This window comes from Sitophilus oryzae, unplaced genomic scaffold (genome assembly GCF_002938485.1).
Source record: "Sitophilus oryzae breed Bouriz unplaced genomic scaffold, Soryzae_2.0 scaffold_679_pilon_pilon, whole genome shotgun sequence".
NCBI lineage: Eukaryota > Metazoa > Arthropoda > Insecta > Coleoptera > Curculionidae > Sitophilus > Sitophilus oryzae.
Window position 1 is genome coordinate 473,929 of NW_022147283.1, and position 72,089 is coordinate 546,017.

Sequence of the window (72,089 nt, forward strand, 5' to 3'; positions counted from 1 at the left end):
AACCCTGAGTTAGCAGGTAAAGCCTATTTTTTTTTATTAATACATTTCTTTCCACTTTTTTTCTTCTTTAAAAAAAAACTATCTTTTTTTATGGTATCTCGTACTATGGAGAAACTATAATATTATTTCTCCGTAGGGTTTTTTTTTCGTCGGAGCCGAAGAGTTTTTGTCTGGACCGAAGAAGTTTTTTTGTCTGGGCCGAAGAAGTTTTTCTTCTGTGTTGAAGACTTCTCTCTGAGCCAGTTTTTTTGTTGGAGCAGTTTTTTTTTCGCTGTATCCATTTTACTTTTCTGGAGGAGTTGACAGTCGACGGTTGACAGTTGACAGCCGACGGTGTCTGCCCAAGATTGATTTGATTTAGAAGATTTTCAACTATTTGGTATCGTACAATTCAATTTTTATTTTTTTCCCTATCTTACAATTTGAATTTCATTGGTGCGTACGAATACTGAACGTAGATAATTTTTTTTACATTATAATTTAATTAGAATAAATTTTCACATACTTAATTCTGTTGATAAAATAATATTTCATTTTTTTTTTTCCTTTAATTTTTTTTTGTAAATTTAATACAGCTGACACAGTTTCTTTTTGTCTCTATTTAAAATTTAAATCTATTCATTTTTTTTATCGATATCTAAATTTCTTGAACTGATGAATTCATGATTATTAGTTGATTATTTTATTTATTTAATAATTATATTATTAATTATTATTATTAGTGAATTGGTTTAGTATTATTTATTTGATTTATTAATTTGTTGATTAATTTGATATATTAGCTGAATTTAGTTGCGCGGATATATACATATATATTTTATTTTGTACTTACGTGATCACGAAAGGTACCTAGGTATTTACGTAATTTTGCTACTTGCGTATTGTGAGATATATTTTTCTTGGTGCACAATTTTTTTTATTGATTTATTTAATTTACTATTTGGTATTTTCTATTTACTGTTTCCTATATTTTCCTTTTATATTTCAATAGAGGGTACTGAAACTAATCAGTTTGCATTATTTTTTTATATTTCCTTTGGCCCTATGTCTACATAATTCTCTAAGATCTTGACTTTTTTTGTTTATTTATTTACTTTTTTTATTTATGTATTTGTGGAACTTGTAAGGCCCTAAATACACCTTGGGGGATTTCTGACTTTTTTTTTCCGTCTAAAGTCAGTGGCGCTCTTAACCCGCCCCTACTCTCCGAATTTTCTGAGCTAGGGCATAAATTTGTTCACGACTAGACCCCTGCAAATTCCATAAATATTTATTTTTCTTAATCGCTAACTTAATAATATTTTTTTTCTTCTTCGTATTTTTTTTACTTCTTTTCTAAATTTTTTTTCTTTTTTTTTATTTTAAAAGAGCCGAGCTAAGGCCAAAACGCGTGACAATACTATGTATATACAAGCAACTCTACTTATAGGAATTTAAAAACTTATTTAGAGATAATTAACTTAACTATTATTGATTTTTCATTTATTTTTATGTTTTCCTTCATATTCACTACGAAAGACACAAAAGATCTTTTTATATTTTTTCACCGCTATCGAGAATCAATAAAAATAAGAAAAATACCACAAGTAAATTGCTTTTTTTTACTTTTATATTTCATACATGTGAAAGGAAATATTACTGAAGAAGATTGAAAAATAATATTTTCTTTTTGAAAACTGAAGGGATTTTATACAATATGATCGAAAAAGGGCGGCGACAGCGATGGCTACGAAATGAAGATGGCTGTCATTTTATGTGTAAAATTTTATGGGGAATGTTATCGATCGTTATTTCCAAGCCAACTGGAGGCCGTTTTTTTCGATCACACAGTAGTTCGTTTATAAAAGGGTTAATTCATTTCAAATAAACTAGGAAATACCACGTGCAAATGTGGCTCACTTCGACATTTTATGTCAGTTTAATAGTATATCTTCGTACTTTTGTGCTTAAGCGTAAAGGTGCTTCACTTTTAGGCCCTAGGCGTTAAAATGACTTTTATATTGTCAATCACGTCGCAAAAATTAATACTTGTGTGACGTTCGAAAACAAATATTTTTTCATAATGTTAACAAAAATGGACGAAAAATTAATTATATTATTGGTTTTAAAAAAGTGGATAGTTATCAATAATAATTGAAATTAAGTGTTCCTCTTGAATTATTATTAATATAATGTAGCGTTTTTTAAACAACTACAACTGCGAACGGCAGCTTTTCATCGGAGAGCAGTCGTGGATAAGGTATTTCACTGGAAAGAAAACTAATTAAGAACAATAAACAAAAAAATAGATATTGGGCGCCAGGCATGTACAGAGAAAGAAAACACACTTGTATAATACTTAAAACTAATGACTATATTTATTCATGACGTTCTTTGCCGATACATGACATTGTAGAGTTCTAGTAAATATATAGTGGTTATATGTCAAAGAAAGTGGTGGTAAGAGTCGTACTAAATATCAATGAAAATAACTACGATAAAATACAGGACATGTAAAGTTTAAGAGAAAATATGAAATGTAGCATTACTTTAATTAATCTGATATATTCCATATGATGCTAAATCGAAGATGTTACAACCTGTAGATTCTAGAATCTATATTTGATATCCATCTATTAAAATAGTGCAATAATATCTATAAAAGTAATACCATTACAAGATGTAATGCAATGAAACCTAAGATCTAAATTATATTTTAAAGATTATATCGACATGAACGTTCTTAACAATCTAACCACTGAACATAGTCTGTACGATATTACTTAAGATGTACGTTATTGTTTAAGACTGAAAATGTTTTAGATGTTAAATGTAAAACTAGAACTTAAATATACACTTAGCTGTTCTTTTATGTAACTTGCTTCAAACAGTAGCAGCGTGAGGTGGTCTAGCATCTCTGTACTGTCTGTCGGCGACCCTGTTGGTCAAAACAACAAAAGGGGTCAGGTTGAGGACACCATGAATCCTTACAGCCGTAGCTACTGACTAGGCTTAGAAATGGGAGTGAAGCAGCATGGGACTCAAGCTACATCCACGCTGTGGCACTTAAATGTAAGAAAAAATCGTTCTTACTGGGGACACTCGTCCACAGGACATCTGTACATAAGATAATGTCTGTACATAAGGCACTACCCGTACCTTAGAAATAGTCCGTACCTTGGACCCTAAAAATATGAAACTTTTGTTTGTCGTTCTACTTATGTTTGAATTGTTTTGAATTATTACTTTAGTTTTTAGTATATATATATATATATATATATATATATATATATATATATATATATATATATATATATATATATATATATATAAAATATTAAATTATCAAATTACCTAATAAAACTAAAGTAATAATTCAAAACAATTCAAACATAACCTAAAATAAAAGATCTCGCCGGCCGGCCCCGGTTGTCAAATACCCGCATATGCCCATTTTAAGCTATTTTTAAACGTTATTTATACTAAATAGCGCTTGGTGTAATTGATCCGAAAATTACGTCAGGCGGTAATGTTATTAGCGGGTGTTGCGTTAAAAATTGACTGGCGCATATCCCAACCATGATAAGGTACGCGTAAATACTGCATGACGCTATTCGGTTTTCCGATATCTCTCTAATAACTGTGACGGTCAGGTGCTGTGCACAATTTTAGAGACCATAACTGGGCGTGCTATGTGCGCAAACTAGTAACCTAACTAGTGCCCGATTACGAAAATTGGAACCACGAAAAACAATAAAGAATAAACAGAGTTTATAATCTGTATAATCTGTGGTAGAAGAAAGTATAAAAAATGCCTACGTGGCTCTCTATACATGTAGAATAATGATAGGTAAGAAGTTGGGACTGTAATCGAGTATGGCTTTGAATGAAAGACCAGCTTTGAAGAAGACAACCAATCTTTTCAAGCTTGAAAATATACAGAGGATATGAGAGGATTATACTGGGGCGTTAAGGTCGATTCCTACAGATGGTCTAAACGTAATTCTCCATCTTCTTTCATTAGATCTTGATATAAAAAATCTGGCCTCTAATGCAAGCTCAGAGAAACTGGTTGCTGAACCGCGAAACACTATGATCATGGCAGAATTCGCGGAAGATTACCGAATGATATTAATGCTGAACCATCATCATCAACCATCCACTGAAGTCCACTGCTGGACGTAGGCCTCAATCGTTTGCTTCCATAACTCCCTATCTTGAGCTATTTACATCCAGTTACTGTGGATACGCATTAAGTCGCCACACCATCTGGTTGGAGGACGGCCTCTGTTCCTGAATGCATTATGTCTTTTAATAAGTCTCCATTCTAATATTTTCTTCGTCCATCGGTCATAATTTATCCTTGCAATGTGCCCTGGCCATTTCCAATTTAAGATAGTTAACCTTCATTCAGAACCTCGCAATTAGTAGAATGAATTAGTGGTTTCAATAATTAGCGTAGAAATTTGTTTCATTAATTTCAATGTAAGCATTCAGAAATATATGAAGTTTAAGTTAGTTCAGTTTACTTTTTATTTTTTTTTAAATTTTTTCTCTACTTTCGATTTTTCGAAATTAGAAAAAATACACAGCTAAAGGCAAGAAAATATTATTTATTAATATACACTAAAGCTGTAAGAATTTTGTTCATTTCATTCATATATATATATATATATATATATATATATATATATATATATATATATATATATATATATATATATATATATATATATATACCGGGTGTGGCATCGTCGAGCGGGACATAGGAAATCCCATGTAAATTTTAATGGGGTCAATTATTGACTTCCCTAATTATTTTAGAAAATAATTCTATTTAGGTTTATTGAAGAGCACTAAAACTCACATTCAAAAGAATAACTTTAGATATTTTTTATTAACCCGTTTACGAGTTATCGCCGATTTCTTTTTAAATATTTCTCCTTTCTTATGGCCCTGTATTTACTTATGAGCACCAGTCAAGGTAAAAGATAACTGTCAAATTAAGTTGTCATTTCAGAAATTTATCTATTTAGTACTTTATTATTATTATTAAAAACTCATACCTACATCGAAAATATTAGCCATGAATTACACTACCGAAGAAAAAGTATTGATGATTAAACGGTATTATCAAGGAAATAGTTATCAAAAGGTGTTGGACATGTTTGCTGCTCTGTATGCGTATACAGGGTGTTTCAAAACAAATGCGAAAAACTTTAGGGGGTGATTCCTTGTTCAAAATAAAGGGTAGTTTGCTTTATAAACGTTGGGTCAAAAGTCAACCATTAGGGAGATATCGCGGTACAAGAGATAAACTAATAAAATTTTATGGAAGCATTACTGTTATGAAAACACACTTTCTGGTAATTTTTTCACTTTTTTAAAATGAGTGGAAGGGGTTGAAATAAACTACCCCTATCATTCTTGTTAACAAAATTTAAAGAAAAATCTTATCAAACACATGCAAAAAAATTAATTTGGATAGTTTAGTTTATTTAGAAACTTTTTTATCTCTTGTATTTTTTTGATAAAACTCACCGATTTGAAATTAAAAAATAAAATGTAATGCATTACATGTCAGGACAAAAAACATTTTTAGATTAAGAATCTAGTAATAATAACGATAATAATAATCATCTAGATAATAACGTATTGCAGTAGAGTAATGTCAAATAAAATAATATTAGGAACATCCTAAAAAGTAACAGCGGCCGACTAGATTCTTTCCTAAAAAAATTACAGCAGCCCACTAGATTCTTTATCAGAAAATGTTTTTTGTCCTGACATGTAATGCTTTACATTTTATTTTTTAATTTCAAATCGGTGAGTTTTATCAAAAAAATACAAGAGATAAAAAAGTTTTTAAACAAACTAAACTATCCAAATTAATTTTTTTGCATGTGTTTGATAAGATTTTTCTTTAAATTTCGTTAACAAGAATGAATGGGGTAGTTTATTTCAACACCTTCCACTCATTTTAAAAAAGTGAAAAAATTACCAGAAAGTGTGCTTTCACAACAGTAATGCTTCCATAAAATTTTATTAGTCTATCTCTTTTCGTTTTCAAGATAAAAAATAAAAACATTATTTTTCCGCCATCTTTGTACCGCGATATCTCCCTAATTGTTGACTTTTGACCCAACGTTTATGAAGCAAACTATCCTTTATTTTGAACAAGGAATCACCCCCTGAAGTTTTTCGCATTTGTTTTGAAACACCCTGTATATAGACCGATACCTGGAAAATCAACAATCGCAAGGAATATCCAGAGATTTGAGACCAAAGGTACCCTAATAAATAACTGCAGATGTGAAGCAAGGCAGGAACAAAGAGAAGATGCAAAAAATGATACCGACTTGGAAGTTTTATTGTGCGTGGAAGAGAACGATGGAAAGATCGGGCACAAGGAAACTTGAGGATGAAATAGGAATAGATCACACTACAGCGTTTCGAATTTTGAAACGACATAAATACTATTCCTTCAAATATAAAAAGCGCCAAGAGCTACGAGATGGGGACGAAATACGGCGGCAGGCGTTTTGTTTTGATATGATGGAAAGAGCAAACACGGATAGAGAATTTTTAAAAAACATGTTTCACTGACGAATGCACGTTTATGCACGTTTTATGCCCGGCACATAGTACCCTGGCTGTTCGGGAATATTTAAACAATAGTTTTAACGGAAACGTTATTGGCCTAAATCATAAGTAAATTGGCCAGAAAGGTCTCCTTATATTTCGCCAAATGATTTCTTTCTCTGGGGCCATTTAAAAAACTGGATATACGAGGATAAAAAATACCCAAATCTAGACGAGTTAAAAAATTGCTATTTCTGCCGAATGCAATAGAATTTCAGTTTACCAACTAGCGAATGTAAGAAGAGAATTTTATGATCGCCTGGGTTATTGTCTAGCAGTCGATGGAGGAATATTTGAACATCTTCTTAAATCCTAAAGTTCTAACAATTTAATAGTACCTACATTAATAAGTTATTGAATATTGTAATAATACTATAATTAACCTTGTAATTGATTACTTTATTTTACTTTAATTCATATTAATTATTAATTTGTATTTATAAATACATCTTTAAGATTTCCGATGTAGGAATGAGTTTTCAATAATAATAAAGCACTAAATAGGTAAATTTCTGAAATGACAACTTCATTTGACAGTTATCTTTTACCTTGACTGGTGCTCATAAGTAAATACAGGGCCATAAGAAAGGAGAAATATTTAAAAAGAAATCGGCGATAACTCGTAAACGAGCTAATCAAAAATATCTAAAGTTATTCTTTTGAATGTGGGTGCTCTTCAATAAAACTAAATAGAATTATTCTCTAAAATAATTAGGGAAGCCAATAATTGACCCCATTAAAATTTACATGGGATTTCCTATGTCCCGTCCGACGATGCAACACCCGGTATATATTACGGGTGTAACCCATTACAATAATATACGAATCATTAGGGTAAGTCTCCTACTGCTGACGCAGTCTTCCCGTTTCCCACCTCCAAGCTAGTCTATCAAAGACATCATCATCCTCTAATTGCCGAGCTTCCATGGATTCTCTTATTCCACCGTTCCAGGATCATCGTGGTCTTCCTCGTTCTCTTCGTTGCGGAGGAACCCATTGAAAGACTCGTTTTGGCCATCGATCATCTGGCATTCTCATGAGGTGCCCAAACCATTTCAGCGATCTTCTGTCTACTCTATCAACCACCGTGTCCTGAGCATCCATTCTTCTTCTCAGCTTTAGAATAGATTCCTAAAATAAACAAATAAAAAAAAATAAAAAGCTGAGTTGAGTAAATTCGCCAAAACTTCCTATATTTGTCACAAAAGAGTAATTAATTAAGAAGTTTGCTGGACTTCCGTCGATATTCCTATAGGTCAAAATCGAGTATTAATAGAGACCAAAACGGTGAGGAATAGCGACCGCAAACCCCGCATGATTCAATTACGAACCTCGTAACTTCGGAACAAAAGCCGCTCTTCCCTAACGCCGGCGCCGCCTAATTCTTGGCAACTTTTACGTCGGCCGTATTTCACGTAAGAACAAGTTTTATTACTCGTACGGCTGAGCTATTACCGCAAAAAAAAATACTTTATATTATGATGCCAAGTGTGGAGCTTTTCGGCTACTTTGCTGGGATCAGCGAACATAAAAAGATAATTTTATTTTTTTTTCTACATAGGTACTAAGTTCATGTCTACTATTAGTGCAATTTATTCTTTTTAATATAGTTTTTCTTTTGTTGTGGGAATAAAGATTAAGGTAATACTCCATTTTATCGGTTTTCTTTCGCACTCATGTTGCATGAATCCTTCTCATGTTTCACCCTATATAATATTTTTTTGGACTAAAATTCACTCCTCTTGTATAAATTTATATCATCCGATAACATATGATCGAAAAGGTTAAACCGTGATAATATGAAATCTGAGAAATCTGAAGTCAATTTCTTATGCAAAATTACGCGAAAAACAAATATTCACACTTCGACTGTTTGACCACCCAAACCAAGTCTAACCAAAAAATAAGACATAAGGTTGGGTTATATGTTGCGATTCTTTGCCCCTGCAAACTGTCTGAAGCAAGAGATAGTGTTGGGCAGGTCTACACAAATCGCAGGCCTAAGCACAAACTGAGGTTGGAAAAGGGCATTCAGGTTGAATACTGCCACAATAATATTGCAGGCTTTATCATCAATCTCAGAAAACTACTAGAGGATTTAAATCCCCACGTGAAAAACATTGAGGTCTATACAGGGAGAACGACCTTAAAAACAACATCAAACAAATAAAAAGAGCAAATTAACCCTAAAAAAGCAAATATACCCTAAAAACAACATCAAACAAACAAATCTATACTAATATATAAAATCCTTAAGTGACTGACATACTGATTAATCACGATCCTGCTCAAACCACTCAACGTAAGAAGCTCAATTTTGGCATACAGGTTGAATCTAGGGTGTAGAGGTTCGATAAGAAGGGATTTGCCGAAACTCCAGTTCCAAAAGGGTGAAACCACCCCTTAAATATTAAAATATTTTTTATTTAAAATCCGGTGAGTTTTTCGGAAAAACTCTTAAACACGTATATTTTATTTTGTTGTTTTACATATTTTAAGATTTTATATAAATTTATACAGGGTGTTTCATAGAATATGACCATTAAGTAATCACGATTCTGCTTAAACTGCTTGACGTTTAAAGCTCATTTTTGGTAAACGGATTGACTGTGGGGTATAGAGATTCGATAAGGAGGGGTTTCTCGAATCTCAAATTCCAAGAGGGTGAAAACGCCTTTCAAATATTACAATATTTGGTATTTAAAAAACGGTTAGTCTTTCGGGAAAACGCTTGGACAAGCATAATTTATTTGGTTTTTTACATATTTTGATTTTTTTTTAAATTATACAGGGTGTCTCAAAAAGTTGGATAATTTCTTAACTACGATTCTGCTTAAACTGCTTGACGTAAAAAGCTTATTTTTGGCAAACGGATTTTTCGAAAGTCAAATTCCAACGAGATGAAACTACCCATCAAATATTACCAAGTTATATAATGTTATCGCCATATTGTTTTTTCTCATGCTGACATAACTGTGAGAAAATTTTATCCAGTTTTTATGTTAATAGAAATTCTTGCTTTGCTTTATCATCCCCATTACAAATGATTAATTCGACGTGAATGAAGTCGCTGGTACACGCTAGTAAGAAAATAAAGAGCATCCTTGCTTGAAAAAAATACAAACTCACGTCAAAATATCACGAGGGTTTCCGTTATCAGTGAATCCAGCTTTTCCTCTATCTAACATTCAGCAGTAATCTCGAAAAAAATGTGTCAAATATCTTAGGTTAAATTGGGTTCAGCAAAACTCTATCCTAAAAATACACAGTGAGAATTCTGAATTCGCAAAAGACAATAGGTCTGTTCCTTTTCCTGTTATTATCGATTCTGAATCGTCCTAGAACTCTCCAGCGCATGCACAAATGAGATAATGTCTTCATATTTCCTTCTGCATATACGCATCACAATTCTAGGACGGTTCAGAATCGGTAATAACAGGAAAACGAAAAAAGCTAATATCAAATATTTACCTGTTTCGTTGAAATTCCAACGGATTCAAATTTTCAAGGTAGAATTAACAATTCCCAAATTATAGAAATTCAGAGCTGGTGACAGCGTCAATGGTGGCAATGAAAAGGGAGTTACTGGAAGCTGGAAGATATAACGAGACGATATCCGACAGCTCGACCACAGATAACAGCGCGATATCATGCACGTTTCCGATCCGGCTCCGGTCCGATTTTGCCCCAGAAGCGGATCGCTGTGGGATCGGAAATGGTGAGTACACACATGTTATAGATGCTTCCGACTCCTTCACGATTTCGGGCTTCGGCTGGATACAATCGCCAGTCTTGATTCAACAATCATCGCATAAAGTCGTGTGCGCAAAATGTTTAATAATTTTAGCAACAGTGATTTAGCCATGGTGGCACTTTGTTTGGAAGAAGAAGATGAGGAAAATGAGAAAGCTTTTATAGAGAACAGCCAAAAACGCAGATTTCATGTCTTTGTAGTCGGAGTTTCGGTACTGCTCTTTGGTCTGATCATACAGCACTGGATATTTCCTCACTTCTTCAATTAGTTCCTCCGGTTTTATTGTTGACATTTTTTATTATTTTAGTAAAAAACTAAAAATAACACAGCAAAAAAAAAAATTAACAAAATAGTTCAAAACGACACTCGTCTCACAGCCGGCATCGACGTATAGACTGACAATCGGAACACGAACGGATGCAGGAACGAAGTCGAGTAGGAGCGGGGATGAATCACGTATCGGAAAGATGTCAACTACGCTGGTTAAAATAACGTACGATTTCCCTTTCATACAGTCGTCCGACTGTATGATCGGAGCCGGATCGGAAACGTGCATGATAGGTGTGTCCCGGCCTTAACTAAAGAAAGTCAAAACTAGACTAGGGTTGTGCATCAGAAATAGAGAACGCATACAATCATATATATGATACCTTAGATCATATTAAAAATTAAGTAACGTATCTTAGAAATACACTAAAATGTTATTCCCGTGGTGCCAGTTGCAATATAGTTCCGCAAAAAGGATTCTCACTATAGCTTCCGTTTCAGCTCCCGTTTACATAAAATATTATATCATGTAAATGAATAGAACAATGCACAATATCCGTTCCGTTTCCCTTCCGTTCCATATCGTTTCCTTCCATACATTTTTTTGGCGGACGGACTGAAGCGAATCGGAAACAGCGTTGTTAAGTTCTTACATTTGTGTCAGCTCTGTTAACATTTTGCTGAGATTTATTTATTTTTTCACCTCTTTTACCGTTTTTAAAATAAATATAATGGTATAAATTGCACAATAAAAAGTATGTAATTGATACGGAACGGAAGCTTACGTATACCGTCAATACAATAAAAAATACGGAACGTATATGGAATGGATATGTAATGGAAACGGAATGTAAAGCGAGAATCAACCTTAACATGTTCACTTCTCATAATATTATACAGCAGACTCAATATTTACCAGATTTGTTATACAATTACCAATTTTGTATATCAAAACGTCATAGATTATATGATTAATTTCCCATACAGTAACATTTTTGCATTGCTTCCAGTAAAGACGTATTTAAATACAACGTTATATCCTCTGTGAATTATATTCGCACGTTTGTCGTTGTTTATTTTTTCGGCGGACTAAATATGCCGGAAACAGAACCGTATGCGTGTGGGAGACAAAGAGTGTTTAAAATGTATGTGGGGCGACTTAAAATGCCCTTTAGCTGAATGAAATAAGGCGGTGTAATGCAGGCTTTTCTGTTTTGCGTATGTCGAGACGCATAAAGTAGCTACACTGACATTATTGTTTCTCACAGTTCTTTAAGAAAAACATATAACTCAAAAACATAAGTGCAAAAACAAATTGTGCCCTATACAGAGACGACCAGGCTACTAGTAACATAGCAAGTTGCTGGACGAATTTACGTTTACCCGATTTGCGTTCGTACTAGAGATTCACTGCCGGCTAGTCGGCTGGTCAGGCAGTACGCAGTTGCAGTTGTGCTTGGACGGGTCGGTCGTGACACTAGGAATACGACGCGAGGAGTGCCGAGTATTTATTACTTTCATTTTAAGTGTTACTTAAGATAACATTTAAAATAAAAATACTTAAATATTTATTATTTGAGTGTGTTTACAAGCCAAAATTAAAAATAAGTAAATTCTCTAAACCCGAAAAAAACTAAAATATTACTCTAAACAAAAAAAAGTTCTTGTGCTAGACAGAAGCCTAGGCGGTCGTAAAATCCCCGTCTGACATTGGCTAACATATTAGGGCTAATAGTTTGAAAAGCCTCTCATATTTTTACTTGAAGCTCATCCCGATTATTAGCCCTATTATGACCATACACTTTGGATTTTACATAACCCTACAGAAAGAAATCATTGGGAGAAAGATCTGGTGATCTAGCGGGCCACAAAATAGTTCCATGTTCACTAATTAATCGGTTGGGAAAAGTATTGTTCAAATATTCTTGAACAATACGGGTATTGTGGGCAGGGCAACCATCTTGATGAAAACAGACATTGTGGAATCTTTCTCCCAATAACTCACGAATCCTAGCCACAATCTGCTGCTGTAACAAGTCCAAATACTTTGCAACAATTAAATTACCCTTTAACTCCTGTTCTTCATTAATCAACACATCAGGCATTTTGTGTTTTTGTGCGGACACGCACCAATGTGTTTCAAAATTATTAATAACTCTTGATATAGTAGGTAAAGATGGAATTGGTCTGTTTACAAAAGTTTGTGGAAAAATTGTTTGTATATCCCGATAAGACCTATTTTGGAAATACCATTTTACAATCTACAATTTGAATTTTCTCACGAACTTGAGAACAAGTTCGTGAGAACAACTCGAAATTGAGAAAAAAAAACAACTGGAGAACAACTCGAAACAAGTGTGAACTAATCTAAATCCTAAAACTATATATCCCGTGATTCCCGTGACTGGTGAAGCGAGTTTTTTGTAACAAAACTGGTGACGTTGGGTTATAATTATCCAGAATTTTTCCAAGCAATAGGAAATAAAATAATTACTCAATGAAAATCTGTAAATTATCTTTAGTGATTGATTTGATAAGTATTCATTGCAAAAAATTAATAGTATTTACCGTATTATAGTCGCTGAAAAGCTTAAAAAGTAAAGGTTTTTATGAAGTCATGGCCAACTATGGTTTCCTTTAAAAAAAATATATGTTTGTGTCATATATCAAACATGACATAGTAGATAGTTAAAAAAAACCGAGAAAACAATTTCATTAAGGATATGATTATTACCCCAGTGCAGTTATGACATTCACCATGTTGAAATTGCAAAAAATTTTAGAAAGCTGCGATTATTGAAAATAGTTAGCTTTAGTAACCCTTATTAACATACTAAAAGTCCCCATTTGTCCGGTGTGTGCGTCATCAAAAAAAATCGGCCGCCATCTTGAATATTGGTACTTTTTGGAAAAACATGTACATAACTCGAAAACAGTACGTTTTAGCGAAAAATTTCAAGAGGTAAAAATTGAAGAGAATTAAAAAATCTACCAGATTCATTAAAAACTAATTTAGTCTCGCAGCGAAGATTCATCTTATGAATTCTTAAATCCGGAAATATTCTAGAATCAAGCATTCGCAAAGCGAAAATCGTAGAGAGTGTAAAATGTTATTTAATAGGTTACTTTTTTTGAATTTTCGTACTTGTCTTTAATATTAACATTCACATAAAAGTAAAATATAAAATAAAAAAAATATATTTTAAAAGTTTATTTAATAAACTGTTGAGTTTGATATCGGGCGCCAAAATCATAGTAGGCCTGTTACTAGTAAGTATTGTTTTTACTGTTACTTCTTCTAAGCAGATGGAGATGCAGATATAGTTTAAGTAAATTATGTTTTGAAAGTAAATGCATCTTCTACGTCTGCGTCGGTTACTTTAGTTGGCGAAGATACTGATTTATGAGTTTTATTACCGCATTATCGGACAAAAATTCAATTTTTATGCTTCGGCATGGAAAATCGTCCAAATCTCACAGAGTAACTGACATCGGTAATATGCAGAACAAGATTGGTAACATGAAGCATTCAATCTTATTTGCACATGCTATATCAGGATGTGATACAACCTCGTGCTTGTTTAAAAAAGGTAAACTGACGACTTTCAAAACGTTGGAAAAAGATCCTCATCTTCGACAAATTACATCCGTTTTTTTAGATCCTGCAGCACAAAAATCTGAGCTAGTCGAAGCTGGAAATACTTTCTTATTTTCATTATATGGTCGACATAGGCTAACAAAAGATTTAGATCAGTTGAGGTATTAAAAATATAAAACCCTTACATCTCGTCAGGTACTTGGTAAAACTTTGATTTAGCTACCTTACCTCCAACAACTAACGCAGCTGAAAATCATTATTATAGGACCTATTTACAAATGGCAAATAACGGAAAAGAGGCAACAGAATGGGGATGGTGTAAAAAACGGATACCTTAGTTCCAAAAACAATGTCAAACGCAGTGGCACCAGAATTTGTATTGAAAATGATTTACTGTAATTGCAAATCTGGATGTAATATACTATGTACATGTTTAAAATCCAATATGCCATGTTCAAGCTTATGTGGTGTGTGGTAATTGTCATGGTATTTCTTGCGACAACAAACAAATATCGTCGATGAAGAACAAATCGAATAAAATTGTAAACTTCATTTTTTTTCTAGAGATGAGAGTTTGAAACGTTAGGTTACAAGTTGGTAACACATTTTTATTAAAATGGTCATAATTTGAATTATTGTTATTCGATTTGTAGGAGTATGTTTATAATGTATCCATACATATATTTTTTTCCTTTCTTGGGTAGTAGGTTTTTTTTTATTAATTGAAAATGGAAACTTTTTTTTTATTATGCGACGTTTCGCCTCATCATGGTGGGCTTTCTCAGGCACTTTATTCTTGACGCCGCAGCCGCCTTGCTACCACCAGTCTATATAGAAGAATGTGACACATTCTCAGAAAGCCCACCCTCATCATGGTGGGCATAATAAAGAAACGTCGCATAATAAAAAAAAAGTTTCCATTTTCAATTAATAAAAAAAACCTCATACCCAAGAAAGGAAAAAAAATATATATATTGATATAATTCTAAAGGTTTAAGACAAAGAAAAAAAAACTTTTATAATGTATTTATCATAATGAAAAAATGTTAAGATCATAAATGATAGATGATATTTATGTCAAAAAGGCATTCGCAAGTACTTTCTTACATTTTATTGTTTTCTTCCAACCTGTAGCCTAATTTTTCAAACTGTCACTGTATTTTTAAAAACAAGTTGTTTACAAAATGGTAACAAAAAGGCCTTGGTTTAAGTGCAAATAGCCCCGACCGGGACAAGGTGGAGGCTGCTTTCGCACAATATTAGTACACATGTATTTAGTAAAGGATAGCTTTCACAATTTTTGTTAATTTTGAAATATTAGTAAACCACCAATAGATATTTCTTGAAAATGTCACAAGGATTGTATTTTAGTTGAATTGATGCTAAATATCCATGTCATTTGTTAATAAGCTTAAAAAATTAGTAATTTGCATTTCGGTGATTCTTTTTAAAAATTGCTCGATTTTTAAAAAAATTTTGTACGTCACTGCGTTAGGATAATAAACTATTTTTTACCGACTCTGATAGACTTTCTAATTATCTTTAATTTTTACCTCTTGAAGTTTTTCACTATAACGCACCGTTTTCGAGTTATTTACATTTTTTCCCAAAACGTACCAAAATTCAAGATGGCGGTCGATTTTTTTTGATGACGCACACACCGGACAAATGGGGACTTTTAGTATGTTAATAAGGGTTACTAATGCAAACCATTTTGAATGGTCGCAGCTTTCTAAAAATGTTTGCAAATTCAAAATTATTTGCACTGGCCTATATCTACAACTTTTATCTGAAACCTTTTTCCTAAAATAGATTATAATGGAATTAGAAAGCATTTTTAAAATAGGCGAAATTTGTTATTTTCCAAATATATCTGGTAAGCCATACATTTTTTCAAAAATCCGAAAGGCGCATATTTCTGACTCCACAAAACTGCAATTCTTCTCCCATTTAACCGACTTTCTAGCTCCAGTAGTTTCCGAGATACCCATAGAGAACATTTTAGAAAACTCACCCTGTATATAGACGCTTCCATATATAGGGTCGCTTTTATGTGTGGAAACGGTCGATTATTAATTAACATATAGGAGGTACCGCAAAAAGTTAAATACAAATTTTTTAAATATCTATTAGCGAGTAATAAATTTAAGTTTACAGTGTCGTTCATAAACTCGTGGCACATTAAAGTTTCATTTTTTTAAATAGAACCCCCTGTATATTATTGCATATTTCAATTCTTTCTTCAATTCTAAGCAAAAATAAAAATATACATAATGTACTTCAAACCAACCGTTTCCGAGTTATTGACTTTTGAAAATATCACTTAAACAATTCGATTTAATTAATTTTGATCTGTTTGGTTTGATTTAATGATGTCATTCTGCCGAAACTGTGATACTGTTGTAATGGGTTTTTAAATTCCTATTAGCTACTAGTAAATTTAAGTATACAGGGTCGGTCATAAAGTTGCGGCACATCAAACTTTATCTTTTTTTTTAAATAAAATCCCCTGTATATTATTGCATATTTCAATGCTTCCTTCAATTTTAAGAAATAATCGTAATACACAATGAACATAAATTGAAGAATTGAAATGTTAAACGAAAATTTTGTCATTTTCAGAATTGATATACTCTCATTTTATACATTTACTAGCATGTACCCGCGTATAAACTGGATAAAATTTTCTCACATTTATCAGCATGAGAAAAAACAATAGGGCGATATTATTATATAACTTGGTAATATTTGAGGGGTAGTTTCATCTCGTTAGAATTTGACTTTCGAAAAATTCGTTTGCCAAAAACAAGCTTTTTACGTCAAGCAGTTTAAGCAGAATCGTGGTTAAGAAATTACCCAACTTTTTGGAACACCCTGTATGGTTTTTTAAAAAATTTCAAAATATGTAAAAAAACCAAATAAATTATGCTTGTTCAAGCGTTTTCCGGAAAGACTAAGACGTTTTTTAAATAACAAATATTGTAATATTTGAGGGGCGTTTTCACCCTCTTGGAATTTGAGATTCGAGAAACCCCTCCTTATCGAACCTCTACACCCCACAGTCAATCCGTTTGCCAAAAATCAGCTTAAAACGTCAAGCAGTTTAAGCAGAATCGTGATTACTCAATGATCATATTTTATGAAACACCCTATATAAATTTATAAAAAATCTTAAAATATGTAAAACAACAAAATAAAATATACGTGTTTAAAAGTTTTTCCGAAAAACTCACCGGTTTTTAAATAAAAAATATTTTAATATTTGAGGGATAGTTTCAACCCCTTAGAATTCGAGTTTCGAAAAATCCCTTCTTATCGAACCTCTACACCCTAAAGTCAATCTGTTTTCCAAAAATCAGCTTTTTAAGTCAAGCGCTTTAAGCAGGATCGTGATTAATCAATGACCAGATTTTTCGAAACACCCTGTATACATTTTTAAAAAAATCTTAAACTATGCAAAAAACAAAATAAAATATACGTGTTTAAGCGTTTTTCCGGACACTTGACCGTTTTTTTAAATAAAAAATATTGTAATATTTGAGGGGTGGTTTCACCCTCTTGGAACTGGAATTTCGAAAAATCCCTTCTTATCGAACCTCTACACCCTAGAATCAACCTGTATACCAAAAGCGAGCTTCTTATGTTGAGTGGTTTGAGCAGGATCGTGATTAATCAGTATGCCAGTCAATTAAGGATTTTATATATTAGTATAGATAACTTGAGAACTAATGTCAAATAAAGTATCTCAATTTCGCCAGAATGGCCATCGTTAAATGAAACTGAACCACAACTGAACATATCGAAATGAATTAAATCAAATTGTTTAAGTGATATTTTCAAAAGTCAATAACTCGAAAATGGTTGGTTTGAGGTACATTGTGTGATTTTGATTTTTGCTTGGAATTGAAGGAAGAACCGAAATATGCAATAATATACAGGGGGGTTCCATTTAAAAAAATGAAACTTTGATGTGCCATGACTAGGGAATGCAATCCCGCAAATGCTGGATCCCGCCAAATGCGGGATCAGAGTTGCGGGATTTACCGTGCGGAATGTGCGGGATCGACACATTACTACTCAGTAACCGAATCGATTTCAATCAAGATCAAACCGCTTCGTTCCGGGCCGATGCGTCGACGCTCGCAACCCGGGGGATTCCCCTTACGGCTTGACCATTAAAAATAAGTGAAACAAACAGGTTAGTTCAGTTGTAAGATTTCTTTCCGGTGTATGTGCGTTGAAGAAAACCGTTTAACTAGTACTTGTTTACTTGTGGACGGTGGTCTAATGGTTAGTGTGAGGGTATCAGAGGCACCCATGGTTGCCGATGCCTTGCGTGTAACAAAACTCTGGGAAATGCCCGCAGTCTCTAAGACATACTAGCAAATCCTACTTCCACGTCCTTGCCGTGACCACTGGGCAATGAGTGGCGTACAATGGATGTACGTTACGCAGCTAACGGAAGAGGGTGAAAGGCGATTTTCCGGCGCCTTAAAACTGGAACAGATCGGCTAAGGGAGAAAACCCCTACAGAAAAATCTTGGCCCTCCTGATAGGGGGTTGGGGCATCGGGCTAACTCCTCGATACCTGGAAAACCTAAAAAATGTTAAAAAGCCAAACAAAATGCCTCGGAATGGATCTGATATACGAAGACGAACCAAGCAACGAAAACGGATAATGCACTTTGGAACATGGAACGTACAAGGTATCTCCAGAAAAATGGACGAAGTACTATATGAGATAAATAAATTAGAAATTGACCTAGTAGTATTAACTGAAACCAAGAAAAAAAGTCAAGGATCAGAGAACTTAGGAATGTATGATTACTTTTATAGCGGCGTTCCAAAAGAAAAGAGAGCGGGCTAGGGTGTGGCTATTTTGATACATCGGAAATATAGAAAATACATTACAACCTGGGAAGGAATCAGCGAAAGAATTATTAAGATTAATATGAATATTCGAGGATATAGATTAACAATCATTGGAGTATACGCAGTAAATGATGATTCACCAACAGCTTCAAAAGATACATTCTTCCAACAGTTGAATGATGAGATTATAAAAACCGGAAAAACGAGAGAAATATTTTTGTTGGGGGACTTAAATAGCCGCACCGGAAAAAGTGATAATGATGTTACTATAGGAAAATATGGAGAAGATACGCTCATTAACAATGGAGAAAGACTAATTGACATGTGCAAACAGAATAACTTAAGAATTCTCAATGGATTTTATCAACACCGTAACATACACAAATATACGTGGATACAAGGCACAAAAAAATTAAGATCTATCATAGATTACGTAATTACTAAACAAAAAACAAAACTACAGATTCAAGACGTAAGGGTATATAGAGGGGCGATATGCGGTAGCGACCACCACCTCCTAAAAGCGAAAATATTTCTACCATATAAACGAGAAAAATAGAATATAAAGAAATAGAAAATGTAACGAAAGAAATTGAAGAGAGAAGGTACAACTTAACAGCGCTCGAGGACCCCAGCGTGCAAATGTTATACAGAAAAAGATTAGAGAAAAAATTACAACAACAACGTTTCGAAACTTTGGAAAATCATTATTATTATATCAAGGAATGCATACACAAAGCAGCTTCTGAGGTCCTGGGTACAATTGACAATAATGAAAGGAAAAGGAAGCCTTACTGGTGGGACACGGATATCTATATATATAAATCTGACTGTCCTGACTGATACTGACTCATCAACGCCCAGACCAAACCCTTGACCCTAGAAAGCTGAAATTTTGCACAGGGGTTCCTTTTATGATGTTTACGTGAGATAAGAAAGGATTTTTTAAAATTCATCCCCTAAGAGGGTAAAAAGGGGGGTGGAATATTACAATATTTTTTATTTAAAAAACGGGCAAGTTTTCGAAAAAACGCTTAATCACGTATATTTCATTTTGTTTTTTTACATATTTTAAGATTTTTTAAAAATGTATACAGGGTGATTCGAAAAATCTGGTCATTGATTAATCACGATCCTGCTTAAAGCGCTTGACGTAAAAAGCTGATTTTTGGAAAACGGATTGACTTTAGGGTGTAGAGGTTAGATAAGAAGGGATTTTTCAAAACTCGAATTCTAAGGGGGTGAAACCACCTCTCAAATATTAGAATATTTTTATTTAAAAACGGTCAAGTTTCCGAAAAAACGCTTAAAAACGTATATTTTATTTTCTTTTTTACATATTTTAAGATTTTTTAAAATGTATACAGGGTGTTTCTTGAAAAATCTGGTCATTGATTAATCACGATCCTGCTTAAAGCGCTTGACGTAAAAGCTGATTTTTTGGAAAAACGGATTGACTTTAGGGTGTAGAGGTTCGATAAGAAGGGATTTTTTCGAAACTCGAATTCTAAGGGGTGAAACCGCCCTCAAATATTAGAATATTTTTATTTAAAAAACGGTCAAGTTTCCGAAAAAACGCTTGAACACGTATATTTTATTTTTTTTTTACATATTTTAAGAATTTTTTTAAAAATGTATACAGGGTGTTTCGAAAAAAATTGATTAATTGGTCATTGATTAATCACGATCCTGCTTAAAGCGCTTGACGTAAAAAAGCTGATTTTTGGAAAACGGATTGACTTTAGAGGTGTAGAGGTTCGATAAGAAGGGATTTTTCGAAACTCGAATTCTAGGGGTGAAACCACCTCTCAAATATTAGAATATTTTTTTATTTAAAAACCGGTGAGTTTTTCGGAAAAACTCTTAAACAACTGTTCTAATAGTTCCAATTCCGATATCTAGTTACTATTTACTCCATTTTTCTCCATGTTTTCGATAGTTTCTATCTCAGATAGTCGTATGGAGTATTTAGTGTATTACAGTACAGGGTGGTTCAAATTGGACGCTTTTAAAGGGAAACGCCCTTTTCTATAGGAGATAGACGAAAACTAGTATCGGTGTCTGGAGCTCAATTTTTATCAAAAACACGAAAACGGTGAAAACCGCACATCGATATTTGTTACCGTTTCTGAGTTACGGGTTGTTTTTCAAAAATGTGCATTTTTTACAACTCGCTGTAATTTTTTTATTATGAAAAATTTTGTATTTTTATGAAAACATTTCCAAAACACCTTTTTAAACAAAATTTAAGGGTTTAAGTATATTTTTTTTAAATGAATAATTTAAGAGTTATCAACAGAAAAATTGATTTTTTATTTGGGACACCCTCTATATTTTTAATTAACAAAAAAGAATTTAAAATTACCTTCCCAAAAATATAGCACACTTGTTATTTTATTATAGTCCCCTTCGAAATACAGAATTCTTAAAAGTTCGCCGATTTTTACTAGTAGGCTTTGGACCCCTTATTGATGATCTGTCCCTAATGGAACTCGAAAACATATTTTTCAGCAAGACGAGGTACCGCCTCAGAACGCTGCAGTTATCAGCAATTTTTTTCAGCCAATTTCAAGAATAATTGAATAGCTTACCAAGATCCCAGCTGTTGGCTGTCGAGGCTGCCGGACTTAGTGCCTTTGGTTTTTTATCTTTGTCGAAAATGCCGAAGAATAAAGGTTCTTATTTTTAAATTGCCTGTATAATCTAGACAAGAATTAGAAGTACTTAGCGGTTATGCAAGAGTATCTTTCACCCTACTGAGATAATGAATTCCGCGAGAAATGTTCAAAAACGGTCCCGTCTGTCCATAACAGAAGACGGTTGACATGTTGAACACCTGTATCAAAATCTCATGTCTTCTAGTAAAAAGGTGTTTTGGAAATGTTTTAATAAAGATACAAAATTTTCTATAATAAAAAAGTTACAGCGATTTGTTAAAAATCCACATTCTTGAAAAACACCCAAAACGGTAACAGATATCCATGTGCGGTTTTCACCATCATGTTTTTGATAAAAGTTGAGCTCCAGACACCGATATTAGTTTTCTATCTCATATAGAAAAGGATGTTTCCCATTAAAAGCGTCCAATTTACCTGCTTGGTCTGATTATATTAAATTTGTTGTTAAAATTATACCCTTGTAACTGTTGCATCTAGCGGTATATACCATTATAAAAATGAATATGTCAGAACTGGTAAAAAATAATACAGAACATTAGGTAACGCAATATTGCGATTCTTTTCTTCAGCAGGCAGCGATTTCAATGTAGCTCTTTTGTTACTCAATTGAAGGCTTCGTCACGAGATTATTTAATTAGATAATCAGACGAATCACGCTGCTCGCTGCTGACGTCACTCTACAAGGAGATTTGCCCAACCATATACACCGCTAATTTTATTATACACGAAAGAAACTGTATAAAGCAATACATATTTCTGTTTTTGTTTAGATAGGGTACTACTTAGTGTGAAAAAAAAATGTCAGAAAGGGAAAATTAGATTACACCACAAAAATGGGAAGAATACATGGAAAATCTTATGACGGAAAATAGAGTCGAATTTATGGACTGCCCTGCCGTGACGACAAATATAAGAACAATGGGATCCCTGATTAGAATATCAATGGACGAAGTAATTAAAGCATGTACCTCACTAAAAAATCGTAAAGCATCCGGACCGGGAAATATAACGGCAGAGTTAATTAAATCAGGACCGAAAAAACTGTACGAACACTTAAGGAAAATATTCCAGGACTGCATAAACGGAACGGATGTACCACAAGAATGGAATGAGGCAAACTCAACTATATACCAAAAGGGAGATCGTACTAAGTGCGAAAACTACAGGGGAATATCAGTAACAGCCACCGTGAGTAGAATATATGGAAAAATTTTGAGAAATAGGATCGAAAACGAATACCAAGAACTAGAAGCCAAAGAACAAGCAGGATTTAGAGCCTGAAGATCGACGGTAGACCACTTATTTACACTCAAGTAATAAGTAAAAAGAGCAATATAAACCAAGAGCTACATCTTGTGTTCGTGGACCTGCAGAAGGCATACGACAGCGTTCCCCTTGTGAGACTTTGGGAAGCTATGGAAAAAACCAATATAAATGTAGAGCTAATAAAAGCAGTGAAATCATTATATAAACAAACAAAAACTAGAATAAAAGTCGGCAAAAAGTTAACAACAGGATTTAATGGAACCAAAGGTCTGAAACAAGGGTGCTGTATTTCACCAACACTGTTCAAGATATATCTCGAACAAGTTCTCAAAGGTTGGAAGCAAAAATGTAGAAATACGGGAGTACCCACAGGGGATAACATGCTCTACACACTTTGCTTCGCGGACGATCAGGTGATCATAGCACAAAATTACGATGACATAAATTATATGACACGTAAGCTTATAGAAGAATATCAGAAATGGGGACTCGAGATCAATACTAACAAAACAGAATATATGTGTATCGGAGGAGAACAACAAGATCTAATACTAGAAGGGAAGAAAATTAAGTGCTGCACAAAATACAAATATTTGGGTATGCAAATCACAAATGATGGACTGTTGGATACAGCAATTAAAGAATGGGATACTGTGGGACAGAAGCATAAACAACAAGAACAAAACTCTAATATACAATACCATCATAAAGAGTATAACCACGTACAGCTGTGAAGTCTGGCCAATTAAGGAAACAACAAAACGAATGCTGGAAGCTACAGAGATGGATTTTTGGAGAAGATCAGCAGGCAAATCAAGACTCGAGCGAATAACTAATGAACGCATAAGAGAGATTATGGAAGTTAAACATACGATAGTGGACGACATAAAGAACAGTCAACTCATATGGTACGGGCATGTCCAAAGAATGGCAGAAATAAGAATCCCAAAGCAAATTATGAACTGGAAACCTACAGGAAGAAGAAATCCGGGTAGACCGAGAAGAAGTTGGCAGGAAAGGATTGAGACTTTTATGGAAGAAAGAATTCTCGGAGATAGACATGGAGAGACAGACAGCCATGGAAAGATGGCATCGGAAGACGTAGAACGTTTTAAACTGATTAATATATATATATATATATATATATATATATATATATATATATATATATATATATATATATATATATATATATACTACTTAGTGTCACAATATAAAAGAAAAAATATACGCTTCCAAACACACGTGCTTTGATTAAGGCTTAATTAAGGTTTGCAGAGCTTCAGCATTTGCCATAAAGTAGCGAGCATTTTGTTACAAAACTATATAAATTATATATCACTGTAATCACAAAACTTCAATCTATTTCCGTATTGTAACGGAATTTTAAATTATGTATTTATTTTCAAGAAAATTTAGTCCAGACATAAGGAATATTGTGTTGATGTTTGACCATTAAAATCTCAAAAATAAAGAAGTTATCTAAAATGTGCTACAATACGGATATAGTATTAATCCTTTATCTTTAATTTCCTTCTTCATTTGTGTAAAAATACCTAGCCAGTTTTACATAAAACGTTAAATGCCGAACGCTTATGTTGCTACTTTTTCTGACTAGTGAAATGGACTATAACTAGTGACAGTAGTGACCCCCTATAATAGATCTTATTTGACTGACCTATTAGGATTTTGTGAAAATGCAGTAACAATAATTTTAATGCTTCATTTTTCTAGGCGTATTTAAGTTTTTAAAACCAAATATTGTACTGAAGTTTCTCAATTTACTACATTTTGTGTTCCAATAATAAAAATAATACTATTTTATACAGAGTGTCTAAAAATGTATATTAAACAATTACTAAGGTGTCCGTTTTTCGTGCAGGTTGTTTGTAGTTTTATTTTGTAGTAATAATTTGCGGAAATTTACAGGTTCACAGAAACTACGCAAATTTAGCGGTAACAGATAAGAATAATGTTTATTACATTTTTAGATAATGACACAACTTGTTATCAGTTTAAATAACAACCTGCCTATTCGTCGAAGAAAATTTATCAAAAAGTAATTAAATATTTGTATAATTATACTGATCGGAAAAAAAAACGGCGTCCATTTGGCTTGGAAATGACGACCGATGACATTTCTCATATAATTTTATATATAAAATGACAGCGATCTACACTTCATAACCATCCCTGACGCCGTTTTTTTCGATCATATTGTAGTATATTAGGTTGTATCGAAGAAATTAACTATCGATATGGTTGTTGAATTAGAGCAATATACCGTATGATCGAAAAAAGCGGCGTCCAGTTGGCTAAAAAAAGCATCTAAGTATAAACAGCAGATCAGGTAAACGAAAGTCCGTTCCTAGGCTATATCGTACCTCTCCATTATAGAGGGCATTGGTTTAATAAGTTGATAAGTTCAGACTCATCAGACCCTTTCTTACTGTACAGGGTGTTTTATTTTCCAGTATGTTTTATGGGGATTCTCGTTTATTAATAATCAAGTTCATTAATCAAAGTTAATTATCAAGAAACACAATTCGTTTTTTGATAAAAGTGGTTTTTATTGAGTTTTACCTCGAATTTTCTTTATAGTATATGAAACTGATGCACCAGGTCTTGTAAAATCACTTCTCTTCGAAGCATTTTTATTCTAATTTGTTTATTTGATAATAATTATCAAAAAACACATGTCGTTTTTTGTTAAAAGCGGTTTTTATTTAGTTTTATCTCTAATTTTCCTTATAGTATACAAAGCTGATGCACCAGGTCTTGTAAAATCGTTCAAATCATCGATTGTCATTCCTCAGGCGTCTTTGACGCCTTTTTTTTTGATCATACGGTATTTCTAACTGACTTCGGAAATACACACACCGGAAAAGTCTAGGGATATTACAATTTTATCCAGCCATTGTCAGTAATTTTATTATTTGCATTTCTGATATAAAAAAATTAAAATAAACAAATAGTTTACAGGACGTATTGGAAATAAAAATGCGAAATTTACCGAATTTTTCAAATTTACCTTGATTTTTATTGAAATCAAAAAAATACACACATTTTTTTTTATTCTAAACTGTGAATTAAAAAAAAAAGATAAAACCATTTTTACTTAATATGTATGTTTTCTCTTTCAAATAATTTTGTATGTAACCAGGAATATTTATCAGTTGGACAGGCCGAGATGAGCAACCCAATTAATTGCGCAAATTTTCTAATTTTACATTTTTCCTTTCCCTTTATATTGTTTATTTTTTGTCTATTTTTTTTTTTTTTTTTTTTTTTTTGTTATTTTCTCTGAGGGTTTGGAGTTAAATACAAATCCCAAAAATTTACATACTTGGCACGGTTTTACGACGCTCTTTTCGTAGTTAATTATGAAGCCTAAAGTGTTTAAAATATTTATCGTTTTATTAATATTTTTAGAGCATTCTTCTTTTGTTTTCCCTACTAGTAATAAGTCGTCAAGGTAAATTACCGACAGAAACCCCTCTTTTCTGAGTTCGTGTATTACTGGTTTTAAAGCTTTGGTAAAGGCGTATAAGGAGCAGTGTTTAGCCCGAAAGGCAAACACGTAAATTCATATAATTTTCCGTTAAGGGAAAAACGCAGGTATTTTCTATGACCCTTACATATTGGTATTAGAAAATAGGCATCTTGTAAATCAATGCTGGCCATATAATTATTTTTAAATATAATATTTTGTGCAGATCTATAGTCTTCAAGTTTGAAATGAGAACAATGAATAAATTTATTAAGTTCTTTTAAGTTGAGAATGAATCTCATATCGCCATTCGGTTTTTCTCGTAAAAAATATGGTGATAAGAATTGTCCCTTAATGGGTTTACACTGTTTTGCTGCACCTAGAGATAGTAATTTTTCCAGGGCATTTGTATAAGCGTGTAATTCAGTTTTAGAGTAACATTTTTGACTAACTTTTTATGTTGAACAGGTTTCGATAAAAAGGGTATTTTATAGCCTTTAATATTTCGCAAGACATTTGGATCACAAGTGATATTTTTCCACTGATTTAGAAACCCCTTTAGCCTTCCCGCTAACTTCTCTAGCGCCGCTGCTGTTGTTGGCGGTATTGTGTCACCCTCTCCTTTTTCTCGCTCCATCTTTTATGCTTAAATCTAGCTTTTGTATAATTCCATATCTTCTGTGTAAAGACAATTTATTATGTACATTGCATAATATTTTTGCAGTATCGGCTAAAACTTTTATTTCACTTGTGGGGTGATCGTTCTCATTTAATAACCGCTTATTTAACGGTTCAGATATTGCACATAAAGCTATGCCGATTTCATGCTGAATTTTTTGTATGTATGTGTCGGATTTTAGTGTTGACTGGGGTATGGCCGTTTTAATTTCTAGGTTTAAGTCAGGTCCATATAAAGTGTTTAAATTTTTTGGTTGTGGGTATAAAGATCGAAAATTTAATATTTCATCTTTATCCACTCCCTCTTTTAGGAATTTTTCCCAGCGTTGTTGGATCCCACTGTGTAGAGACTGGCCCCTGTTTGGTGGTCTTTTAAAATCACCGAGAATGTTCTCAATTTGGACTGTGTTAGTTGTTGCATGTTGGGACAGATGAGGTACAGAACTAGTTACAGGACTGGGCATTGTTATGTTTTGATCTAAAGGTAAGTCTGTTGGAGTAAAGCATCTACTAGAGTTCGTGCTAGCCACAGAGTTTGTTTCCTCGCTGTCGTCACTGTCACTGTCCGTTTCACCTGAAATTTTTAATATTATCGTAGCGTCCCCAAATTGATAAAATATTAGAATTTAGTCTAATAATGAGATTATTAAAGACTGCACATGAAGTGCATAATTCTTCTTATCCTAGTTAGTGTTTGATTTTGTACAAAGCGTTGCTGCACATAAAGTGCATAACATTTTCATTTTCATGCAAACACGTCTAGGTTTATCTTTTACAGAGAATTGCTGCACATAAAGTACATAACATTTTTAATGCAAACACGTCTAGGTTTACCTTTTTCAGAGAATTGCTGCACATAAAGTACATAACATTTTTAATGCAAACACGTCTAGGTTTACCTTTTACAGAGAATTGCTGCACATAAAGTACATAACATTTTTAATGCAAACACGTCTAGGTTTACCTTTTACAGAGAATTGCTGCACATAAAGTGCATAACATTTTTAATGCAAACACGTCTAGGTTTGCCTTTTACCGAGAATTGCTGCACATAAAGTGCATAACATTTTTAATGCAAACACGTCTAGGTTTACCTTTTACAGAGAATTGCTGCACATAAAGTGCATAACATTTTTAATGCAAACACGTCTAGGTTTACCTTTTACAGAGAATTGCTGCACATAAAGTACATAACATTTTTAATGCAAACACGTCTAGGTTTACCTTTTACCGAGAATTGCTGCACATAAAGTGCATAACATTTTTAATGCAAACACGTCTAGGTTTACCCTTTTCAGAGAATTGCTGCACATAAAGTACATAACATTTTTAATGCAAACACGTCTAGGTTTACCTTTTACCGAGAATTGCTGCACATAAAGTGCATAACATTTTTAATGCAAACACGTCTAGGTTTACCTTTTACAGAGAATTGCTGCACATAAAGTGCATAACATTTTTATGCAAACACGTCTAGGTTTATCTTTCACAGAGAATTGCTGCACATAAAGTGTATAACATTTTTGTCTTTAGTCTAATGCATTAAATTTTTAAAAAGTGGACAGTTTGACAAACCATAACAATATTTTACGGTTGCTACAGGCATAGTGGTCTGCCGCGTCTGGTTTGGCTGAACCATCGTAGGCCATCGTCGAAGACGACCCTGAGCGGCGGCTGTACGGTCGAGAAGTGGGAGATGCGCGCGAATGGAATTCGCGCCTACGTGCTAAAAGGCGCATAGCAACAAGCAACAGACAACAAGAGAAGTGAACGAAGCGTCGCCGGCGTTCGTTTGACTTTAAAGACTCTCTGCTCAATATATAATCCGTTATTAATTTGCTAATGGATAAGTTATTAATTACGTTTATGTATTTTAATTCTCATAATAACCTTTTTTATGTTCCAAATATAATGTTTACATTTTTCAGACCGATGGTGCACATGAAGTGCATAAAATGTTTTATATTTATTCATTATTTAATCAAATTTACTTACTTTTGCATTTTCTCTCCACCAACTCCGTTAGCTTCTTAATTTTTGTCACTAACTTCACATAATCACTGTTTGATTTCCGTTTACGAGTTGACCGCGGCATTTTTAAATAGATCGATTCGAACTGCGTGCGTACCGTGCGACACAAATGGATATAATGAGCCCAAGACGGAACGGGTGAGCGGAGGGGGGTTTTTCTTTCGGGAATGGACTCTGAACTGTGTGGTGCGCTGCGCGCTAAGAGGATATACTACCTGGTTTTCATTATTTTGTAGAACAGGGATGCGAAACATAATTGTGGACAATTTCGTCAAATAAACTACCAGACATAATTATCGGGACAAGCAAAATTTTAGGGTAAATTTAAAGTTGAATATCTCTTCAACTAAAAAAGATTTTGGGATGCGATTTGAACCAGGTTTTAGATGCATCTATTGTGATTAAGATGCTATGTGGTTTTCGAAAATATATTTAGTGAATTCTCGTATACAGGGTGTTTTATAAGAGTGTGAAAATTTGGCCAAGAATCTTTTTTACCGCAAATTTACAATTTTTACAAAATCGAAATTTGAATCTGTATTGAAATTAGAAAAACAAGTTGATCGGTTTTTTAATTTTCTTTTGTTTTAAGGAAAATACGACGTTTTTTCGAAAAATGTGCATTTTTAGTCATACGTATGGTCCTAAATGGTACAAAAAGCTTTGTACATTCTGCATATGCCAAAAAATTATTGATATAGAGCGTATCTAAAACCAGATAACTAACACAAGTTAAAAAAACTTCAACATAAGAATAATATTTTTATTTATAAAATAAGTAGATAAAATATAATAAAATTTAGGTTTATTTAATATTAAATATATTTTTTGAATACTCTGTATACATCGGTCCAAATTTCTGTACAGCTAGTTTAAGATGCACGCTATATCAATATCGTATTGTGGGCCTATGCAAAATGTACAATGCCTTTTGTACCATTTAGGACCAAATGTATGACTATTGTTTACAATCCCACAATTTTGCGGATCCGCGGGATTGATTGCTTTAATCCCGCGGATTTGCGGGATTGGGATTTTGGTGCGGGATTGCATTCCCTAGCCATGACTTTATGACCGACCCTGTATATTTAGGGGCGGTATCTCCTATATTTTACCTAATAATCGACCGTTTCCTTATACAGGGTTGTTCACCACATACGACACGGAGTATTGTAGCTAAACGATGAGATTTTTAGAAATTGTAAGTTTGGGGTTCGTTGAAGGACTATTAGAGCTACAATTTAAATATGTTTTTACAAGATACAGAGTGTCCCAAATAAATAAAAAATATCAAAGTATTATTTTTATTATTGCACATTATTATTATTAAAACATAATAACTGATCAATAAATAAACTTTATTAAATATTTAGTATTAAAAACTTTGATACCCTTGGAGAAATGAAGCCTTAAAATTTTTACTGCAATTTCACAAAATTGAAAATATTTCAAAAACGGTAAGGTATAAGTATAATAAATCTTAATCAAATTTACCTTTATTTTAATCGTAGAAACTAAAAATGTAATAATATATAGGGTGTTCCATTTAAAAAAATACAACTTTGATATTTTTGACATTGTATCTTGTAAAATTATTTTTAAATTGTACCTCTAATAGTCCTTCATCGAACCCAAAACTTACAATTTGTAAAAATCTCATCGTTTAGCTACAATACTCCGTGTCGTATGTGGTGAACAACCCTGTATAACAGCGACCCTGTATATATATCACTACATATATGGACGCATCCTCACTGAAATCGAGTTTATTTACCATTTTATAATATACTAGTGTGTACCCGCGACTTCGTTCGCGTCCGATTAATCATTTGTAATGGTGATGATCAAGCAAAGCAAGAATTTCCATTAACATACAAACTAAGATAAAATTTTCTTACATTTATGTCAGCATGAGAAAAAACAATATGGCGATATTATTATATAACTTGGTATAATATTTGAGGGGTAGTTTCATCTCGTTGAAATTTGACTTTCGAAAAATCCGTTTGCCAAAAATAAGCTTTTACGTCAAGCAGTTTAAGCAGAATCGTGATTAATCAATTACCCAACTTTTTGGAACACCCTGTATGATTTTTTAAAAATTTCAAAATATGTAAAAAACAAAATCAATTATGCGTGTCCAAGTGTTTTCCCGAAAGGCTCGCCGTATTTAAATAACATATATTGTAATATTTGTGGGTCGTTTTCATCCGCTTGGAATTTGAAATTCGAAAAACCCCTCCTTATCGAACCTCTACACCCCACAGTAAATCCGTTTGCCAAAAATCAGCTTTAAAAGTCAAACAGTTTAAGTAGAATCGTGATTACTCAATGGTTATATTTTATGAAACACCCTGTATAAATTTTTAAAAAATCTTAAAATATGTAAAACAACGAAATAAAATATACATGTTTAAGAATTTTTCCGAAAAACTCACCGGTTTTTAAATAAAAAATATTCTAATATTTGAGGGGTGGTTTCACACCCTCAGAATTCGAGTTTCGAAAAATCCCTTCTTATCGAACCTCTACACCCTAAAGTCAATCCGTTTTCCAAAAATCAGCTTTTTACGTCAAGCGCTTTAAGCAGAATCGTGATTAATCAATGACCAATTAATCAATTTTTCGAAACACCCTGTATACATTTTTAAAAAATCTTAAAATATGCAAAAAAAGAAAATAAATTATACGTGCTTAAGCGTTTTTTCGGAAACTTGACCGTTTTTTAAATAAAAAATATTTTAATATTTGAGGGATAGTTTAACCCCCTTAGAATTCGAGTTTCTAAAAATCCCTTCTTATCGAACCTCTACACCCTAAAGTCAATCTGTTTTCCAAAAATCAGCTTTTTACGTCAAGCGCTTTAAGCAGGATCGTGATTAATCATTGACCGTGATTAATCATCGAAACACCCTGTATACATTTTTAAAAAATCTTAAAATATGTAAAAAAAGAAAATAAAATATACGTGTTTAAGCGTTTTTTCGGAAACTTGACCGTTTTTTAAATAAAAAATATTGTAATATTCCACCCCCCTTTTTACCCCCTTAGGGGATGAATTTTTAAAAATCCTTTCTTATCTTACGTAAACATCATAAAAGGAACCCCTGTGCAAAATTTCAGCTTTCTAGGGTCAAGGGTTTGGTCTGGGCGTTGATGAGTCAGTATCAGTCAGGACCATGTCAGGACAGTCAGATTTATATATATATAGATACTTTAGCACTCTTTCCAGAGGCGCATCTAGGGGGTGGGCCAGGGTGGGCTTAAGACACTCTGTATAAGGTAATATTATTTTTATTATTGTAACACAATAACTGGTCAGTAAATAAACTTCAGTAAATATTTAGTATTAAAAACTTTGATACCCTTGGAGAAATGAAGCCTTAAAATTTTTACTGCAATTTCACAAAATTGAAAATATTTCAAAAACGGTAAGGTATAAGTATAATAAATCTTAATCAAATTTACCTTTATTTTAATCGTAGAAACTAAAAATGTAATAATATATAGGGTGTTCCATTTAAAAAAATACAACTTTGATATTTTTTACTTATTTGGGACACTGTATCTTGTAAAATTATTTTTAAATTGTACCTCTAATAGTCCTTCATCGAACCCAAAACTTACAATTGGTAAAAATCTCATCGTTTAGCTACAATACTCCGTGTCGTATGTGGTGAACAACCCTGTATAACAGCGACCCTGTATATATATCACTACATATATGGACGCATCCTCACTGAAATCGAGTTTATTTACCATTTTATAATATATACTTTAGCACTCTTTCCAGAGGCGCAACTAGGGGGTGGGCCAGGGGGGGCTTAAGACACTCTGTATAAGGTAATATTATTTTTATTATTGTAACACAATAACTGGTCAGTAAATACACTTCAGTAAATATTTAGTATTAAAAACTTTGATACCCTTGGAGAAATGAAGCCTTAAAATTTTTACTGCAATTTCACAAAATTGAAAATATTTCAAAAACGGTAAGGTTTAAGTATAATAAATCTTAATCAAATTTACCTTTATTTTAATCGTAGAAACTAAAAATGTAATAATATATAGGGTGTTCCATTTAAAAAAATACAACTTTGATATTTTTTACTTATTTGGGACACTGTATCTTGTAAAATTATATTTAAATTGTACCTCTAATAGTCCTTCATCGAACCCAAAACTTACTTAATTTGTAAAAATCTCATCGTTTAGCTACAATACTCCGTGTCGTATGTGGTGAACAACCCTGTATAACAGCGACCCTGAATATATATCACTACATATATGGACGCATCCTCACTGAAATTGAGTTTTTTCACCATTTTATAATATGTACTGCACCGTTTCCAGAGGCGCAACTAGGGGGGGGCAGGGGGGGCTTAGCCCCCCCAGATGACCAGTGCGTGTCCTGTAAAATTGGTTTTAACCTCACATGAATCTTATCTTATAGTAACCTAAGCCCCCCCAAAAGACTTGAGCCCCCCTAAAAGTATATGTCTAGTTGCGCCTCTAACTGTTTCTGTTTTTGCGTCATTGAGGTGCACGGATCACTCGAGCGTTGAGTAAGAGTAGCCTTTTTGGCTAGACTTCGCACAGCCCAGTGATCCAACCGCTCAACCATTTTTCTATATTTTGCTAATTGAGAATATTTATATTGTTAATGATATAAATTATAATATATATTTTTTTTGAATTAACAGTTTCTATGATTATTATTATTACTTAAAAAGTCAAGTATCATATTTAACAAAGCTCACTGAACCACAGAGTCGGACGAATAATAGCATTCTTTAATTCTCGCGCCCATAAAACCTACTTTACGTGAATAGAAATAATTTAGAGATAGATTATCGAAATTAGCAACAGGGCTCCGCACAAAAGAAGCCGACCGGCGCGGCCGTGTTGTTTTTTCATTCGGTCCGCTTTTCACAGAGCCACGTTTCGTGACCGAAGAATGGGGCGGCCATTCGTTAGAGTTTAGCGTTAAAAAGAGAAGTCGGCGGCTATTTGACGGTAAACCCTGGGAATAGGGATTTTTTGCTTAACTACTTACATTAAAAGCATATCTTTTTAAATATCATTCATATAGAAAAGTTACAGTTTCTAAATCTAGTAATATAGAACAATTACTGTCGTTGAATATTTCAAACAAAAATCTCTATTTTTGTTTTTTAATTTAAGTGTCGAAAATTACAGGCCGATTAAATGAAATTAGATTTATTTAAATTTGCTTCGACCTTTGTAGAATATAGAATGTTTCGAAGGGGAGTTAATCACCGCGACCTTACAGATCCCCCTTTCTTGAGTTATAACGAATTTTAACTCATCATACAGTCTCAGGGCTTTAACAAAAGGCGTCAAAACCCTAGCCTGAATGTGGGAGACTGGCCTACACTAAGAAGGAAGGTGGAGAAGAATGGCCAAACCATCGCCTTCTCCATCGACTTAGCGTCTTTTAGTGCCCTTGAGCAGACCCAGTTCAAGGCTTACAATAAGCTCGGACGGCTCTTCTTCCAGGCACTGGCGGGCGCTGAGTCTCGAAATGAGGGTCGTTCAGGCGAACCTGCACCGCAGTAGGGCAGCTTCGGCTGCCCTCTGTAAGGTAATGGAGACCTGTGACATTGCCTTGATACAAGAACCCTGGATAAACCAGGGTCAAATAAAAGACCTAAAGGGAGTCGGGGTGGAACTTATATATAGTAGAACCTCTGACAGACCTAAGACCTGCATACTAATTAAAACACACATAAAAGTACTGCCCTTACTAAAATTCTGTAACAGGGATCTGACAGCGGTACACATAAAAACGAACGGAGAAGAGTCGAAGGACATTATAATCGAATCGGCTTATCTTCCTTTCGATGACCCTGATCCACCACCACCAGAGACTGTGGAAGAGCTAGTGAGGTACTGCAGAGGAAGTGGATCTCAGTTGATCATTGGCTCGGACCACCACACTCTCTGGGGAAGCACAGACACAAACCCTAGAGGCTGCAATTCTTTATGGCAATTCCCTCTGCTGCAATTCTTTATGGCAAACAATTTAGACGTAATGAATAAAGGTAACAGGCCTACTTTTGTGACCACACAAAGGCAGGAAGTTATAGATCTAACATTAGCCACCACTTTTGTTAGCAATTTCATAAAAAAACTGGAGTGTGTCAGAGGAGGAGAGTTGCTCGGACCACAAACACATAAGGTTTGAAATCTCGGGAATACAAAGGACCGTAGAAACCTACCGTGATCCTCGGAATGCAAATTGGGAAGCCTTTGGGGCAGGCCTAACTAGCAAACTGACGAGTATCAAATCAATGGTAGAGAATGCGACTGAGGTGGAACTGGTCGCGGAGCAATTGACTGACGCGATCATCTCTTCTTTTGAGGAAAACTGCCCCCAGACTGTCAGAAGCCACGAACGGGCAACACCCTGGTGGACCGTCCAGCTAGAGGCAAGGAGAAGGCAGGTAAGGAAAACCTGGAATAGGGCAAAAAGATCCGGCGATTGGGGGGAATATAAGACCTCTTTGACCGAATATTACAAAGAACTGAAGAGAGCAAAGAGATTATCTTGGAGACTGCGAGGGCATTGATAACTCTCTGCGAGGGCTCTTGTAACTAGTGCAGGAGAATACACATCCACTGGGAAAGAAACGCTGACCGAACTCTTTCGGGTACACTTTCCCAGATCAAAAGCCTTGGAGCAATCCCCAGAAACCTGGAAGAGTAGTGGATTTGAGAACTTCACGAGAAGAGCCTCAAGGGAAGACTGGCAGGTTTCAAATAGGGTGATTGGCCAATCAAAGATAAAATGGGCTATAAGCTCATTTGAGCCATACAAATCATCGGGACCCGACGGTATTTGTCCAATAATGCTCCAGCAAGGACCAGACCTACTGACGAGTAAACTTTGCACACTACTAAGTGCAAGTAGTAGGAGGCTGATCAGGGTAGCTTTTATACCCAAGAATGGGCGTCTGGACTATTCTACGGCGAAGGACTTTAGGCCCATCAGTCTTATGTCGTTTGTACTAAAGGCTCTTGAGAAACTAATGGACAGGTATGTTAGGGATGAAGCAATGGGAAAAAGACCATTTCACCAAGACCAGCATGCCTACACAGCAGGACGATCAACCGAATCGGCACTCCATCAGCTAGTAAGCAAAGTGGAGTCGACGTTCGAAACAAGAGAAGTGCTTTTAGGGGCATTCCTCGACATAGAAGGGGCGTTTGAACACCTCATTTCAGTCACTGACGAGAGCTACAAGGAACCTCGGATTAGAGGAGACCTGCTGCAGGTGGATAGACTGCATGCTCAAAAGTCGAGTGGCATATACCACCCTACTAAATGAGACTGTTGCAGTCCGGGTGGCGGGAGGATGTCCGCAGGGTGGAGTTCTTTCGGGGTGCGGTCTTGTATTTTTTACACGTTTTTGAAGTGAAACTTCATTACGCGCGCTGGGAGCGAAAATTCAAGGCCATGACACACGAGCTAGTGGTACCGAAAAGTGGTAACGGCTTAGAAATACATAGAGACGCGACGTCTATTTGTGAGCAGTCCACATATTTATCGAAAATATTGATATTTTAATACAAATTTTGTGAAATTTAATCAAATTATTTATGAATTTAAAAAAAATCAATTTTTACGCGTAAAAAACTATTTTTTACGCCTTAAGAACTATTTGTTACACGTAAGAACCATTTTTTACGCGGAAAAAATATAGTGTAAACTATATACTCATAAACGGATATTTCTTTTAAGCGGACAGAAATTTTACCACGAAATAAACTAATAGAGCTTTACTAATAAATTGCTTTCTCTTATGCGGACTCTCCTTTAACCGGATACGGATACATAATTGTCTCAATATGTGTCGCATTGATCTCTGTTAAGCGGACACCGAGAATATTTTGTTCGACGTGGCGCCGCCGCACGCTTTCTTTGTCCCGAATTATGCAATATTGCGTAGTGTCGTTAGAGAGCCTATCGGCATGCTGCGCTGATCATTTCCACGTATTTCTTGTTGAGTATAGGTTTCTTTTTGGACGTGTTATAATCTGTTTTGCTAATTAATATGGCGACAAAAAAACGTATGTTAACGTTAAAGGAAAAAATCGATGTTATCGAGTTTTACAACGTAGGGAAACCTAGTATCTGTGCACTGACTGATAAATTTAAAATTGGGAAAACAGGCAGCCAAAATTATCAAAAATAAAGAACTTCTAAGAAAGTGGAGTTCAAATGTAAACAGTTCGCAGAAACGTAGTTCCATTACAAGGATACTATAGAGATAAGGATAGTTCGATTCCTATCTTCCTGCACTGTCGGTTTTTTACGTCATCTACTGACCGAGTTGAAGTTGGTGCTAAAGATTTTATAGTGTAACCAACGGATCTGAAGCTACGGGGTATCGGCAGGGAAACACAGTTGTAAACAAAACACGCCCAATTTCATACATAAAATAGGCATAGGCGTACGGTGTTTCATGAAAATAATGTGTATCATAAATGTAATACTCAGATTAATAATTTTTTTCAAAAAACTTTATGCTGTTTGAATCGTTACTGTTGAGTTAGCAGATAAACACTAAAAGCTTTTATTAAAGCTCCCTTAAATATTTTGAATCATTTTATTATTGTGTTGTTAATATAATAGAAGAAATAATTACAGCTGGGGGTTGGAACCTTGGGTTTTACACAGCAAAATAAAACACTAAATCAGCACAATACACCAAAACACCTTGTACTTTTACACTGGACGCACGTTTTGCTAACCATGTTAGCATCATCAGCAGATGATCAAGACTGAGTCTTGAGGTATATTTATTTATATATCTGTACTAACTATATTTTTTATAATACATAATTTTGTATTTAAATACATAAAAAATCTTGAAAATAGTTAACTTTGGAAGCGCAAACAAAACATAATTTTACTCACCAGTAGATCCAATATTGCCTATTACACCAGATATGGTATCACTCCGCCAGCACTTTTTAAAGGTTATGTCATTGTCTACCCATATGTTTCATCCAAATAGATAATACATGACTATATTTTCGAATTTCGCGTATATATTTATATCTCTCTCTGCAATATAATGGGTCGCTCCATTAATATTTATCTGTTATTATAACATTTACGCCAAAAAAATCTATTTGATTGTAATAACCCCCTAATGTCTAACGAAAGCTAATGTAGCCCCCGAACTCTCTGTAGCTTCTTCGTCGCAAACCCTATTATGAACACAAGGAAATAAACCAAATGAGATTTCATCCACGTTATATTCATTTTAGTTTACCTAAAATATTTAGGTAAAATGTGTGCTTTTCATTTTAGCCAATATTTAATTTTAATATTCTAATAATTATATTATTATTATTCTACTTACCTATATAAATTAGCTATTATTTCTCTTGTCTGGCTATGTAGCGTCTTACCCTTAACAAATGTATTCATTTTAAAACACAAATATACGATCAAACTTAATATTAATAATTAAAAACTACGAACGAAAAACATTATAACAAGATAACAAAACAATAAAACACAACTTAACTATCAAATATACGAAAAATATAGGAATAAAGTTTAGGATAACGGGTGTAAAATAATGAAAGAAAATAATAATGATCAAAAGAATGACACCGGCACTGGATATTTCAATACTATTCAATATTCCTACTCTTTTCAGAAGAGACCGTGAAGTTGGGGATAAAGCTAGCGAATAGGAAAGGCGTAAAAGCCATGGCAACCGCGTAGTAACAAATCCTGTGACGTACTCTCGCCAATCATGTTCGATGAATAGGCGGCCATGCGCGGCGATGCCGGTTTGCCAATGATATCCTTGAAAAATCTTCAACTTTCATAATAAGCAGATTATACAGAATGAAAGAAATAAGTTATTAAATAAAACATATCGAACAATATGAACTACGTTAAAATTTCTTAGTAATATACGTCAGAATATATGCTAAATACATTATATATAATAAAAATATATTAAATTTATAGTTCATGTCTGGCAATTTTGCAATTTTATAGATAAACCTGGCAATATCGATTTTTTTTGCTCGCATTCCTTCCGTAGCTTCAGATCTGCTGGTCAAGCAGTAGACACTGACAGTTATTTTTGCATTTGACGGACGAGCCCACAGTGCGTTGGAAGATAAATTTAGCGGCACAAAAGCGTTTGGTTAGAAATAAGCCAAAAAATGTGTACAGATAAGAATAAATAGTAGACATTCCAATTGATACAAAAATGCATGAATATTCTTTGTATGTCGATACATTTTTATCAACCAAATTTGGTCATTTTCTGCTCAGCAAGTCTCTGCCTTGCTAACAAAATATTTACAAGTGCTTATACATTTTATTAGAAAGCCAAATTATGTTGAAGATTACCAAAGGTATGTACTTTTCTACTGTACGTATATTATTTGTTAAAATCCTTCGTGCCTTTGTTCTGCAGATATCAAACTTTCATTTTTTTTTCAAATATCGATATATTGAATGATGTAGATCTTTTGAGTTATCAATAGTTACCAACACAGGTAGTCACAATCACAGGGAGTTCAAGCTTAACAGGTGAATGCCCAAAAAGATTAATTTCAATCGGATAGTATAAAAACAAAACAACTCCATCAAAAGGCACTGAGTTTAAAAAATTGTCTTAGATACTTATTATATATGAATTTACAATTACCGAGTGTTAAAATTAAAATATCTATCTTATTTATTATTTTCAAAATAAAATATATTTTTTTTAAATAAATTATAGAGGGTGTCACAAGATTACAAATTAATTTAAAAAAAGAGTTTATTGATATCATAATTTTATGTATTTGGCAATAGTTTACAATACGGTTTTTGTGTGTCATGTTAGACCATTTGCTACGTTTTTAGATTTTAAGTCCCAAACATTGCTGTTGAGATTTTGTCCCCCTAGAATAACCATCCGCCGCATTGTGGTGCACTGGTCAGCGCGTGACGTAGCATTCCACGGCGACTACGACAGCGGCGATTTGACGCGATCGAACAGTCCTTTAGAATATATACAGTCCTTGGTTCCATTATCTGTTATTACCGAAAGATATAAAATAATGCACCACACTTCAGGAAATAGCGTCGACTTTGAAGAATATATCATGACAGATGAAGACTTACTTCAGGAAGATGTCAACATTGAAGATGATACTATCAACTCGCTATCGATCGAAAGACATGAATTATTAAAAAGTGATAGAGATGAGGATGATAATATCCCAGAAGAAGAGGAAGTTGGTGTGATAACACCAAACAAAGCCATTAAAAATCTAAAATTATTCAGTTCTAAAAATGGAAACATAAAGGCTTTGAGCTGCTGAACAATTTGGATCACTTTCAAAATACTATATGTGCTAAAAATATTTGTGTGCAGAAAACAATAGATACTCGATTTTTTTACTACTCGATAGTTTTCATACATTTTCATACTCGATAGTTTTCATATATTATTTTTAAATTTTTATACAGTATAATAGTATTTTATACAGTATAATTAGTATGTATGTAATAATAAAAAGGTGAGTCAATACCACTAACTTGGAAAGAAGTGTGGATAACACCAATCCACAAAAAGGGAAAATGAGATGAATGCTCCAATTATAGATGCATCTCGGTCACAAGTACTATGAGTAGATTATATGGAAAGATACTGCGAAATATAATTGAAAGGGAGTATGCACCATATGAGGTAGAAGAACAGGCAGGGTTCCGTACGGGACGATCGTTTATGGACCATATATCACTCTGGTCCATATAAATGAAAAAAAAGTGGCAACCAATAGAGATGTACATCTGCTTTTTGTTGACCTCACAAAAGCGTATGACACCGTTCCGATCCAAAAGCTCTGGAAAGTCCTCGAAAAAATCCTCTATAAATAACACAGCGATAGAAGCAGTTAAACAGCTACATAATGAGGCAACATCAAGAATAAAACTTGGTACGGCGCTATCTGTAGGTTTTCCTGTAACTAAGGGCCTACGACAAGGTTGCTGCCTATCCCCGATGTTATTTAAGATCTATCTGAATGAAACCCTAGAAAAATGGAGAAGATCGTACAGAGGAATGGGAATACCACTTAACGACGAAACAACTCTATACAACCTTCATTTTGCAGATGATCAAGTGGTAGTGGCTCAAAATAAGGAAGACCTACAATTTATGACAACAAGACTTTTAAGCGAGTATGAAAAGTGGGGTTTGTCGGTAAATACGTCGAAGACTAAGTACTTATGTATAGGCCAAGCAGCAGAAACTTTACATCTGGATGGAAATATAGATATAGGGTCATACAGTAAATACACCTACCTTGGAACTCAGATAGATTATACCGGGCGAACAGAGAGCGAGTTCGAGGAAAGAATACTGAAAGGCAAAAAAGTCATCGGGTGCCTAAACTCAGTATTATGGTCCAAACACATCTCATATGAGAAAAAACACACTATTTATAATTCCATCTTTAAAAGTATAGTTTTATATGGATGTGAAACATGGCAGCTCACTAGTTGAATGGAACAAAGACTATTAGCACTCGAGATGGACTCGAGATGGCGAAGATCTGCGGGAATATCAAGAATGGAAAGAGTAGCGAATATTATGCATGTCCAGCAAACCAGAATAAATGAAACAGAGAAAAGACAGCTGGTATGGTATGGGCATGTAGGAACAATGAGTGAGGACTTCGGTCCGTACGGTATTCGTACCGAAGAAAGTTCTGAAATGGATACCATCAGAAAGGAGAAAAAAGGGAAGGCCGAAAGCAACATGGATCGGAGGAATACATAAAGCTATGTCGGAGAGAAACCTTCATCCAGGGGATTGGGAGAATAGGAAAGGCTGGCAACTGGGTAATGGAAGGCGTAGAACGCTATGAACCCGGTTTTATATATATATATATATATATATATATATATATATATATATATATATATATATATATATATATATATATATATATATATATATATATATATATATATATATATGGTCACACTCCTTATAAGCGGACAGAAATTTAGTGACGAAAGGTGTCCGCTTAAAAGAGTGTACACTATATTTATATTTCAATTAATACTTATTAAGGTAATTCATTATTTTTTCAACATTTCAAACTACACTTTTTCAAATATGTCAATCAATCAAATCCTTCAATTTAGTAGCGGTTAGAACTTCAAATATGTGTACATAGTGCACACACAATTTTTTTTATTTTCATCTCAGTTTTCATAGATAATAGGTAATTAAAAAATACTATATTGTTTTATTAGGAGTAAAAATTACACTTTTGTGGCGAGGCTGTACGTTTGACCGACATTAAAGACGACGCACAAAAAGTCATAGTTACTCCGAATAGAACATGCGATTTTTTCAAAAGATGCAAATAATTTTTTAAACAATTTCAAACGGTGCAAATTATATAAAAAAATATTTAAAAGTAATATCTTGTAAGTAATTGTATATCGAGGAACTACAGTTACGTTCGTTGAACACATTACGTCAATTTAGGAATATACTAGGTTTTTCCCGCGTTACACCTCGAATAGTTCATGCATTGATTTAAATGATTTACTTCTTTGTATATAGAGCTAGTGAGCCTTCCAAATGCACTATTTAAACTATGTTTTTAAGAGTTTTAGAGCTACTCGTATTTCATATGAAAGTTATCAATTGTCGATTTTCTGGATATTACACAGGGCAAGTCTTGAATAAGTGCAAATATTTTCAGGGCTGGTAGATCTCGATAAAAAAACATATTTTCTCTTTACTGTTTTTCAAATAACTCCAAAATAACTGAGTTATTTTACTTTAAAAATTTCCAAAAAAAAATATTTTTGGCTTAAATTTTGAGAACCACTGCAGCTTTTCGGGTTTTTCTGTCTTGTAAATTTAATCTACTACCTATCTATGTTGCCATATTATCAAGAAATTATGGTTTTTAACTAAAAACTAAAAAAAATCCAAAAGGTTTTTCAAAAAATTCCAAATTTTCAAAAAAAAATTCGCAAAAAAACTCATAGTCATGTTTCTGGGATCAAATATACCTACTACCGCTAAGAATAATTGCACTTATTTAAGACTCGCTCGACAAAAAATCGATATTGTTATTTTTGACTTATTACACATTTTTTACTTAAAATTTATAAAAAACCGTCAATATTCCAATTTCAAGAGCATTTTTATTCTTTTTAAATATTATTATACAGGGTCCGGCAATAGTGCGTCGGGCTCTGTAGCTCGTAGAATAAAAAAATTGAGAATTTTGTTTAAGTGCAAACCTAAAGTATGTACCAGGGTGTATTTCCGGAAAATATTTTAACTTCTATATGGTGGCTCAAAAATGTGTGAGTAGACCTGGATGATTTTTTTTAAATGGAACACCCTGTATATTATTGCATTTTTGGCTTCCTTTCAAATCACTTTACATAACCCTATGATATGAATAAATATATTTCGATAGTTTTAGAGATATTAAAAATAAATCAAAAATATATATTTTTCAGACTCTTTCTTAAAAAATTATTAAAAATACAAGAACTGTTCTGAAATCAAAACTACATTAGGTATTTACATTAGATGGTCTGTTCTTACTTTGCTATAAATATGAAAATCGTAAATTATACAGGATGTTCAAAATTCTACGCCAAACTTACTAAAATATAAAATAATTTTTCTTCGTTTTTTTAAATGGAACACCCTGTATATTATTTTTTCAATAGATGGAGAATTAAAAAATGAACATTTTTTAGTATTTAGAGTATTTCAAAATGTTGAACGGTTTCGCAGATATTTGCGGTTTTATATTTCATATGGCATTTTCCACAGTAAATTTTTATCAAAGCCAACCAATGATTTTTCTCTCATATTTTACCATTGAAAGCGCCATATGAAATAAATAACTCCGTGTATGTGCGAAATCATTAAAAATTTTGAAATACTCTAAATACAAAAAATGTTCACTTTTTTATTCTCCATCTAATAAAAAAATAATATACAGGGTGTTCCATTTAAAAAAAAACAAAGAAAAAATATTTTATATTTTAGAAAGTTTGGCGTAGAATATTGAACATCCTGTATGATTTACGATTATCATATTTATAGCAAAGTGAGAACAGACCATCTAATGTAAATACCTAATATAGTTTTTATTTCAGGACAGTGCTTGTATTTTTAATAATTTTTTTAAGAAAGGCTGAAAAATATATATTTTTGATTTAATTTTTAATAACTCTGAAACTATCGAAATATATTTATTCATATTATAGGGTTATGTAAAGTGATCTGAAAGGAAGCCAAAAATGCAATAATATACAGGGTGTTCCATTTAAAAAAAATCATCCAGGTCCACTCACACTTTTTTGAGCCACCCTATAGAAGTTAAAATATTTTCCCGAAATACATCCTGGTACATACTTTAGGTCTGCACTTCAACAAAATTCTCAAGTTTTTTATTCTATGAGCTACAGATGCCCGACGCACTATTGCCGGACCCTGTATACTTAAGAGAATTCGAAAATTTAAAAACCGTTTTTTATTTTTTCATCGCCTTTATATGACTTTATGACACACTTTTGTATACCAAAAATAAAACTTTTGATTAGACCCGTCTGAAATAAATAATCTTAATAATTCTAGAAATTATCGAAATCAAAGTATTTCAAAGAAGTTCAATTTTGGCCACAAAATGTTTTTGAAATCTTGCTTTTTTAACACTTTTTTTCAATTTTTTCTAACTACTTCCGTTGACTGAAGCTAATTATATATGGTTGGATAGAGGGTGGATGGCGATCTTCCAGGGCGGTTTTTTATTTCTTAATTATGTATAGATTATTTTCGAAATCGAACCAAAGTCAATTTCAAAGAAATTTTTTAAAATTTGAAAAAATAAGATCACTCCAAAATAATAAATAGTGAAATGATTATTTACCCTCTATAGATAGAACCCCTACTTATGGTCCCATATAAACTGTATTACTAAAATAAATAGTTTTGAAATATGAATTTTTCAAATGAATATTTGAAATTTTCAATTGTCGCTTTACTTGATATACTCCCTTGATATATTTTTTTATTTTTCATCTCTTTTTTTGGTTTATTAAGAGTACTAATACTCTATTTATAGTTATTTTTTATTCCTTGAAGGATAATTGAACAAAAACATTTCGTTCATATTATTGATGTGTCACTAAATAAACACTTGTATAAAATTTTATACTGCTAGATGTTATAGTAATGCATTTTCGTACAGCAAACTTTCATTCCCTATTCTACTCCCTAAGATTATAAATTTCATAAATTCGCTTTATCTAATTAATTAACTCATGTCTTTTAAATGATCCTTTGTGCCAATTTTCATGTGTATAATTCAGAGGTCCACCAAGTTTTATATAAATGTTTACTAACTTTACCCATTTGGTTGATGAATTTCAAAAATCTCTTCTAAACTGTATTCAAATTCAAAATGCACCAGTATAAACAAATGCACAGTGCGTGATCAGCACGTGTCAGGCGAGAGCCAGCGGCAAAATCTACCCTGATTGGCCGGCCAGCCATAGAGCCGTTGAGGTAGGCGGTTGAGATTTTTTACAGGGTCGGCTTGCATAGCGCGTTAAGGAATACTGATTGATAACATAAAAATGCTTTTTAAATTTATTCCCAACCAAGCGAGTAAAATCAGAACAGTCAACTATTTCAATAATAATTGTTCATCACTTCGTAAAAGTTACAAGTTACAAATAGAGAAAATAATATTTATGTTTGCATAAAATATTTTTACAATTAGTACACACGTACCTACTACAAAAAGTCAAAAGTTATATATTTTATATAAAATTATTATTTTGTAAATGTTAATAAAATTATAAATTTTGTAAATCTAATGTTAATAAATGTTATGTTTAAAAATAGAAGTTTTTATTTGACTAGTTTTTCAAAAAAAATGTCGTTATACTTTAAAACGGATAATACAGCAGGCTACGAAAGCAAGTTAAAACTAAGTGTTTTTGTCAACTAAAATTTTTCCTGGCGGTCTCTACCGTTTTTCAGAAAAACGGAAAATAGTTTCAACATAGAATTTTACTTAATTTCTCATATTTTTAAGGTTTTCTAGCACATATTTTGTTTGGTATTCAATAAACAATGAGGTTTTTGCTATTTTCTATTACTTTTTTAACCAATTCTATGCATAATAGAGGAAAATTTGCTAAAATAAATTTGTAAACAATCTGAAAATGTTGGATTATGTATTTCTGGCATTTAAAGCAACGTTGCCAATGCTGAACGTAAATTTAGCGTGTTTTTTCGCTCATTCTGGGATTGCGAAAGGCGGTTGCCTGAGGAACGGCTTCTTCCCATAACTGCTATTTTACCAACGAGATCTGACTATTTATAACCACGAAGTGGCACGAAAGAGTTTTGTTTGCATTGGTTACAACTTCTATGCGGAGGGTGTTAATCTTTTTTTGCTATATTATATAAAAAATAGACTAATCCCCTCCGCAAAGAAGTTGAAACCAATGCAATCAAAACTCTTTCATGCAAGTTCGTGCTTATAAATAGTATTTATATAACTTCTTTGCAAAGGGGTTTAATATTTTTTTAATATAGTATAACATAAAAATATCAACCCCCTAAGTATAGAAGTTGAAAGCAATGTAATTAAAACTCTTCCGCGTAACTTTGTGGATATAGGTATATTTAATTATTGTCAAATGTCATAATAGGTAATTTATTTAAAATCCCTAATCACCCGAAAAAAATCAAATATTTGTCTCTCTCATTACATAGGAGGGAGAAAGAAGAATATATGAAATGTCAAACTTCCATCTGGTCTCAATTTTCTTTGTTATTTTGTTAAGAAAAGTGTTTTTCAGTAAAATTTTGGACATTTTTCAATCCTCAATCAAGTGTGGCTTTTAGATAAACTATGATATAATAAAAATATAGTGAAATTATTACTTTATAGGGCTGAAATAAAAAAAAATTCAATGTTGAAATTATTTTCCGTTTTTCTGAAAAACGGTAAGAGACCGCTGGTTGGTTAGGTTTGGTCAGATTCGTAATCTACGACCTCAAAATAGGGTGTATACCAATTTTGGTGAAAATAGGACGATTTCCAGTTTTCCCAATAATTACCCATTTATATAATATAAATTTCCATCATAAAATATAAACAATAGTAAAAAAAATCATAAAAATATACATAATAATTTTATGATTTGAAATATCCGACCTTAGTGCGGTCCTGGTTATATTACTACAGCGTTCCTGTTCACGTGCTTGCCTCATGTCTCTGTTTACGTTTGGTGCATCTTGGGGTTGAATTTAATATAATTCTTTTTGTAGGATTTCATTCTTCTAGACCATATAGTAAGGAATTTTCATACAACAAATTGTTCTGACATAATTTTACTCTCTAAGAGGATGAATTTCCTAAAATCGCTTTGTGTAGCTAATTCACTAATGTCATTTAAACGAACCTTTGTGCTAATATTTATGTATCTAAAGCTGGCGGTATGAACTGACCCCTAAAATATCTAAAAACTTGATATATTATCTAAATGACACATCACTGACAATGACAAATAATTTATTTCTGGAGGATTGTATTGTATTGTATTGTCGTTTTACACAAAGAAATATCCATTAAACAATATAAAAATACTTCATAACAAATCTAGACATATATACCTTTCATTTAAAAAAAGAATCATCAAGATTGGTGAAGCGGTTTCGTCGGAATGGATGTAACAAAAAAACCCTTTGAGCTTTTATATATGTATGGATTTTCGTACTTTTGTGCTTAGGCACAAGTGCTTCACTTTTATTAAAAATGTTTTTTTGTACCAGTCTACTATAAGAATTATGGACTTCAATGGTCATTATTTATTTTAGCTTACACGACGCACCTTCGGTCAGATATATCCCTGACCATTATTCAGTGTAAATTCATGTCAACCACGACCAGGATCTCTTAGCAAAATAAATTCCCGTGTATCTACAAAAACTCATTTCTAATATATTTTATTTTTTAATCTCTCTAATAAATAACTTACACTTTATTGAATGACCTTGAATAGCCTTATTTCCGTCTCATAGTAGGAAAATCATTTGTCCCCCAGAAATTAAAAACGAAACCATGTTGTATTCGCAAGAGCTATCCGTCAGCTCGCTTCGAACGACTTCAATAAATAAGCTAAGTGCAGAGGCGCATGAAAGACTATCGGTCAACGTCAACTTGCAAGTATTTACAGGGACAAAGCGACACTTCATCGATAGTTTGTCATGATTGATAACGAAGTCGAACATTTTCTGCCGGAAATAGGGAAAGCAATATAACACCGTTAGTTTCAAATTTCATTTTAAACTCGTACATTAAGAAATAACAAATTAAATAGTACATTTTTTTCTATCTGAAATAGAGGTGGGAATTCTAGTTCCTTGGGAGAAGCTAGTTCCTTAGTTTTAGTTCCTCCAGAGGAATAGTTCCTTGAACTAGGTCTTTAGTTCACAATAGTTCCCGACTAACACTGACATCCCCGTTGCTTGCTAATGGGTTTCGTTGTCAGTCAGAACTATTCACAGTATGATCTGCATAATTTTAGTATTGAAAATACTTCTGGCCGCGTTTATATGGGACCCATCTTTGAAAAAACGACATGCTCGAAGCTACCTGCCTAATCAACTCGTTGTTCAATAACCTGCCTAATCAACTCGTCAACACGTAAGTCGATAGTTTAGCCGGCGTTGATCATTGAATGACGTTTGAGGGCCGAAATGAGGTCTTATTAATTTATCAGTGTGTTTGTGTGTGTGTGGGCCAACTATTTTGTGGATATGGATGTTTGTCTGGGCCAGCGGATAAAGAAAGCCCATATTATTATAAAAAAGAATATGCGTCAAGGCATATGGGTTGTTAGGTACACTTTGGCTATTTTAATCTAACTCTTTCCTGACTTCTAATATTAATAATAATTGAATCTAACTCAACAAATTATACGTGAGAGAGTGGAATCACATAAATAATAAATTTAGACTAATGCAATATTTTTTCTTGGCGCGTAGGATAGGTAAATGCATTAAAGGGAATAATTAATTAAATCATTAAGTTCCAAAACATAATAATTCGGATCTCATTGGATCTGCTGATAAATTTTGCTAAAATTTAGGCTATTAGGACCTATATTTTTTATGGTTATTATTTTTTTAATTAACAACTTAGGAGGCCAAAGAAAAAGCTTGCATGGTTTCCACCGCCAACAGGCGTAAAAACACATGAATCCAAGGCGTGCCAAATATTTATTGGGATAAGATTTTATCCTTTGAATATTGTTTTAAATAATAATTATCATTTAATTAGTGCTAACTTATCAAAGTTCACAACATGGCGAAATTTCAACAAAATCGGTCAACGGATCTTTGGGATATTAATAAAAAAGGTCTATTAGAAAACACCTTGACACCCTGTATCTATAAAATTATACATTTCCGGACACATGTTTATATGAACTTTTTACCTTAAACTCTCAACACTCAAACACTCAAAGAATCACCTCCTGAAGTTTGGCCAGATACTTAATAAACACCCTCTATTTAAAAATGGCTAGCTAGTGATCTAGTAAGCTATGTTTATTTTAATGGGAAAAAATACATTTTATAAAAAATAAACAAACTCATAATACAAATACTATACACTAATTAATTCATTTTAAATGTATCTAAATAGGCACTTTAATAATTGAAAAATGGTCAGGAGCACTTAAAATCGCTTCATAGAATATACCAAATATGTAAAAAAAATCCAATAAAAAAAACACAAATGGCACATTAGAATCTGCATTATCTGAAATCAAACTATACCTAAACGGCTAATAAAATAATAGTGACAGGACTAAATAAAGTGACAAGACGCCGACATCGATAACGATGGGCAGTTTTAAATAATTATTATATTATTCCGAGTTATTATTACATACGTGTTTTACAATTATTGTATTACAGTAGCATTCCTTCAAATAAATTTTTATTTAATTATTGTTAATATTATATTTAATTATTATAGCCCGTATGATTTCTAAAATAAAAAAATCAAGAGTGTTTTTATCAGAATTATTAAATGATTAAAAATAAGTAGAAATAGTTAATATTTATTAATTTCGTAAGTGTTATATTTTAATATAATTAGGGACTATCTTAAGTTTAAATTATGGTAAACTTGTATGAGTTTCAATCATTTATATTTAAAATGTTAGGAAAGACAATATAGATTTTAGGCAAGAGGGAAGCCAATATGGGGGGGAAGGACTGCGTAACTAGTAATTAAAACTTAACAATCTTTTTTACTTGATATTTTTCTGGTCGTTCACGTTGCACTTTAACTCTTCGTTGTGTCACATACAATCTAAATTTCGGATATGATGCAGAACTGATAAATTGGATTAAATATATTAATTGCAAGGTATGCAAAGAAATATTTTTGTTAACTTTGCAAATACTTAAGGCATGCAATAATTTTAAAAATTTTGACGTGAGATTACTTCATAATTCTTGGAAGTCTTGAATGATAAAGATATGAATTATTATGGGTCTGTTTTGTTTAAGTAGCTAACAAATAATTTCAAAAACTCAACTGTCAAAATATATTGGTAGCAAATTTTTAAAAGTATGCATAGTTATAATGTTCTATATTAATTGGACATACTGAATGTAAATTAGGTATAGTTGTTGCAATAGATAATATATTTTGCTGCTTATTTTCAGCACAACAAAATCCGTTATGATGAAACGAAAAAAAAAATACCGCTACTCATATTATGGGCACCTATGTATTTTTAATTTCATAATGATGTTTAAAAATACAAAGGTACATACTATGAGTAGTGGTTGTGACGGTTTTTTATTAGGTATGATGAAAAGAAGCTGCAAACTAAATTATCGTTGGAGCCAACTATATTTTAATTTATTTTTCTACAGTAACTATGCACGGTAGGGGTTCAAAATATGCCTATACTGTGAGGTAACTCCCTTCGAGTATAAATTAACATTTACATTCCATGTATCTTCTTGGTCTACCGGCGCGGCACCCCGTTCACCCTTATTCCCTCATTTCTATAAAAAAATATTATGATTTATAACTTTTAATTTTTATTGTGAAAATTGGTGAAAAGTATTTTTTTTTGTACGGCGAATATAAATTTATGGGCCATCCATAAATTTAAATTTACACCTAAGTTCGAATATTGGTTAAACCTAGGAATACCCAGGTAATAGCCCGAAATATGCAAAAGAAGAAGTGAGTTTAGGTTAGATTAGAATTAGGTTTTAGTTGGTTTTACATTAATAAAAAATATAGACCTAATCTAAACTTAAGCTAAACTGACCGCCTTTTTGCATATTTTGGGCTCCTACGTGGGTATAGGAGCCCGTCATAGTGTCGTGACCGTGATCGTGACCAATCACCAATCCGCACACGTTCATATCCATCATTAATATTTTCCTCACTAAATTCTTCACTTTTACAAAAAACCATCACGATAAAAATCAAATATCAAAATTATTTAACGTTGCGAACGTTAAACTTGATCAGTATACGTATCTGGAATATATTTGTGAATAGTGATCAATGATACGTTAGACTGCCGGAGTGCTGACGTCACGAATGTCAAATTGCTTTCCAACGAACAAAGTTTAGTTCTTTTATATTTCTATTGAGCTCTTCCAAATGACGCCACAAGTTAACATAAAATGTAAAAAACAAGCGATTGTCGACAACCGCCGACTTGTGTCTGGTATTTTCAATAGGCCTATGATGGTTGCGCATGCTGCAAAATCTGTGAATTTTTTGAGTAAACATTCAATTTATTGTTCAAATATATGCATTTTACAAATTAAATTTTTAAAATTAATTAGGGATACATAGAGTAGAACTCGGAGTAGAAGCACCGCGTGTGCAACAAAAAAAGAAGATAAATGGAAGTCGTTGATATGTTTACGACAGTTTCCCTAGTGATTTACTTATCCACGTAAGTATATATGATCTAGGGGTATACCCATTCCCCCACATATTCGTTTCCACTCTCTTAGTGCAACTTCTGTGTATTAAAGAGGAATGGAGATATATTGCAACTTTGTCTTAAACCTTTAGTTGTTATTATAGGTTCGGATAGGTTTCATACAATTTGCATATACTGGTGATTGTTTCTATAGAGCTCATGTATAATTTTTATTAGGTCTCAATATGTTTCAATTATTTCTAAAGCTTTCAAAAATTTAAAGCGTGGTATGTTATGCCTTCTCTAGATCTATAAATGCCAGACAAGCTTCTATATCTGCCTCTACTTGTTTTTCCAGTAGTTGTAGGGTGAACAAGTTATACCAGGTTAGACCCGGACGACCGCCCGGGGCGAGAGGCGCCACGACAGCAACTAAAACACTTAAAAACAGTAAACAGTTAATAATTGATCTGGTTATTCGGTACTATTTGTTTAATTGTACCGAATAATCAGATCAATTATTAATCGATACTATAAATTTTCACATTAAAATATCTATCTTTATCTGACTAAACATTATAAACACTACTACATCCTAGACCTATCCTATTATATAGTTTTAATTTCTTCTATTTTATATGTTTTTTGGGTGCACTATTCGAAACTGGGATTTGCGAATTCTTAAACAATATAAAATAAAAACATATAAATCTGATTTGTTCGTGGTAATTTACTTATAACTCAAAAGTTATCAACTTTTTGTAAATAACCCTTCTTTCTATAATTCTTGTTGTTATAGATTTTTTCTAAACAAACTGGTTTGGGTCAAAAGTCAGCAAAATTGACAGTTAATTTATTAACAGTAGTGGGAAAAGATATCTATCTGTTGGTGGTTTTGATTGTTCCGGATTGAATATGTAGTAATACACGGAAAATGGTAGTAGAATCGTAGGATTTTCTCATTTGAGCAAGATGAAGGAATGCATCTCAAACACTGAATGAATGAGGCTGAACCTCATTTTAAAGCCGACAAAACTGTATATGATCATATACCTACTGATTCTGCACGAAATAATTGATTGTGAAAAAGAAAAGAAAAGTTTCTTAAATTCTTATATAAAAATAACGCAACTGCTTGCAACTAAATACTAATGTTTTCAAAGATAACTTATACCAGAACGAGAGTGCCGAAGTTGGAATTCTATTTCTTATAACTCGATATACCGGGTGCTTCTCAAAAGTTGGTCACCCCTATAACTTGTTTATTTTTTCAGATGAAAAAACGCGATTTGGTATCTGTATAAATTAGGGTTAATTAACGTATTCTGTATGACTGTTTCACCGGAAATTACTACAACTTTTGATTTTTAAATGGCACCCTCGGTTTATTTCTAGTTTATGACATATGTCAATTTTTTTTACATTTTCGCATATGGTTTATTTGAAATTGTAACATGCGGTTCATAAAGACAATTTGACTCGAAATACCAAGTGTGTGGTACCAAATTATTCGTAAAATTGTGGTATATTCTTTTTCCAAATAATCCACCACCCTTGTTCCATTTGAAAAAATTGAAATATGATTAAAAATACGATTAGGACATCTTTTACTCGGCCAGGACAAGACACGAAAAATATTAGAAGATCAAATCTATTTTTCAAAGGCTCCATGTTTAAAAATGAGTGTTTTTAACAGAGTCATGGCACTCTAGATCACTCTATATTGAAATTTAAACTACAATATATATTTTTTGAGCAAAAATGTGAAAAGACATATGATATCTCATTCTACTTGAGTGTCATTTTCTATCGAATAAAGTAGAAATATACCATTTAAAAAACAAAAGTATTAGTCATTTCCGGTGAAACAAGAAGTGACCAAAACAACTGAATGCGTCAATCAATCCTAATTTATGTCATATATTAACATACCAAATCTCGGTTTTTTTTATCTAAAAAAATAAAAAATTAATAGAGGTAAGTCACTTTCGAGACGCTCTCGGTATAGAAATAAAAAATCGGTAAAAAAACTTTTAAGTTAAACGGTTTTATCTTATGTGCACTGAAAACTAGAAAATAATAATAACAATTAGGTATTTTGAACTTCTAGTTCAGAAATATTTTAGTACTAGGCAGAATAGCTTTTAGGCATATTAGACTAAAATAAAAACGTGGGGCCCCTCTGAAATCCTACCTATGGCAAAGCATATCTTTATACTTTGGTAGATCATGAGCTCGTCGTTCGCTGGTGAAGCCGCCACGGCTGGTTATTGATTGTCAAAATCTCCAGTTACGATTATAGTAAGTCGATGCAATCCACACTTAGTATAGAAGAAAGTATTACAGCAATAGTTAATGGGCCCCACGTTTTATTTTAGTCTAATATGCCTAAAAGCTATTCTGCCTAGTACTAAATATATTGAACTAGAAGTTCAAAATACCTAATTGTTATTATTATTTCCTAGTTTTCAGTGCACATAAGATAAAACCGTTTAACTTAAAAGTTTTTTTTTACCGATTTTTTATTTTCTAGTTTTTAGTATTTAACGGAAATGCCTACCGAATATTCCTCATTCTATTTAATTCATTTAGTGCATCATTATTACATGGTTTTTTATCTGATAATTTATTACAATCTAATTCCTCAATACATAGCCCTTCCAGAGACTTGACTCGACTTAGATATACAACAAGAGGCGCCCAATCTTGAGGGGAAAACGCTTGCGACATTTTTAGCCACCCTAATGCCATACAGTCCTCAGCACGTTTTAACCTATTACCTTAACTTGGGTGGTAAAGCTACCGCTAACTACGTAGGTACATCAAATCACCTATTTTTTTTTATCTGTCCTTCTAACGTCACACAATCTTGGACACAACTGTTCTGGACACGACTACTCATGCCCTCACCTAATACGCCATTTTGTAACGACGTCCATTTTGGATTTTAAATTCTGTCATAATCACAGTATTCTACTAGTGTAGCCCTTTCATTTGATACCCATATTGAGGGGGTTGTGGAAAAATATGAAATCCGCCATTTTGTACCGGCGGCCATCTTAGATTTACAATGTTATTGATATTACTATATTGTATTGTCATCGGAACTAAAGGTGTGTACCAAATTTCAGATCAATCTGACAACAGGAAGGTACTTAAATTTCAATTTCTAATTTTGACCCAAATAAATAAATACCGTACGGGTCGAGCTAAATAAAACCGTTTAAAAACGACAACCGCGGACTAAAATTGAACGAAGAGAAGAATTTTCAAGTACCTTTAAGTGAAAATTTTTTGTTAAAGTAGCATAAATATGCTTAATTGTACTTAAAGTATAGTACTGAAAGAAAGAGAGAGTTATAATAATTATTGGAAGAGGGGGGCAGAGAGGGTACTCGCCCGGCCTCAACATTTTCCTTCCGCCGGCCCTGCATGTGACATGACAGATTGAATAATCAGAGATCAAAAATTCTGATGATATGATTCATATTCTAAGATGGTGGGTAATAAATGTTTGCTACTTACTGCAAGCGACTATTGCATGGTTAGAGAAATAATTCAATAAATCACCAGTAAGGAAAGACAATTTATAAAATTTAACCAAAAAAATTGTAGTTCTTTATTTTAATTTAAGTATGTCAGTTCGATTTTATAAATAATAATTTGATTAAAATAAGTAATGTAATCAAAAAATACATTAAAAACACCATGAAATATTGATGGGCGCAGTTCCGCTTTAAACATTTTAAATAAAAAAGAAATAAATTTTAATTTTAGTGCCGTTTTCAGTTGCAAACTAAAAATATAAGCTACTGCATTGGTTAAAAACAATTCGCTCGTTCTTTATTAAACCGGAAATAAACTGGAATAACGCACATATTTTAAGTCTCTATATTACAAATATCCGATATACACTGGAGAGGTATCAATTACAAATAACACAATTGTTTTTGTTTGAAAATTTAATATAGAATAAAATATGTTTTATGTTGTCGACAGAATTTTATGAGATTATAAAAAATAAAATTTTATATTGTACAGATAGTATAAGTATTAAGTTTAATTTTTTACACTTTTATTAATTTTTTGCAATTTCTAACGATTTTTTTTGTGGATTGCTGGTTTTTATTGTTTTTAGCGGATTTTTACTTGTCATTTAACGATTTATTTATTTATTTTACTTCTTACTCTTTGCGCTTTAGAATCTCTGATAGAGAATCAGTTTTCTCATTACTGGTCGATTCTGCATCAGAGGAGCAAGAAGCTGGAAGTGACGTAAAACAGTAAAAAAAGAAGAAAAAACCGCTTATAAACAATAAGAAAAAGGAATTAACAAGAAAAAACTAAAAGAAAAATAGGGGGGAAATATATAATTGATATTAGATTATTTTTTCGCGTTTTTTAATCTATTTCTGTTTTTTTTTCTAGTTTACAATTCATCTGTGAATGGTTTCTGGAGCATCTGTAATAAGATTCGAACTAGTCCAGAGGAATGGAAGCTGCAAGCATGCTGATTTCATATTGCAATTTATATTTTGATACTGTTTTTAACACATAACGTAATGTCCGAAGCGGTTTTATTAACCACCAAGAAGAAACTCTCTCATATATCATTTGAGCTTCTCGGTACAACAATTTCACCAAAGAATACAATAAAATACCTTGGAGTTTGGCTTGATTCAAAGCTTACATTCGGCGAGCATATAAATCAAGTTATACGAAAGACGAAAAGAACTTTGACCGCACTGGGTAGGCTGATGCCTAATATAGGAGGGCCACTTGCTTCCAAACGTATACTCTGTTTTTTTTTCTCAGGTAAGATTTCGACAGACGATGACAGAAGAAAAGCAGATGACGTCCCATACCAATCTATTTATTTTACTAAAAAAAGTTTCTAATAATTTTTAAGTTATCTATGGACGGGTTTAAATATAAATCCGTCATGCGTCGTGTCTTGTTGTTTTTAACCAGTTTTATTGGTTTATTTAAAAAATGACAGATCGTATTTCAATTTTATTGGTTTGACGGAACGATGAACGACAAACGGACGCCGATACGTATGAACTCGCCTTTAGATTTTTGTCATTTTTGACGCTTGTCAAAGTCTTGCCAAATTATAGGTTATAATTTTGTGTCTACTTTTGTTAAATACCCTGCGTTTTGGAAGATGATGCATTTTGATTCGTATTATTACGTGTGTTTTGTGTCTTTTGAAGTCAAGTGGAGGAAAAATCGAGTGAAAATTAACTGTAGACCCAGAGCACAGTTTATGGTGATACTCGCTGCCCAGGCAGAAAGTCTTATACACCAATGAAGTTGCCATCGATAAAGTTTGTATACCATTTCGTCGTAGATAAGTGCATCCCGTATATGGTAGAAGGATCAAACTAAACACATACTAAAAACTGGAGTAGCTGTAAAATATCGACATCACACGATAGGTAAATAATGGATTTTAGTACTGCAGAAAAATAATGTCAAAAGGTACTGGTTTAAAAAAATTAAGATTACAGTTAATTAATCAACCTTTAAGGTATAAAATTTGGTAGGTGTTATTATTAATAAAATAGTTTGTTTTATTTAACTATGTTGTTTTATTTATTCCTGTGGAATATTACAAATTTGTATTTGTACATAAGTTATATTGATAAATATAATCATAAATGCGGGTAGTTTCATAAAGCTTGAAAGTAAATAATAGTTCTTTTTTATATTTTTTTGGTATGTAGTGTCTTGTTCTTGTTTGTTTTGTATTAACACATACCGTTTTTATTAAATAAAATAACTCAATTACATTTTTTCAGTTTTATACAGTTTTTTTCACAATATTTTGAAGTAATCACTTGTCATCTTGTCAATCAAATTTTAAATATATCCTGCTATGGCGTTCCATGTATTTTGACAGCCCAACCGTCGCGCGTCGGCCAAGAGTGCCACGTGTGAACTGGTCCTTTGAGCCGCGCCGTCGTGGCAGGCTTGCGTCAGACGACGATGTTAAGCAACGTTGCCGTAGTTACAACAATTTCAAATTCAAGACATTCGAAGCAATCAAATTTGTATTAAATTTTAAAAATAAAACAGAGAGAAACAGGAAACAAACAAAACGAAAATGAATTGATTATTCGTCGGGCTGTTTTCGATATATTGAATTCTGAATTACGATAAACATTTTAGAAATTTCTTTTTTGTGACCTTATCAATAATCAATTCATTTGTGTTTTGTTTGTTTCCTTTCATGTTTTTCTGTTTTATTTTTAAAATTTAATAAGAATTTGATTGCTTCGAGTGTCTTGAATTTGAAATTGTTGAAACTACGGCAACCTCGCATGACGCAAGCTCGACACGCCGGCGCGACAAAGAAGCAGTGAGCAGTTACCACAGCTTACAGAATAACATAGCTTTGACACTCGCCAATTTTTCCCACGCTCGAATTTAAAACGCCCCACTCCGACGATGCGCTAACTGAATTAAGCGACCGACAGTCAGCCTCATTCAGTCGATGCATAGCCTCCACCGGTGGCGCGTAGGGCCGTATTACGGAAGATTTTAATTCGATTTTTTTCTTATATTTAACCATAGGTATTTGTGCTTTTATTTCAATTTTATTTTTATTGATGGAATGGGAAAAGGTTTTCCGGGATGTGCGGCTGCTGGTTGCACAAATAATTATGGAAATAATTCAAAATATAGTCTGTTTAATTTTCAATTCAATTCAAAATTAATGTTCAATTCAAAAGTATATTCACACTTTAGAGCTTTTCAAAACGATGAAGACTAGTTATTTGGAGGCTTGCTAATGCCAAGTGACCATTTTTTATTTAGTTTCCTCATTGAGGCTATTTTTATAAGCTTTTATTTAACTTGCTTTGTATGTAACTATCTATGTATGTATGTATGTTTGTTCGGGGCAAATCTTGTAAGCTAAATTAAAACCACTTCCTTTTATTGTAGGAGATTGAAATTTGGCATGTAGGTTCAGTCCCGATGACAATACATTTTTTGCAAGGCATGACCCGAATTTTTGACAGCTGTCAAAATGGCGGCATTTTTGAGGTTTTTGATTTTTTAAAATTCTATTTATGAATGGATCGGGCTGAAATTATATATATATACAGGTTGTTAACTCGACAGTTACTTATAGGGAAACAGAATGGCAACACTGCCTATTGAGAACGTATGCATTATTGATTTTTCTGCCGACTCGTCCCGTCGCGTCGTCTATCGACGAGCGGGCCGAGGTTATTTCAACCATAAAACTCTTGCCGCGAGTAATGAACAATTTAACAACCTGTATAGGTATATTGTGGAAAAAATCTTGAAAAAATGACAGTTTAATGACATGTCAAAATTTCAAAGTTGTCCGATTTTGATAAAAATTGATATATAGGACGGCCATGGGCGAAAATGAAAAAAAATGTTGAGCTGTCAAATTTGACAGTTGTCAAAAAAATTTCAAAGTTGTCCGATTTTGATAAAAATCGATGATGGCCGTGGGCTAAAATGAAAGAAAAAAATTTTGAGCTGTAAAATGTGACAGCTGTCAAATAATTTCAAAGTTGTCCGATTTTGATAAAAATCGATATATTGGATGACCCTTACCCCATAGTCGGTTTTCATTTTATTTGTCTCACATTTGAAGTGTCAAATTTGACAGCTGTCGTTTTTTTTAAGTTCTCCTTTTTTAATGAAAATCGATATACATATTATTAGGATACCCATAGAAAGTTATTTAAAAAAAAATTGAGTTTAAGTGTGTGGCACTGAGAAACCAGCATAACTAAAAAGTAGAAAATAAATTTTATAAAAAACCTTTTTAAAACAAGCTTTTATTTAAATACACTAAAAAGAATGAAATAAACTCTTTTTCTTTAAAACTTTTATTATGAACTTAGAACGTCATTACACAATTTTAATATTAGATATATAAAAGCTTGTCGCGAGATTTCTCTACATCGATAAACAAGTAAATTAACTAAAACCTGTGTCTACCCTGTCTCATTTTCAAAGTTTGTGTTATGATAGACCACTAGACCAGGAATTACAAGATAAAGTTGTCGTACCAGATTTTTATGAATGTACACTCAAATCTCGCGACAAGCTTTTATATAATATTAAAATTGTGTAATGACGTTATAAGTTCATAATAAAAGTTTTAAAGAAAAAGTTTATTTTATTCTTTTTAGTATATTTAAATAAAAACTTGATTTTAAAAAAGTTTTTTTATAAAATTTTTCAGAACAATTTTGAAGAACTTTCCTTAAATGAAAATATATTATTTAAATTCGTTAAATTATTTCAGACAATTAAATTCAACCATCAATCAAAATTTTCCTATAATGTATTTTTTGTTAAAATTATACGCAAAAGTTAGAATTTATTATACCTTAAAGAATATTAATAAGAACTTAAATGTAGCAAACAAAAACCGAAAGCTCCTAATTTAGAAACATTCGTAAATAACTATAAGTAATCAATGTACCTATTTCATTTTGCTGTTATTTCTAGAAATAAATTAATTAATTTGTTTTTTAAATGTTTTTCTTTGAGATTGCATATTTATTTAAAATCAACAATTTAAAAAACGTGTATCTAAATTATGTTCTAGCACCAGTCGAATAATTTTTTACGTCACGTGTAAAATTTTTTTGAATACAATCTCTGGGCTGACTGGTGCTTACGCGGCTATTGGTTTTGGCAAGAGAGCTCGCCGCTCTAGTGTTCCCCCTCTTTCGAATCGCAAATCCGAGCGTAAAAAGATCAAAGCGGCACGCTACACTGTCCGAGCTGGTTTTTACTTAAGCTGTGCAGTTACCAACCAGTGATGCGTGGCTGTCTTGGCCGATGGTTGGGCTGTTGACGGAATTGTCGAAATACATCGAAAAAATAGCGAAAAGGCAAAATACTATTTAAAATTGTTGAGTGAAACATGTATTTTCTTAGATTGAAAGTAGTTCGTAAAGTGGCGGTAAGAGACAATAATTCTCAACATTTATTCATTCAGAAAGATATTCAAAGTAATGTGTAATGTGTGCTTTTCAAGGTGTTTTGTAAATCAGTGGTTCAAATTGTGATGAAGCCTATATGAAAATAATGTGTTAAGTTAAAAATGGGGACTGTTATTTTAGCAGTTTTTATAACAGCACGTACAAGTAAAGCAGCACAATGAAGTGTATTTTAGTCAAGTGTGTATCGAAAAAGAGATCTGTCGCAGTTACATCGATCTGTCATAAGTATCTTTTTTAATGTTGGGTAAGTTTTTTAATTTAACTTTTAAACATTTAACTTTTAATTTATTTTATGTAATAATATCACAATCTTAAAAATGCAATGCATCTCTGCAAACTCCTCAGGTGTTGTGATTTTATGACTTACTTGTAAACATATACTTTCTTGTCCATATGGCAACACAGTGCGTCGAATTAACTGAAATCCGGGCTTGATCCGGGTAATTGGATGTAGTTGGCAATATCTGCCGGCGGTTCTCAAAATGTTGCGATTATTTTTTTAAATTTTCAAAGTTAAATAACTCGGTTATTTTCAATTTATTTTAAAAATGGTAAAGATAAAATATGTTTATTTTGACCAGATCTACCACCCTTAAAATATCTGCACTCATTTCTGGGACACCCTGTATAAGGCAAAATCTTAAAGCTATACACCGTAAACTGAACTTCAAGATCTGCAGTGCATATAGAACAGTCTCCGCTGAAGCATTAATTGTCATATCCGGGGTGCCTTGTAGCGGAGAGGAGAGGACTTGTACTTGTAGAGGAGAGGAGAGAGAGATACAAAGGGACATCAAAACTGGAGGCAAGAAGCATACTGATGATTGAATGGCAAAAGGAGTGGGATCTAGATAGATATGGTAAATAAACACATGATCTCATACCAGACATTAATACCTGGTTAGACAGAAGCTTTGGAGAGACGGACTATTTCCTAACTCAGGCATTGACAGGGCATGGATGCTTTAACAACTATTTGTATAAAAGGGAGGATCCACCTCAAATTTGTGTATGTATTGCAAGGAAGTTGACAGTGTCGAACACACACTATTCCTCTGCAATGAATGGAAGCAGTTTAGAGAGTCATTCCAACGGGACAGTGGTGGACAAGTCTTTAATGCTAAAAATATGATGCAAGGGCTGCTAAGCGGTGAAACATCATGGAAAATTACATATAGATGCATCGAGAAATAATAGAAACCAAAGGAAATAGAATGCGGGGCCTAACCGCATAGACAACCTTCCAGCTGAAGTAATGCGCAAGCGGTTTCCAGTTGGATAGAGCGTTGGAATGCGAGGAGGCTTTTTCTAGTCGGTAGGAATCCGACACTACCCAATGGTGTCTTATGCAAGATTTTTCCCCTTCTCCTCAAAAAAGTGTAATGTCCGCATTCTATATGCCAACAAATTTTGGTCCATGAGACAAAAATCATTCTAAGCACTCTTTGCAATACCTCATTTAATTTGCCATCAAAATGTTTCTCTATTAGAATATTTTTAATTGGTAGTTCAACAATACTTTTTATGAATTTTGATTTAGCTTCAATTTGCCTTTACAAAATTTTTATTTAGGCTCAATTTGATATAGAGTGGTGGCAATAAAATCTCTTTGGAAGCTACCGATTATATGAATTTATTGAATCTACTGATATGTAACACATTCTATTAAATTGGCTTTAATGATTTCAAACCACGCAAGACTCGCATCTGAAATTTTGCAGACTGAAGCTTTTGCCCGACTGTTCCATCTATAACAAATAATAAATACAAATAACAATAACACTTGATGTATCCATGCTGTGCCATTTAAGAGTGAGTGCATCAACCTCTAAGTCATGTCTTGATGTGCATTGTACTTTATGCATTGTCATTAGATATTGTGGGGATCACTCAATAGATTGGAGTGCTTCTTTCATATGTACAGGGTGAGTCAACGATAGAGTAAAGTCCATTATCTCATATGTTTCGAGGTTTACGAAAAAATATTAAATATAAAAGTTATAGAGATGGTTAAGATACACATTTTAAAATTTTTATACAGTATACAGGGTGCTTCAAAAAAGTGTGGCGAATATAACATATGTTTTTTTAAATGCAACACCCTATTTTTTTATTTTATTTTTAGATTCTGCGTAAAATTCCATTACTTTTTATATATAATGTTATATACCTAAAATTAATAGTTTTTGTTATATTTAAATTTGTTTAAACAAATGTTAGATTGCAGTGGGTTAAAAAATTGCCAATGATGGCATTGATTCTGAAGTTGGACAACTAAAATTTGGTAGGAGAATTTTATAGAGATATAGAAAAAGACCTATGTAAAGATATTTTAGTTAGATGTTACAGGGTGTTCAAAATATATTTAGGAATTTCAACTAATTAAAATTAAGGAATTTCAATTTTTTTAAATGGTACACCCTATATATTATCATTTTTTCTGATATATTTTACCAAACTCGTCAACTTTTGTTAAGAATGTCATATACCTATTTTTATTAGTTTGCGATTAATTCCTATTTTTTCTATTTTTACCCATATTTTTAATACAATTGCGCTATAACATCATAGTTGCCATGACAAAAAGTAATAATTATGACAATTTCATGTCTGTTAAGCAAGTTAAGAACAAAATTTGAATTTTAGTTTAATTTGTTGTAATAAGTATAAATGGTAGAGATAACAGATTTTCTTGAAATGAATTAGTCAATGTGAATGATATACACGGACAAGCTTAGAAAACCACATTTTTTGGTTCAGTACTATTTATTATATAGTACTTTGCTAACTACTATAAGGATAGATGTATATTATCTAGAAAACATCTTCAGTGTGTAATGGGACGGTTTCGTGGCAGTAGTAATATTATCTTTACCAAATGAATTATAAATCAGAATTACTACGAGAAAAAAACTATACTGTATGTCGAAGAAAATTCATATATCAGTAGTCTTTAGCAATTAGGTAATCTAATATTACCCTAATCTGTGGCTATTCGCCCCGACAAAAAATCCCAAGTGTCATCTTTCATAATATAGAAATACACCAAGAAATTCACTACTGCGATTTAGTTTATTTGAGTAAAGTTAATTAATTTTAACTAATACCAGCAATTGTAACTAATTGTGAAGCTACTTGTTAAAGGTAAGTAATAAATAGTTTTGTTTTGTCATGGCAACTATGATTTTATAGGGTAATTGTATTAAAAATATGGGTAAAAATAGAAAAAATGGGACTAAATTGCAAACTATTAAAAATAGGGATATGACATACTTAATAAAAGTTGAAGAGTTTTGTCAAATCTATCAGAAAAAATGATAATATATAGGGTGTAACATTTAAAAAATTTGAGATATTTTAATTTTAAGTAGTTCAAATTCATAAATATATTTTGAACACCCTGTATCATTTAACTAAAATATCTTTACATATATCTTATTTTTCATCTCTATAAAACTCTCCTACCAAATTTTGGTACTCCAACTACAGAAACAATGGCACCACTGACAATTTTTTACCACACTGCAATTTAACATTTGTTTGAATAAATTGAAATATTACAAAAACTAATAATTTTAGGTATATAATATTATATATAAAAAAGTTATGGAATTTTACGCAGAATCTAAAAATAAAATAAAAAATAGGGTGTTGCATTTAAAAAAACATATGTTATAGCCGCCACACTTTTTTGAAGCACCTTGTATACTCTATAATAATTTTAAAATGTGTATCTTAACCATCCCTATAACTTTTATATTAAACATTTTTTTGTAAACCTTGAAACAAATGAAATAATGGACTTTATTCTATCATTGACTCACTCTGTACAATAAAAATAGACAGGATATTCTCCTTCATTAGTTCATAAAATAATAAGGAAACGTAGGCTAAAGTTAGGCCATTTCTGCCAAGTCGACTTTTTAAGTGGAGAAAGACACGTCAAAATATATTTCAATACCGTTTGATAGAGTAAACAGCTCTAAAAGAATATGGTGGATATATGATGGATATCCCGTGGTTTAAAAAGAATTTCCAAGAATGTCAATTATAAACTTGTGTATAGTGCTAATAGTAAATTACAAACATTATTAGGTAATCCTAAAAATAAATCACCTCTACTGGAAGGGTCGGGTATTTTGAAATTTCATGTAAAGATTTTACCCAGAAGTATGTTGGGCAAACCAGAAGACCATTAGTAACTAGATTTAAAGAATATATGGCTCAGATAAGATATGGTAGACGAATAAATCTTGCGTTGCTTAACATACTGTTGATATAGATCATTGTATAGATATTAATAATATAAAATTAATTAAACAAATCTCAAATTACGTGCTATTAGATACATATGAGAGTGTCAAAATTAATAAATGTAAAGTTAATATGAACAGAAACAATGGCCCAATTCCTTCCAGTTGTCTCTTCCTATTACTCTAACCTCTGTTATTAATGTGACACTAGGTTGATTTTGGCATCAGTTTAGTTTTAATCATCTGCTGATGATGCTAACATGGTAAGAAAACCCAAGTCCATGCAAAACTACAGTGTTTTGATGTATTGCAGTGAATTAGTGTTTTATTTTGAAATCATCAACTTACATTAACTAAACTTTGCCAATCAGTAACAATGGATCTTACACTACGATACCAAACAAAAGCATCGTCTATAAAAAGTTCAACAGATGAGTTAAATAATTCCATTTCGGAAAACATAAGGGCTTGAGCTAAATCAGATACTCTTTCCAAAAAATAATGAACGCTTTTCGAATAGCCATTAAATTTTACACCCCAAGATGAAATTGGTTGTTTATTACTGGAACAAGAAACTACTGGACTAACATTGGTTTAAGAAGCTACAGAATTATGTTTCTATCGTTAAGACTTTGAGTATTAGAAATTAAAACGGTCTTTTCATCTAAATCGGATTCTAACTTTAAGCAAGTAGCATATGATTCATTTTTAAATTTAATAATTTGCTCCTCATTAGGTTTTGAAATTACTAAGCGTCTTACACGACCAGATAAATGAGCTAATCTAGATTTTACACTTAGAAATGTAGTACCTGCAGAACTAGCTTCAAATTAAATTTGTAATAGAAGTTAAACTTTTATTAATTTCCGTTTGTTCCGTAATAAATGGTGGGGGATTGAGGAGATAGGCAGTCTAAAATTTGATTACTATAGTAATACAAAATATCATATTATAAAATGAAGATAAAGAAGAAGCCACGGTGGAAATCCCCTGGTTAAAATACAGATACCCCTTCAGCACAATATTATTCGCTATCTTGGAGATCGCATTCAAAATATGTTCACTAAAAATAAAATATTATTATTTGCTAAGAGAACGGTGAGGCGTCATTTTTCTTACTAGTGAAATGTACTAAGGAATATCTTCAAAATCCTAATAATTTAGCTATCTTAATTTATTATATCTGTCAGAAAACACCATTTCATAATAGAGCAAAAACCCGGAACTTCGCAATCGCCAAATAAAAACCTACTCGAAAAGGGGACAGGGCGTCTGGCGCACAGCGAGAGAAAGAAACCTAGAAATAATATCCACTTCACAACAACATAGCACTTCTTTTATGAAAAATTACTTTCCATTCCGTTATACCACTTAATACGGACTTTTTTCCCGCGCCGTTTCTTGCTCCCTGCACTAGCCGCTGGCCCGACGTTGACCGATAGCCCGTCATCGCTACATACATTTCGGTTTATTATTGAATAGCACTCGCGGCAGGACGCTAGAGGGCAGCCGCTTTGCCCTAGTTTATCGCCGCCTATCGGGAATCCTCACAATTTAATTGCTCGTTCTCGACATGAAATATCGTATCGCTCGATGCAACTGAAAAAACGATGTAAGACGAGTCCAGTTCCCGATTGCTTTTTAAAGATTCACATGATGTATGAGTCCGTCAAAAGTAATGTTTAGTAGCGAGATTACTCACTTACTTTTCGTGTCCGTACAAAAAATATGTACACATATAAGTGTAATTTAAAATTCTTTAGCCCAATACCGAGTAACGTCTGTAGCATTTTCTTCGGCGTTCCATAAATCTTCTAGGCTACAGGTATGAGGGCAACTTCTGCAGGACAACAGATGCTCCATATTTTGGGTTTCGCCACATTCACAGTCCGTGTCCTCGACGTTGATAAGTCCCCATTTGGCTTTGTTGGTCTTAACCGGCGCTACTCCTGTTCTAATTCGGTTCAAGGACTTTCAGGTGGCCCAATCAAGATGTCGACCGGTGGGATCTTTTTCCTTAAGAGGGTAATCAGATGGAGGATCTTCTGGAACAGCTTTTAAGAAGTTTTTTCGTGACCGGAGTCTGCTCGGTTCCTGGAACTCTCCATAAAGTGGATGGCGATCATCGAACATCTGTTTAAACATTTCAGTATATTGGGTCGCTTTGCGGCGCCGTGGAGGGGCTGCAAAACCAGAGGCTCTATAAAGTTGAGGTAGACTTGTTGCTTTCATACACCCGGTTGTTGCGCATGGCTCGATCTGCTCCATACAGGGCAAGCATATTCGCCTGTTGAAAAACACAGAGCCCGTGCCGTTGTTCTTAAGACTGAGGGATTTGCATCCCACTTGCTTCCAGTTAACCTTCTTAAAATACTATTTCTCGCGTTGACCTTTTCTCGAGTTTTCTGACAATGGTACCTATATGTTAAGGTCCTGTCTAATATCACATCGAGATATTTAGGTGTTTCTGTATGTTCCAGTGAACTACCTCTCCACAGAATATTGAGTTTTATCGTAGCCTCTCTATTGCGTAGGTGGAAGGCAGAAACCTGCGTTTTCGAAGGGTTGAGCTTGAGTGAGTTTTGGTCGTAGTAATCAGCCATGGTGTTAAGTGCAGCTTCCAGTTTTTGTTTTTTGTTCGATGCTGTGAAAGCTGGCGTCTTGCACAGCTATTGCCAGGTCGTCAGCATAAAGAAAATGTTTTGACTAGGCAGGAAGGGGCTGATTGTTGGTATATATATTAAATAGCATTGGCGCCAAGACGCTCCCTTGGGGCAACCTATTCTTTTGAATTCTCCACCTGCTCTTATTATTATTTAGGGTGACATAATAGCGTCGATTCTGCATCATTGACTCAACCACCTCCATCAGGTTATAGTGCTTGATTGTTGCATATAACTTATTTAGAAGATGTTTATGGATGATGGCGTCATATGCGGCGGTTAAATCAACAAGAGCAACTCCAGTGATCAGCATATCCTCGAACGTCCTCTCGATATGCTCAGTAAGGGCCAAGACTTGCCCAGTGTATGCCTAAAGCCCGCTTGGTGAGGGATAAGTTTTGATTCCACGATCTTCTCTATGCGACCGAGAACCATTCGCTCATATAGTTTGTAGAGATGGCACAGCAGCGAGATCGGTCTATAGCTACTGGCTAGTTCAGGATCTTTGGCCGGTTTCAGGAGAGCCACGATTTTTGATTTGCGCCAAAATTTCGGGATTTTGTGGCTTTCGATGCATTCTTGAAACACTTTTAAAACCCACGTGTTTGTTGCTGGTCCGAAGTTTTTAATCTGCTCGGTACAGAGATCATCTACGCCTGCTGCCTTCTTTGCTGAGGTGCTCAGTAAGACACTCCCTTTTTAAAAATGGGTATTGTTATACTTTGTTTCCATTCTTCTGGTATTTTCTTATGTTGTAATATAATGTTAAACAGTTTTGTGTATTCCTCTATGATAGCCGTGCCTGCGTTTTTTATTAGCTCGTTTGGTATTTTATCTTGATTAGGAGATTTTCTATTTTTAAGTTTCCTTATTGTCTCTTCTACTTGCTTGTAAGTGATTTGCGCATGATCTTCTGTATTATCTCTTTGGCTTGTCTCTTGTGCTTCCATTGGTTCATCTGTTTCTGCGTATAAGTTTCTGAAATATTTTTCCCACGTATCTTCTGCAATTGTTCTTAGTTGTATTGTTTCATTTGTTTCTCGTTTCAAACCCCTCAACATCTTCCAAATACGTTTCTGTGCTCCGTACATATCCGCCTCCATTTCGCTACTAAATCGCTGCCAATATTCTTCTTTAATTTCTCGTACTCTATTATTAGTCCTGTTCCTTATTTCGGTATAGATATTTCGGTTCTCCGGTGTTTATAAAATCGTTTATGAAACAAATAATTAGGTAAATCGAATTCCATAGAACGAGTTAATTATTTTAACGTGATTTATTGTGCATTTTACAAATTCATTTGAGCATTTTTTTTCTGAGTGTGTGAGCGACGGTGCACACGGTCCCACCCTGCAAAGTTGGATACGACGTTTCATTTACATCTTCATCAGGGTGGGATTAACGATTTGATATTGAAGAAAAATGTGGGTCTATTTCGGCACAATTGGGAACGGGCTGCAGGATGACCCTCTCGTAGTTTCGTACCTCTAAATGGACGAAATCATCAGGATTTTTCTTAATTATGGGTCGATTGGAAACTCGGCACGTGGATAGATGTACCCGAATGAAGTCCTCAGATGAACCGACGGACAGACAGTCAGAAGGAAGTAAGAAAAAGTTTCGTATTTTTTTCACTATTGTTTAAAAAAAGTCAACACCGCTAGAGTTTTGAATGCTGGGTCTTGGTCTTGAATCTTGCAGATCTAACCTAATCTCGGACTTGTCCTTTCCTTTTTTTGTTTTTGCTGCGAACGATAAACGAATAACATAAATGATAATACTTGTAAAGTCTATAACTATCCACTTAAAATTCTGATTAATACAAATATAAAAACAGAAAAAAAATATGGAATACAATTAAAATAAAAAATAAAGTAGTACGAAAAAAATAAGTATCATATTAATAATAACCTCAATACCAAAGCTTCAGCGAAATTTTAAAAGATCGACTTTACGCACCTCTCAGTTTGCAAGTACGGTATTAAAACCCCATCCAATTAGCTTTGCGAACGGCGCACTTTATAGCCGTTTTAATAAGTAAACTCAAGTGGTAGTTACGTGCGCTCAAAGAAAAATATCCATTGTAAGTTGAAATTGAGGCTAACGAGTTTTAATATCGTGGCGAAATATAAACGGAGGCAAAAATTTGATGAGTTACGAAAACAGAATACTTTAATAAAAAAAATTGGCGAAAAGTAGGCGAATTTAGGAGCAGAGAGTTTTTAATACATTTTGTTTTAGGGATCATTCGGTGATCATTAATTTAGTATCAGTAATTTTGATTGGGATTCGTATAATTGTATGTCCGAAAATGCTTACTTTCGGAGATACAGGGTGTAGCAGTTTCGTTTTTATTTCGATTTTTTCCAAATAATTTATGAAGTAACATCAATATTTAGATGAAAATTGCTGTCTGGGAGTTTTTTGACATGAGAAATTTGATTTTGATGACAATCTGACTCCCATTTGTAGGGGCGCCACCTACGTGTGTCTTAACTACTTTGAAGAATAATAACTTTTTGTCCGTACTTGTATAAAACTAACGAGTGGAAATATATTCATTTCCGTGATTTGTTACGTAAAAAATGTCTGTTGATAAAAATCGCAACCGTTCTCAAGATATTTAGAATGGAAATAGTCAATACATGTCATTATTGCCAAAAAATAAACACGTGCAGTTATTTGACTGAAATAATAAATTTAGGAAATTTTAATAATAATACTAATAATAATAGCTCCCGTATATAAGCGTCTAACGCATTGTGAGTAGCAAAGTAGAGCTTGCCATGCTAGAGCCGTTCGGTAGACAAGGAAAGTAATGTGGCTAGCACTACGCTTAGAGGTTGATTCTCACTATACCTTCCATATCAGCTCCCTTCCGTTTCTCTTCCGTTTACATAAAATACCGTATGATCGAGAAAAAACGGCGTCAAAGGCGGCTAGGAATGACTATCGATGCTATTTTTGACGAGATAGAACTCAGTTACTGAGAATTGACGTAAAATTTGTCAAAAATTAATACCTTTTATAAAAAAACCAGAAAAGAATAGAAAGTTTCCAGATACACATATCTAATTCCAAAAAATTGTTTTTTCAAATGTTTCGATCTGCACCAGTTCTACTCAATAAAAAATCGATATTAAATCATCCTTAATGCAGTAAACGCCTTTTTCAAAATAAAGAAGAGTAAGGCCAGTAAGACTCTAACCTAACTAAATCTCGTCGTCCGACAAGCCTCCGACCCCTCCGACCGAGACATTTCGACAAAATTTTTGATTATTGTGCTGTTAAAATATACGGCTTAGCCTTTTATTATTGTTTCATACACACTAGACCGTTCAGATTTACTAATATTGCATTGATTGTAGCTGTAAATGAAATGTTAGTTGATGAAAGAAGTATCGTGTTTATCAACAAAATTAATTGTAGGCTTTTAAATTTTGCGTAATATGGTCCTATTTTACAATATTCAACTCATAATTGTTGATACTTCTGGTGGATGATGTTCAATTTATACATATATAAATTATAAACAAACCAAATTGAAGTACTAGAAATAATAATGTGAGATAGTAATTTTTACGAAATCCCTGTATTATTACTTCTTTACTTATAGAGTATCTGTTCCTGTGTATGCCCAAGTTTCTGTTTTCCAAGAAGCATATTAATTAAATGAATAAAACTGTGTCCAAGAAATAATCTATTGCATAGAGGATTTAATGAAAACAAAATTAGTACTGTATACAGCAGTAAAACGGTCGGAATTTTTTGAAATCAACTGAAATGTACTGAGCCTATAAAATTCTCTCAGTCCATGGTTACATTCCATTAAAATTGGTATGAAATTCATCCCAGTGAGCAAAGTTTTGTCACATTTA

The 72,089-nt window shown here is 33.1% G+C and overlaps 2 protein-coding genes across 2 annotated transcripts; one reads left to right on the forward strand and one right to left on the reverse strand.

Annotated features, from left to right (window-relative positions):
* The first annotated feature begins 19,191 nt into the window (after positions 1 to 19,191).
* LOC115887893 (craniofacial development protein 2-like) lies at positions 19,192 to 19,671 on the forward strand. Its single transcript, XM_030907416.1, has one exon. It carries the CDS (start codon positions 19,192 to 19,194, stop codon positions 19,669 to 19,671), a length of 480 nt encoding a protein of 159 aa, XP_030763276.1.
* Positions 19,672 to 26,333: 6,662 nt separating this feature from the next.
* LOC115887895 lies at positions 26,334 to 29,459 on the reverse strand. Its single transcript, XM_030907417.1, has 2 exons — positions 29,220 to 29,459; positions 26,334 to 27,798 (listed from the first exon to the last, which is right to left on the reverse strand). The coding sequence occupies exons 1-2, from the start codon at positions 29,317 to 29,319 to the stop codon at positions 27,158 to 27,160; spliced, it is 741 nt and encodes a 246-aa protein (XP_030763277.1). The 5' UTR covers positions 29,320 to 29,459; the 3' UTR covers positions 26,334 to 27,157.
* Positions 29,460 to 72,089: the final 42,630 nt, after the last annotated feature.

Coding starts and splice junctions, on each gene's coding strand:
- LOC115887895 (XM_030907417.1), bottom strand. CDS start 29,319: ATGCCGCGGTCAACTCGTAAACGGAAATCAAACAGTGATTATGTGAAG. Junction 27,799..29,219: donor GGTGGAGAGAAAATGCAAAA/GTAAGTAAATTT, acceptor TAAAAATTTCAG/GTGAAACGGACAGTGACAGT.
- LOC115887893 (XM_030907416.1), top strand. CDS start 19,192: ATGAATATTCGAGGATATAGATTAACAATCATTGGAGTATACGCAGTA.